Raw genomic sequence first — 60948 nt, 5'->3', positions numbered from 1 at the left:
ATACTTGAACAAAAAAATCAAATCATAGACAGCGCACTTCACTCCGTCAATAACGCCTAGGTTCTTAGCTACTCTACTCTAGCGCTACTCTGGAGAGATTTGGAACTATTATGTATAGTTGACAGCTGGACACTTTTGCAACAGTTCTACCATAAGAGATGTCACTCATCTTAATTCCACACTCCATATTTCAGTCAAAGAGTATATGTTTCAGTATAATTCTACTTCTTTTTACAAAACAGAGTATATTCCATTTTTTTCAATTTCACACTAGGTCCGTGTAATTCAAGCTTAAACATTCCTATACTGGCAAGGCCATAAAATCCATTGTGCGGAAAAATTCGCTCGAAGCTCGAAGCCAGGTCATGAACTAAAAAATAAAAAAAACTGAAATGCAACAACAAATGACAATGACAAATGACAAGAGTCATTTCATGAAATCATTTAATCGAACTGCATCGAAAAAAACAATGTCGTTATTTCATTAATTCTCTTTTGTCCTATAGATTGTGGTTCCGTTCAGTACATTTTTGGTGAAGTGTCTATTTGAGGTGTTAAAACTGAATATAATCTGTTTGAGAGTTCAATAAATAACGAGGAAATAACATAATTGACTGTCTATTTTTATGGGCTGTGCTGTGTCATGTGTCCACCGAGCGACGATGTCGTTGTTTGGTAGGCACCCTAGCACCTCTACCGACGCCAGAGTCATGTTGGAGAGAAAGCTGTACCTCGCCAGGGAGTCCCCCGAACCAGATTACGATGTCTCCGGCTGTGAACTACGACAAGTGCCGTCCGGTATCTATTCAATTTGTAAAGTGTATAGAAAAACCCATCTCCACCTGCAGTCAAATAATTTACAGTCTCTGGAGGAGGGTGGTCAGCTATCAGACTTGCACCTCATTCAATATCTCAATATCAGCAGCAACAAGTTTGTAAGCTTACCCAATTCAATCCGATATCTCATCAACTTGACTGAGTTATATATCCAAAACAACTATATTATATACTTGCCTGAAAATATACATTTCTTGATAAATTTGAATATCCTGGATGTATCATATAATAGACTGAAAAGCTTAACTCCATCTTTAGGAAAGTTGAAGAATCTGAGGAAACTGTCAATAACGGAGAACAAGGATTTACATAAACTATGTCCAGAGCTGTGTTTTGCAACTAATATCAGCACATTAGAGTTAGACGGACAGCTTTTTACTTTTCCTCCAGCAGATATTGCTTCCAAGGGTACAACAGAGATAATGAAATTTCTGTGCCATGAAATGAAAATAGATTACACCCCGCCCTCACCTTTGGAACATGAGTTTTCATCTGTACCTGTTATAAACAGTGTTAAGGATTCTTTTCATACTGGCAAGACTATGTCATGGGAGGAGCAAGAAGCAGCAATCACCGAGCAAGAAAATAAATTCCATGAAGCGGCTAAGCAGCAGAGGGAGCGGTTTCTGTCACAAGTTTTGCAAGATCGTCTTGAATTGGACACTGAGATAGCAAAAGTTCATGAAGCAAAAGAGACTGAGCGACAAAGACTGATTAAAGCTATTCAAGAGGATGAGAAGGAAATTGAATGTTTGGTGAAGAACTTCATTCAGACTGATCAACTCAGGCCTGAGGTTATCCAGCAACAACTTGCCTATGATATTGCCGAGCATGATAGACTCTTAGAAATAACTCGGCAGAATTATGACAATATCAAAAAAACTGATATCTTAAAGGCCATGGAGAACCTCATAAAAGAAGACTACTTCATTCAATATGCACGAAAAGAATATGATGAATGCATTAATGATACAAAGAAAAATATGCTCTCAGATGAATTACAAAGTGTTGAAAAATTAGAAGATTTATTAAAAGCTAAAGATCAATCTCGCACAAATTTAGTTCAGCAACTTCTGGAGGACCAAGATGTACAGAAAGCTGTGGTGGCATCTCTAGTTGAGAGAGTTGATGCAAAAAGTTGGAGCTTGAATCAAGAAATATCTTTAATTTCTCGCCATTTAGCTCGGCTAAGTGTCATTGAACAAGAAAAAAATAAGCTACATGTGGCATGCAACTACAATGATCTACTAGCTCAAAGAATGCAGCTTGTCACACTGTTAGATGATGTTTTGCATCAGAAAAATAAAAGACGGATAGAATTGATAGAGACCTTAAAAGAAATGGAAAATGAGACAGACAAGACTACTGATTTCTGGCTTAAAAATTACCAAAAATTGATTGATTTTGCTCCTAAAACCTTATTAGATGTTAGTAAGAATTTAGATCCCGTGTTGGCTAATTATTTATTACAAGAAGGTGTAATACATTGTCTGCCATTCTTGGTAAAGTTTTTATTTTCTGATAATAATATAACTGACATAACATCAGAGAAATTGATTCAATGTGGCATATCACAATCTTCAGATAGAGACGGCATTATCAGAGCCATAAATTATTATGTTGCGACTAAAACTAACAGTTCGTTCTACAGCAGTGGTTTATCTGTAGTTGAGCCAAGTGCACCATCAAAATCAGTAATAGAAGATCAAAACTGCACGGGGGTTGTGAGCACAACAGAAACAGAGAATGCAACAGTAGAGTCGGAATGTGTGGTGTGCATGGATTCAAAATGTGAAGTGGTGTTTGTCCCATGCGGGCACATGTGCTGCTGCCATGGGTGTGCAGATCAGGAGATGGTTTGTTGCCCCATGTGCAGAGCCGATATTGAAAGGAAGATCAAAGTCATGGTTGCAACATCACGTTAATATAAAAGTAAGCAACAATTATTTTATTCCTTTTAAATTTCTCGCTTATATTGTACATACCGGTATAACCTACTCGCATCTTAGTAGCTCCATAATATCTTTCGCTTAAAATAAAACAAGCACTATCTGTATTCTCATATTTAGTACTTACTTATATTTTTAGGGATTCATAGTCAACTTACAAACTTTACAATCCTGATAGTTTTGCCGTCTGTCTGTCCATCCACAGCTTAGTGATTATTATTACTAGAAAGGTGAAGTTTGGCATGACTTTAATTAATCACGCCGACAAAGTGATATAGTAAAAACTAGAATTGGTATATATTTTTAGGATTATATAAGGAAAATTTGAAAAAATGGAACCCTTATAGTTTTGTCTTATGAGACGTGTCTATGCATGTTAGATAAAGTAAAAAAAAACACGTAAAAAACAATGTGAGACATCATTAGATAGGTTATTAATAATAATATTTAGGTTGTGAAGAGCGTTTTTGATTATAATTGCTTCGAAAGTCTAAAATAATGTTCCCTTCCCCTTCATAACTTTGAACTGGTCGTACAAAAAACTTTATAATACTTTTCACGGCTAAATTATGTTGAACATGAGCCATTGAGCCATCCAAAAACTTATTAAAACGATGTAAGTTACGCCCCTTTGCTTGTATGGCTTTTTGTATCGTATGCAGGTACGGAAACCTCTATTACTAGTATGTGTGGTCCGGCACGCACTTGGCCGTTTATTAAAATATATTTCTAGTTCCTACTGTAAATCTAATGGTACACTTTTGGACCTTACTCCTTTGTAAATAATAATGTAAACATATTCTTGACGTCGACTGTACATTACGAGTACAAGTAGTCGTACCATAAGTTGGCATTTCGTTAGTGATTGCGTGAACTCGATCGAATTCCCTCTCGCTCGCATTAATACATCATTGCGAGCGAGATAGACTGACAGTGTCAACACTTACAGGAGGTCGAAGCCGGGATAAAACGCTTAAAGGCCAATAGCTCCGTTGGACCTGATAACTTGCCGGCGTATATTGTAAAGGGTTGTGCGGAGTTTTTGAAGATTCCGATACAATATATTTTTAACCTGGCGCTCTCTTCTGGGTCATATCCTCGAAGTTGGAAGGTGTCTAGAGTGAGGCCGATCCCGAAGGCGGGTGACACTTCCGTCGTTGAGAATTACAGACCCATAGCCGTTCTTCCCACCCTTGGCAAGCTGTTTGAGTCCATACTTCACCGGATTCTATCTTCCCAGGTTCGGCCCTTTTTGTGTGACGCGCAGTATGGCTTTCGGCCAAGTCGTTCGGTCAACACGAATCTGTTGATACTGACTGAAAACCTTGCTCAGCATCTTGACAAAGGTGTTCAGGTCGATGTCATTTATTTCGATTTCTCGAAGGCTTTCGATCGCGTGGATAACGATGTGCTGCTTAGGAAACTTGATGAAATTGGTTTCTCTCCCAAGCTACTAGCCTTTTTTGCCAACTATCTGCGCGATCGGCAGCAATTCGTCCGACATGGCTGTTTTGTCTCGACTCCTTACCACACCCGGTCCGGCGTGAGTCAGGGCTCCATCTTGGGACCCTTGTTTTTCGGCATCATGATTAACGATCTCAAATCAGTTCTTCGGGCGGCTCAATGTCTCTTGTATGCTGATGATCTGAAGCTGGTATACAGGATTGAGCAAAGAACTGATTGCGAGACGTTACAGGAGGACATCGACCTGGTGTTTCGGTGGAGTATGCACAATAAACTTCATTTCAACCCAGTCAAGTGTTGTGTGTGTACATTTAGCCGCTCTCGTTCCGCTATATATGGGCATTATATACTGGGGTCAGAGCCGATAAATCGTGTCTTTTCCGTCAAGGATCTGGGCGTAGTGTTCGATGCACGGCTAACTTTTCACGAGCATATTTTTTCTCTCGCGAAGAGCTCCTTTCAAAGGCTGGGTTTTGTAATCCGAAACCTTCGCGATTTTCATGACCCGGTGGCCATAAAAATGGTGTACAATGGTCTAGTAAGGAGTAAGCTGGAGACTTCGTCGATCATTTGGAACCCCTACGAGTCGACGTATGCTTTACTGCTTGAGAAGGTCCAGAAAGCGTTTTTAAGGTTCCTTTATAAAAAAATATTCGGATTCTATCCGTACCTGTACCCGACAAAGTATCTTCTCGGCTCCCTCGGGTACAATTCCTTGGAGGTCAGGCGGAATTACCAACTCCTTGTCATGGCATGCCGAGCCTTGCGTGGGGAGTCAGACTGTCCCGAAGTTGTTTCTGGTCTCGTGCGCCTGTTTGTTCCCGACGTCCCGAGAATGGCCCTCAGACCACGACAACGCGACCTGTTGGCCGTGCCGCCGGCGCGCACCGTATCGCGCAGGAACTCGCCGCTGCCCCGCGCCCTCTCACTGCTCAATGCGCTCCTGGCATCGACGCCTGAATGCGATCTATTTGCTTGGCGATGGGCGGCAGTGTATAGTGAATGCTTGAGATTCTGTGAGGCGATGGATGCTAGGTGCTCTACTGTCCCAATTTAATCTGTTAATGTGCCATTATTGTATTATAATTGTTAATACTTATAATTATTAGTTAGTTTAAGTTTCGTGACGCATTGGTTCAACTGTAATGTCATGTAAACATTTTTATCAATAAAATAAAAAAATAAAAAAAATAAAAAAATAAAAAATAAAATAAAATAACACGTAGTGTTAAACCGTAAAGGTGGTTGTTAGAAATTGGCATAAGATTTTTCTAAATTGGCATGTTATGTTAATATGTATTATTACTGTTTGTTATAGGACCTATCTCTAATTTATCTAACATTGCTATTATGTGTTAATCTTTCCTTTCAGGTGACATGTCAATTACAAAAGCGACCAACCAATGTGGCTTTGAAGATTACCTACTATCTATAACAATTCCATGTAAGTACCTAGCCTAGTGTTATAAATAACAGCATTGTTAACTGTTTTTGGATGTTTTGCACATAACTAAGATACATATTTTACAATACCTTTGAATAAGTGATTGTAGATATATATATAGTAAAAGTGTATAAATAAATTGGATAAAATGATATTCTAAAATTTAACTACTCATAAAATTGAACGTAAACATTAAATTATCTAGTTATAAGTTTTATATACATGTTACATGCATTCAATTATAAACTTAATTAAGTGTATTGCATTATATTATAATATATTATTAAAATTACATTAAATACACTTATTTTAGTAGTACCAGTATATTCTTGCATTTATGATTGACTAATATAAAAATAATTAAACTTCTCTTGCCTTATTTTGTTGGGGTACTAAAATATTTGGCTAATTCTAAGTTCGACTTTACATTTTTTTCACATCTGCATAGTTTATAATTTTTTTTTTAAACTAATCTGTGGTCCAACCAATGGGCATTCGACGTGCTGTCTCTCTGTCATACTTACGTACGAATTTACAAGTGCAACAGAGAGGCAATACTTCGAACGTGGTTCGCGGTAGGTCCTCTGTTTAGGTATACCGAACGTGCCTAAACGTTGGACATATATATACTTATGTGTTGTCAGCATTTTTTTAATTGTTTCTGTAGCCATCTGCGATGCAGTGTTTACTTGCTTTAGACATATTTCTATGCGACACCAGAGCTGGTGGAGATCGTGCGGCGCGGAGCGACATACGCCTACCAGCCCGCGTAGCCAACGTGCTTATCGTTGACGCTCTGTGGCGAACGAAACGCAACTGTCACAGTCGCACTAATTTGGAGGTGTGATAGAGAGAGATGACTACGCTACGCTACGGAGCGTTAACGATTGTAACGTTGGCTACGCGGTCAGGGCTTATAATCCAAGCTATCTTACATCAAATCCACCAACATGTAACTCGAGGCTGTCATTGACTGTTGCCGCGGATACCTATATGACCACTGTTTTCCTGTTGTTTCCTCTGCCCTACTGTTATACAGTCGACATTGAACCACATAATAAATAATAGTACTACCGTACAGAAATGACACTTGCTACAAAAACCGAAGTTTGACAGCGATTCAGGGACGAATCATGCTGTCCCTTTCTAACATATGGTATTATCTCTTTCGGCTATTTAGGGTTGTCAAAATTCAAGTCATTATCTTATCTGTGGTCGTGCACGCAAAGGGTCGTCAAGTTGTGCCAACCCTAATAATTGCTCGGAGCAATGCTGAGCCGAACCGAGCCAAGAATGACCGAAAGGAGGAGTGTTGTCCCACTGATTGAACTCCCAAAAGCTTAAAAGCTTAAACCCCACACTGGCGTCTTTTTAGCGTCGGCGTCTAGTCAGCGCCATTAAAAATGGCGTCACTGCCCAGTTGCGCCAGCGTTGCGTCGAGCAGCAGCCATAGAGTTGACTAGATGCTGACGCTCGGGAGACGCTAGTGTGGGGTCGCCCTAAGAGTCACATGAATCTGCCGCCAAAAAGCCGTTCCCATAAAATCGAAACTACGCTTTCATTTTAAAACGATTTGCTTAAATTACATGAAACAATTTGTTGCAACGAAAACAAGTGCCAGACAGATATCCCACCAAAAAATGTTTCATGTAAAATGTTGCCAAGACGAAACCATAAGGCTCGCACTGTCAAAAAGCTTCTATAACTCTACAAGCCATAACTTCACAAACTCTTCACCTTAGTCAAAATATGTGGCTTGGCCGTTTTACTACCGTCACATGGGCGTAACGTAAAAAATGAATCACCGTTCATTATTTTTTATTAAGTATACAATACTTCTTGTAGTAACGAAACGGCCAAGTCACCCGTACAAACGGAGTTTCGTTCTTATTTTAAAACTACGCGTTGGATTGTAATGAAACTTCACACATACAATGACATGAGGTATCTATCTCTGTAATTAGTTTAAATAGCTCCAGCTTATAGGGAGCGTGCATGAACTATAGGAGGCAGCACAGGAGCCGTCAGATTTTTGGCGCGAGGCGTAAATGTGATGTTTTTTGTTCCGATGTAGCCCACAAGATGGCAGAACCTACTATGCACAAGAAAACACTTGACGTGTAAATGTGCCTGTTTATGGTTCCGATTCAGACCACAAGATGGCAGACCCTCCAACGCGCACGGTCCCTATAAAACAAACGAAATAGAGCTAAAACAAGTTTTGTATGACAAACTTAAATTCGTTGTATTTTGTAACTATGGTATCTGAAGCTACGTAAACTAATTACAGACATAAATAAACGTTATCCTATTCCTTTTAAAATGAGAGCGTAACTATGTTCGTATAGAGAACCGAGCTTACTGCGGACTCTTAATAAGTAATACCAATAACAATAATGTTCTTACCCCATATACCGGTTTTTTTATCCCTTAGCCCACTACTTAGTCTATCGCTTTCACCCAATTACCTAGTTCATTTTAGATTCCATCAACTCTCAATAGTCCCGGCGGGTGCTGTCTGCGTGCGTTCCATGACACGGGCAAGGGCAGCATCCGCTCGGTGTACCAAGCATTTCATTAAAGTGTCAAAAGGGACTCTGCGTGTTAGCTTTGGCTCCGCGCATGCCTCCCAAAGGTCCGAAATACCATTGTTCATTTATGGGTGACTTATTTATATATTTAGACATAAATAAAATTCCAAGTTTTACATCATTGCAAGGATTACTGCGGTACATGTCGTTAAGGTCTAAAAGTTAATTTAGATCGGTTTTTATTTGATTACTAAGTAACGACAATGCTTTATTATGTCTTGCCATTCATACAATGGGTTAAAGGCTTCTGATTTTAGCGTGTAAATTTTTTACTTAGTCTTTTACGATTAATTGTTTAAACATCCCTTAAATGAACAAATTCCTAGCTTGTTCCAGGCGTTCGTCAGTGCCCGAGATACAGACCTAGAGAGGCTTCTTGTTTTGAATAACAATAGATTGACTTAAAAATAATAAACTGTTATATTATGAATTTATGAGATGACCAGATGACACATAACTTCACTAATTTGTCGAGTAAGTACATGTACTGCATGATCATGTATCATGGTAAGTACATGTAGAAACTGCATGATCTTCTTCCTCGTGTCCTCATGATTGAGGGTTGCGACCACATGAGATCGTTATTTTTTCACTAAGGCTCTCCATTCTGCACGTCTTTCCGCCTTCCTAATAATAGGCGCCAGTGTAGATCCCTGGCAGGCCTTCTTTACAATGTCCACCCAGCGGGTTGTAATGTCCACTACCCCGTCCTCCATCCACCATGCCAAATATAATGCGCTTTTCGTAGTTGTCCGGCTCCCGTCTGGCTACGTGACCAATGTAACTAAGGGTCCACTGGAGGCAAATGGATGATAACCGGCACTGGATTTTGAATTCCGTCAGGATTGACGCATTAGTGCGGCGCGCCACTGCATGATCATGTATCATAACATGATACTCATTAATGTATAAAACCGTTATAAACTTGTTGGCCAATGATTTATAACGTTTTATACTTACCGCAGTGAAGAAGGACGTAAACTACGCACATTGTCTTTGTTTGGCATCTCTCTAGGTATCTCGTATCGCATTATATATATGTAAGTGGATTGGTATCATTCGTTAAGCATTTGATTATCTCAATTATCTGTCTTATTTGCAATTGATACGTGCAATCTTGACCTATTAGATATAAAATACACTCCTTTGCTATAATTTATGTGCAAGGCTAAATCTAAATACACGTTAAACTAATTAAGTAATGACGTTAGATTTTAAATGATCAGTCTTAAAAAATAGTCCACGCAGTTCTTAAGTATTTAACGTTAAGGTTATATAATAACTATTACCTATAAGGTCTAAACGTCAAGATACGTTCTAAATGACTGTGCCTTCTAGGTGTTGTTGGTTAAATTATTCGATATTGCTTTTTACCTACACTGAGTTTTATATCGAACATATAATTGTATTATATGGCTGTGAATTTGTATTCGTATTGTTTAAATCTGGCGAGTTTATACATTTTTAGAACGTGCTTAAAAAAACTAATATTAACACAGATTGATACACTAGACTAGATACGCTACTCTCGTAGAAAATGAATACTTTGGTTGCTATTAATGGACTGTCTCGCATCTCGTAAAATTATTATTTATGACTATTAACAAATCAAATAAAAAATCGGCCAAGAGTATGTCGGGCCATGCTCAGTGTAGGGTTCCGTAGTTTCCCGTCCGTCAAATCGATCGAACCGATCAGGTTCGATACAGTGTTCTTTGCAAGTCTTTACTAAACTTTACTTTCAAATTTTTTTTTCATATTTTTGGGGCCCAAGGTTCAAAAGGGAGAGGGGAGGGGACACAATTTTTCTTTCTTTCAGAGCGACCTATCGCACCCACCCACACTATAGAGTAGAAACGATAACAAATCCCCTGCGTGGAATACCATTACGTAATATTTAACTTTTGAAGCAAGTGTGTGTAACTTATAACAATATTAAATTTTTAAATAACACATACTGGCAGTAGTAGAAGAGCATATGTTTTTTTGAGACTGGCGGGAGTCTGGATATGCTGAAATTAGGATCCTGATTATCTGGTTATGCTAAATCATTAAATTACTTATTAATTACTTTAATTAATAGAAAAAAAATACCGAAACTGGAGGGAAGTTTTTACTCTGTTAAACTGTGTGTGTGTGTGTGTGTGTGTCATTGATACAGTCGCCATCAGATATATCGGAGCAGCCAAGGTGCTCACAAATATCTGAACACGCATCTATTGTCAAGGCGCTAGAGTGCGTGTTCAGATATATTTGAGCAGCTCGGCCGCTCCGATATACATATTTGATGGCGACTGTACATCCTACATATCACCTACCTACTACTCACTTTATACATTTTTAATATAGGGTATATAAAGATCAATAAATCACCAGTTACAAGTGTTCTTGACTTCTCACTTATACCTACTATAGAGTAAAACAAATGAACAATCTTTAGGTATTCATAGTGAAAAGTTGGAACCCCAGATAAAATCCCAGTGTATACGTGTAATGTCTTTATGTACATATTAATCTAAGTCTAAGGCCCTCAGCACACGGAGCGTAAGCGATGCGTAATACGCGCGTAGAACGAGGGCGCTACAAGCACGAACAACTTCAAACAAGTCCGCACACGAAGCGTCGTCGAACGCGACACGCGAACCACGTTCGACGTATTGCCTCTCTGTCGCACTTGTAAATACGTACGTAAGCGTGACAGGGAGGCAACACGTCGAACGTATTTACTATACTATATATTTACAGAACTATACGCGTCTCGTATTCGTAACGTTTTTACGATAAGCTTACGCGACGCTTACGCTTCGTGTTTTGAGGGCCATAATTGTAGTTTTTTTACGAGAGGAGGTCTAGAAGTATGTTTGGTATAGTAGTATTTGGAGATTTATTAACATGGACTATACTTCCGATTCGTCAAAGCTGGCGCGGATTTTCTATGAAAATTTTGACAGTTCAGTACAAATCTTGCGCCAGCTCTTATGAATCTACTTGTACCTACCTATTATTAATACAAGTAAAAGAGCCATAGTGAACCGTGCTAGTACCAACATAATGTAATGTGGTATCGGCCTGTCAGTTAGAACAAAAAGTTGACAGTTCCGAACAACTGACAGGCCGATACCGTGCGGCGGTCTGTTAATCAGTGGGCACCTTTAAACTACGTAGATTTTAGAAAAGCTCGAAGTAGATGAGACTGTTGACCGGGAAACATAGTTGTTTATTTCCCTTTGGATCTCACCTCTTAAATGTGGCTGTATATAAAATCAAATTTTGATTAAAAATTAAATGGACGTATGTAAAGAAATATGTACAACAGGTTATAATTATTCATTGAATCCATAAGACGGTTGGAAGCTAAACAAAATGCATCGCTTGTAACTTAGTTAATAAATAAACTTGAATGTGAATTCGTTAAATAATAGCTACTTTATTTAGGCGTTTATTATCGTTTGGCTTCTCCTCGTAGTAAATATATTTGAGCTGTTTCATATTTTTTGGGTAAATATATTTCCATGTTATCTAAAGGGACCGCCTATTTTATTGCGGATTCAGTATTTTACCCATTTGTAATAGTATATTGTTCAACGCGAGCGGGAAAATGAAATATTGCAAACGAGGTCTTTATATGTACGACAGCCGCAGGCTGGAGTGCATTAAAGACTTGAGTTTACAATATTCTTACCCCCGGAGTTACACAAAAAGTTTTTTAACACACGTGTAAAGAAAAAATTAAATTATAAACGTCAGTATTTTAAAACTCATTTATACCTAATTGGTTCGTATGAATTAGTGACACAATTAATAACATATTATTTTTCACAATCCGTAACTCCCGTGGGAATTACTTTGTTCTTCAGTATATCTACATGAAATAAGATTTTTTTCGCGCAAATGTGATAAAAAAGTACATAGTTACTTCGCAGAGTATGTTCAGGAAGACGTTCAAAAACCACTATGTATGCTTTATTATTGGTAATCTATTATTTCATAAGTCGGGTATTCTACAAAATGGAGTGCTTTTCATATTTTGAAGCTCTTTAAATTTAAGTACACCTATTTTGCACAGATATTGACATGAATTACAATTTTTATGTAAAATAGTTATTTTATATATGTAGGCATGCAAGGCTAAGAAACATACGTAGCTTTTAATCTTTATTATAATAGACGTAAGTGTAATCGGAGTTTTACAAGCACAAACAGCTTATTCGTCCAGGAAGAAGTCATGATCATAGTCATAGTATCATCACAACTTTTGTGTCATTTTGGTTTCAAAATAGTAGAAACTGTTTAAGATCACATATTTGACACAACGACGATCAGCGATATCGTAACTTTAGTATACGTTTATGAATAAGGGTGTAAATGAATTGCAAAGTTTTATGTTTTTAACTGCTAAGCCACAAATGGCTTGTTTGCAGCCAGAGTTCGGACTAATGCACTACTCGTATTTAGGTGTGCATAATATTGTATATACACATATTACATTACGCGCCAGAGGAGATACATTCATAGTTAGGTATTAGATGATAACATTTTTTTTATCGACGTGGCACTCAAAGGCCCGCAACACCCCAATAATAATAATAATAGGTTAAGTATAAAATTAACGAGGTGATTTATTTCGACAACGCGGGTTAAAAAAACGCGTAGTAGGTTACTGTTTCTGTGGTGAGTACTCCAAGACTATGTTACCAAGGTAATTGTATACTTAAACATGTAGGGCCATGCTCAGGGCCTTCGCAGCACTTGTACGTCTTTTTACTAAGAAGGGAAGACTTTTAGCGAAAAGTCAAAAACGGCTTAATCGGTCATGTTCGATATAGTTTTCATTGAAAGTCTTCACTAGATTTTACGTTTTTTTCATATATTATGACCCATGGTTCATCAGTTAGAGAGGGGGGCACAATTTTAATTTTCGTTCGGAGCGGTTATTTACGAATAGATTTACTTTATACAAAAAAGGTTCGTAAGGCTTATCCTAGGCAAAAAAACCAGACAAGTAAAAGTCTGACTCGCCGACCGAGTAATGTAGAATTTTTATATTATTTATTTTTTACTACTTTATAATTTTCTGATTTTTTCCCTGTACTTGAAGTATAGGACGATTTTACTTGCCAAATTTCATAGTTCTAGGTCAACAGTAAGTACCCGATAAACGTTTTTGTACGTGACGAAATATACGTTTTTGCGGTATCTTTTTTTTACGTTAACTTAAAAGTTTGATTTCTTCACAGCTTGGTTTTAATTTTCGATACCTCCACGCGTTCCCGAGATAAAGACGGACAACAAAGTGATCCCAAAAGGGCTCCATTTTTCCTTTTTAGGTACGGAACCTTAACAATTCATCCCCACTCAGCGTGTACGGGTGGTACCCTGCACGTATTTTTTGTATTTTTTATTTTACCACTTTGTCGATGTGAATTATTTATATATCCATACTAAATTGCAGCTTTCTAGCACTAAAGCCGAGGACTGATAGACAGGCGGACATGGCGAAACTGTAAGGGTTCCTGGTTGACGACGGAACCCTAAAAAGTGAGAGTAGCGTACATACCGTACCCCTAGTGTAAATTTATTCGATAGCGAAACGTGACGCACGCATTTGCGTTAAGCCTCATTTTGTATGGGATTTTGAATGTCCGAAACGTCCCGCTTGGCGCGCTGTTTCTAAATCCCATACAAAATGGGACTTCACGCAAACGCCATCGGTTAAATTTACACTAGGAAAGGGACTAGGGCTAGGGCTAGGGACTCAAAAAGACTTATATAATTACTTGTGTTTATTTTTTATAATTTCAATGGATCATGCACATTTTACGATAAATGGGTGCTGTCAAATTCTGTCGGATCTGCGTGTGTCAAATATGTGATCTTAGGATAATACCACTATAAAGATTAATTTTATAAGTTTGACGACCGGTTTGGCCTAGTGGGTAGTGACCCTGCCTACGAAGCTGATGGTCTCGGGTTCAAATCCTGGTAAGGGTATTTATTCGTGTGATGAGCATGGATATTTGTTCCTGAGTCATGGGTGTTTTCTATGTATTTAAGTATTTATAAATATTTATATATTATATATATCGTTGTCTAAGTACCCTCAACACAAGCCTTATTGAGCTTACTGTGGGACTTAGTCAATTTGTGTAATAATGTCCTATAATATTTATTATTATTATTTATTATAAGTATTCTATGTATATAAGTACATATTTGTATGTTATATATATCGTTGTTTGAGTACCCACAGCACAAGTTTTCTTGAGCTCAGTGGGACTTAGTCACTTTGTGTAAGAACGTGCCTATAATATTTATTTATTTAATTTTTTTATATCATTTGCTTCCTAATTCGATAACCTCATTATGGTGTAACAAAAACGATAGCCACAAAATTTACTGATGTCTGTTAAAACAACCCACATAAGGCGCTGCGAAATAACTACAATAAATTACAGTGCATCTACTCAATAACAGGTGTATATACTCGTACATTAGCAAATATTTTAAAGGAAAATTCGTGTAAGTTAATGAGAAATAATTATTTATAGAACAAACCAAAAATTCTAAAATTGATGTAAGTAGAGTAAGCTCATTTACTGTAGTCTATAGTTTAGTAATAAACGTATTATACACCGTGTTTTTATTCAATTCCGTTAACTTCGTGGTATGGCTAAATAAGTTTAAGCAAAGAGAATTTAGTAAGTATAGAGGCGTATTGTCAAAGTAAATTTTGTATTCAACTAAATTTAGTGCCATCTTTCGACACAGGACTAAAACTCTTAGAATGACCCATGTTCTTTCACTGATATGTGTTAAATATCAAACGGTGTCGCCATCTACTCGAGCTTAAATGTTTCTTGATTTTTCGAGGCACGTTTTTTTCTTAGAGTTTATTTATTTTAATACGGAGTTTAAGGAACCGAAATGGTCACGTTAATTTTCAAACCTGTATTAAAAAAAAAATTTTTTTCATGATAAGTAATTTTAAGTGCTGCCTAGCGTTGTTATAATATGGACATTATTATTTAACTCGACCAAACAATTGAAAACTATGACATTTCGAACATCGATCGTTTTAGATAGTACTTGCGTTAAGTAGCACATGTATAAACTCGTACTAAACACTAATCAAGTAATCAATATGTAAACAGACTCTAAGGCAAATGTACACGTTCGTAGGGGCCTTATCAAATAAAACCAAATTATTGATCATCACCTAAATGGAGTCAATTAGAATACCGGTGTCTTTGAAAAAGTAACTTTATTTAAGCCCAGGAATGTACTCTTTTAATTAACGAAAAAAAACACGATGTATAATGTATGTATTATTATAAGAATTTGTGCAATAAGGCAGCAATTAATGTGTTTATTGGATCTGCAATATTTATTTGCCTTTGTTATGTATTGTTAATTTTTTAAACATTGTTCTGCTTAAATATTTATCTTACCAAAGTGTTCTAATTACGTATCTAATTATATTGTCAAACACGTGCAATGTTGTCGTTTTATTTATTATATTGGCTAACTTAAAATTCACCAATCTTATGATACCTGAATTCACTAGCATTAATATAAGAATTAAGTAGTACAAAACTAGTACAAAAATAAGTAAGGCCAATTGCGTCCTAATCCATCTGCAAAAATTCCGTTCGTCCGTACAAAACGGTGCATTTGGTCTTGCGAATCTTAAGGGGCTTCATAGGTACATGGGACAATTCATCTTTACAGTCCGTCGTTACAGACCGATCAAAACTAATTCGTTATCGATTTACTTAATCGAAGACGATATCGGAAATCGCAACAAAAACCCATGCAATCATGAATATCGTAACGACATTGCCTGCGTGATGCGTCAAGAATGAGACAAAAATCAAATTGTTGTTCACAATGAAATGAGTCATACAATGGCGATTCATCGTTGCGATATTCATGATTGCATGGGGTTTTCTTGCGAATTCCGATATAATCTTCGATTATGTAAATCGATAACGATATTGGCATGGTTGGTTGTTCTTCAGCCAACTAATTAGCTGGCTAATTTAACCATTTAGCTGCGACATAGGTAAATAATACCACGAAAATTTCATAAAATATAATATGAGCAGGATTGACCTAGGCGACCGTTAGCATGACAACGACGAGTAACAAGAGAAAGGTTAGTTACCTATATGCAGCTACAGTTAGAAACTGGCTTACCCGCAGATTTGTTAGTTGGCGGTAGTCTGTGGGGAAAGAGAACGAGTCGTGAAATGTATTGGTTCTCATATATTCCACGACTCTTTTCTTTCCGCACAGACTATAAAAACAGGGCTTACCGCCTTTTTTCCCTGGTGGCGGAATAAAACTCAATCGTTATCTGCCTCTACAACGTGTCCCAAAACTCAACGATAAGCCGGCACCAGAGGATGGAGCTGCTTATGATTAGTCGAGAAAAAATAAGGAAAAAAATATATCTCAATTATTTTAGAAATTACAGAAAAAAAATGAAATTCATTGAAAATCGACATCCCTAATGGTATTTTTAACGACCATGTCTACAAATATTCAAATATTACTGTTTTTTATTTTGTTTTTGGAAACTTCAGTAGCCCTGCTATCTAACACAGTTCTTAAAAATACATGTAGTTTTTACACAAAAAATAATCAAAATTCATTTTGTCCCTACAATTTTGAAAGATTGTTTCTTACAGTCCACTTTCAATCATCATGGTGTAAAAAAATAGTATCGACACCACTATGGCAATTATTTTCAAAAGTTGACGCAACTAACCAAGATTCCAAAATGGTATAATACTTTGGGAAACCTAGTCACAACAAAAAACAACGAATTTTTAAACAAGAACCGACATTTTTAAATGTTGATATTAATCACTTTTGAAAAGGGTTGTTGTTGCAAGTTTTAAAATTTCAATGGAAAATGTGGGTAGTTAATACAATTTTCAAGTCAGTACACTCTGATCCTTTGTTCGCTGTGCACCGTTCCGTATTAATTGATGTGGCTCTCATACTAACAACTCTTGGCTTTGCTTTTTGGACTGGTGATCTGCAAACTGTACTGACCTGGCATTATTTTGGACTGTGATTGTGTTTTGTGTATTGGACTTTTTCCGTATTCTGGATTGTTTAGCGTTTATCATGCCGCTACCGTACACACCGTTGGAATACGCTAATATGCATCTCATTTATGGAGAATGCCGATGCAATGCTAACGCTGCTAGCAGATTGTATCGAGAAAGGTACCCAAATGTTCAAAGACATCCGGATTATCGAGTGTTTATTAATGTACATCAAGCCTTTGCGGAAGGTCGTTTACCATTTGACAGGAGACACACTGGAAGACCTAGATTGGAACGCGATGAAGAAGTTCTCAATGAAATAGAAAACGATTCAACTACCTCGGTACGTGCCATAGAACTAGCTACGGGAATACCAAAAAGTTCTGCACATCGAATTCTAAAACGTCACAGACTTCACCCATATCACTACAGGCGTGTGCAGACGTTACTACCGCGGGACTATCCACATCGGGTCGCATTTTGCCGTGCGATGCTGCAAAAGCACAGGGAAGATCCCCAATTCTTAGACAAAGTTCTATGGTCGGATGAATCAACCTGCAAGAAAGATGGCTATTCAAATCTACACAACTTACATAGTTGGAGCAATGAAAATCCGCACTTGATGAGAGAAGACAAATCTCAGTATCAATTCAAGGTTAACTTATGGACGGGCATCTTAAATGGAAATGTAATTGGACCCTTTGAGTTACAAGGAAACCTTAATGGTGATGGCTATTTGACCTTTTTACAAAACGACTTGCCTGAATTATTAGAAGACGTGCCTTTACGTGATTTACAAAACATGTGGTTTCAAAATGATGGTTGCCCAGCTCACTATGCCCGTGCAGTGCGAGAATACTTAAACCAAGAGTATCCAGGGCGTTGGATCGGGCGACTTGGTCCTATCTTGTGGCCACCCCGTTCGCCCGACCTGAACCCCCTGGACTTCTTCTACTGGGGCTGTCTTAAAGACAAAATCTACTCAAAACCCATAGCAACATTGGACGAGCTTCGCCAAAAAATCACACAAGCTGCGGATCATATCAATGGTAGAAGATATGCACGACGGATAAAACGATCATTTCTATGGCGATGTCATGTCTGTATTAATGCCGGTGGCAGGCAATTTGAACATTTACTGTAGTATTAATAATGTAGTAAATGAATTTAAAAAAAAGGAAAAAAAATTGTACCATTTCTTTGCATTTATTCAACATTTTTCAACAACAAAAATCCTTTTTTGGGTACAGTAAAAGTGATTACCGCCAACATTAAATAATGTCGATTCTTGTTTAAAAATTCGTTGTTTTTTTTTTTGTGACTAGGTTTCCTAAAGTATTATACCATTTTGGAATCTTGGTTAGTTGCGTCAACTTTTGAAAATAATTGCCATAGTGGTGTCGATACTATTTTTTTACACCATGATGATTGAAAGTGGACTGTAAGAAAAAATCTTTCAAAATTGTAGGGACAAAATGAATTTTGATTATTTTTTGTGTAAAAACTACATGTATTATGGTATTTTTAAGAACTGTGTTAGATAGCAGGGCTACTTAAGTTTCCAAAAACAAAACAAAAAACAGTAATATTTGAATATTTGTGACATGGTCGTTAAAAATACCATTAGGGATGTCGATTTTCGATGAATTTCATTTTTTTTCTGTAATTTCTAAAATAATTGAGATATATTTTTTTCCTTATTTTTTCTCGACTAATCATAAGCAGCTCCATCCTCTGGTGCCGGCTTATCGTTGAGTTTTGGGACACGTTGTATATAGCTCTTACATATTCGAGCGACATATAACGTGTTTTGATTGGTCGATGTTGGCGGTAGGCCCTCAGGTATTTGGGGACAGACATTTTTGCCACCAGAAACTTGGTTTCATCAGAATCTTATCCGTGATATTTACCTGCATCGTTCTGAGCGTGACCTGCTGACTATGAATATGAAGGCATCATGGCGATTTTTGTCGCTCATGTTTCGTCTAACACGCACATGTGGCATGGCTGGCGCACTCTACCTGTAGGGAGTGGAATTAGAGAGCTTGCCCAGTTTCAACGTTACACAACAGCGCCATCGCTAGGCACAAAGTAGTCAAGAGTTCGTTGTTCGACGAGTATGGAAGGTAATCTTAATTTATCGGTGGAGTAGATGGCGTTAATAGTCCTCAAAATGAACACTTAATGAAAAACTTAGCTAAAGGGGCTGTGCGCGTTGGAGTGTCTGCCATCTTGTGGCCTGAATCGGAACCATAAACATGTACATTTCCACGTCACGTGTTTTCTTGTGCATAGTAAGTTCTGCCATCTTGTGGGCTACATCGGAACAATAAACATCTCATTTACGACTCGCGCCAAAAATCTGACGGCTCCTGTGCTGCCTCCTACAGTTCATGCACGTTCCCTAAACCCTAAAGGGCCTTTCGTGTGATCAAAGAGAATTTGAAATAGAGGTGGATTGTCAAAGTAAACTTTGTAGCCACAGTAAATTTACTGGCGTCTTTCGATACATGATTAAAACTTTTACAAAGCCATTAGACTTTGATCCTTATTCTTTCATTGATATGTGTTACATTTGTTAAATATAAAAAAACTGACGCCATTTAATAGAGCCTAGGCTAAAGGTATGGTGCCGTCGTTTCGCCTAATTACTGACCACTTTGCTTGGCGACGGGCACGTATTAGAACCTAGAAAAACTAGTTTAAAAATCGTTTAATTTTATTTAATTATACTTTTGTGCCTGTGACGTGACAGCGAGTAGATAAATCCAATATTACGTTTTGGAGTATAAAAGTAAGTTTTCATAAGACAGCTAAAATACAATCAAATTGTCCAAAATTACACATGTTGTAAATAATAACAATCATGAGACATGTGCCTCTGGTTATTGCAGAGACTTGTCATACGCTTCGCTTGACAGACAGATGAAGTGTGCGAAAGGGAAGCCATCACGTATATGAACAAGGCACGAGTGTGAAAGAGGCAGACTACATATGAGAAAACGTAACCATTTTTTGAATTCGAAGGCGGCCGAGGCGGCCAAGATCATATTGCCGTATTTTTTAACGTTAAAAATATACGAGAATCAAAAACAAAAATAAATATTAAGTAATTTAGTGACGATGGTGTCATGTTGTGTGCCGGGTTGTAGTGTTTCAGGGCCAAAAAACCCTGGGAAATACTCATTTCACAGGTAATTATGATAATCGTAGCGAAATTTTCGTAACGATATTTTATCAAATTAACGGCATAAAAAGTGTAAAAAGCCAATTTATACAGTTCATTATAAGTTTTTCTTCAATTGTGTGTTAATATTTCATGATATTAGTCAATAATTTAGAATATTTTGTGTAAAAACCTAAACTGTTACTTTACGCTAGGGCTTGACAAAATGTTCATATGACTGTATCGATAACTTGTCGGTATATTAGTAGGTATGGAATTAGTTGTTCACAAGACATCATTAAGATATTAACCTTTATAACCGACTTAAAATAATAACGATTGTTATAATACCTTTTTTGAAGGTGCACATGTTTAGCGATAAATTTAAACTTCACTTTCCAACACATTACTTACATTTTAACCACTTTTCGACGGCTTTGCCGCCAACACAAGGAAACACAAGACAGCGTATACTTGTACACAGCGTATACACACCCAACCCAACTTGTCAGGCGGAAAAGGAGCGAAATTCAAATTTTCTTTGGTAAGTCAACTATTTGCGCCTACTGTTAACACTTAGCATGTGTTTGTGTTAACGACATTGCACATGTTACACCACTCACACCCGCATACGACAGAAACCTGCTTTATCAACGCGAGTCGCCTGCTTTACCGACAGCGCCGCGTTCCTTAATGCTTGTTCGGACTACGTTAGTAATTTAGTCAAGTAGCGAGTATTTTAGTTACTAAACGTCCCAGAACACCAAACCAGGTGAGAGAAATAAAAAATCGCAACGAGTGGCGATACGATTTTAAGTCGACACGAGTTTCGAATTAACTATTCGCAAATGTATTACAATACATATGGCCCTTAAAATTTTCGATATAGTTACGTAATGTGCTAATTATCGCACTAGTGCGGTAAAGTAGCTCCATATGTACTGTAAAATAAGTAACAATATATATTTGATCATTGTGACACATGTGTACCTATATATTTGACCATTTTGATGCTGACTGTAACTGTAGCCTCGGTTATCACTATCAGTATTGTCATTTACTATGCGTCCGCTGTAAAAGAAAATTAAAGGTACTAAAGGCGCTAATAAGGTCTAATAGTAGTAACAATACTCATACCTATTACATTTTTTATAAAAACAAACACATTTGAAAAAGTAGTCGATAAAGCAGTTAAACATCGATAGATTATTAATATGTTGTAACATGACATCGCTATTTTTGTTTGCACATAGACAATTTACGCACACACTTGCATTTCATTTTTGGTCACACTTTTGAAGTTTGACAGTCGTTCTATACTATCCTATTTCTATGGGTTATTGCAACAAGCTAAAAGGATTTACTATACAATACCGTCAATACTTATGTAAAACAGAGTGTAAAGAGTCTGTCTGCCCGGCGAAGATATTTTCCCTCGGCTTCGGCGCTGATCCCTAGCCATCTGTGGTTACAAAAGAGAGGGTAATTGGGTCGAACGGCTCCATAAAATAAAGTGTATTAACGTGTTTCTCAGAAAGCACAGTCGCCCTCGTAACTGTAGTGTGTATAGTAATATTAATAACTCGACGGCTTTAACACTGACGCGCGATTGCTTGTGACATAAAACCCTTCTCACCAATTTGATTAGGTACTTGTAATAATAATACCATTAGGTATTTTCGAGATCCTGCGGGCGAGCCGCCGCGTAGTCATGACGACGAACCGAAGAGGAAATTGCTACTCCCCGCGTTTCATAAATCAGCTCCCAGGTAAAATTTAATATCATTGCATGGATCGGCCCCGTCCCACTAGGTGACACCATCTTTTAAAATTGGCAGCTGGCCCAAGTTTTACAGCATTCGCTATTTTACAGATCACACCACAATTAAGTATCTTGGTTAGGTATCACATCTTTCCACTTGTGTATTTACGAATGAATTATTGAAAGTACATATTAACGGGTTGGCTTAAAGTAATAAGAAGTTTTATTTTCGAAAACATAAAAATAAAGACAATAGCTATAAGAAAACACAATAATATAACCAAATATAACATAGTCTACCTTAGATTTTTCGTAGCTGTCTTCTGACCTTCCACTTTAGACAACGTTTTGGTCAATTTTCACACTAGTCTTTTTATCATTAATTTTAATTATTGCGGCATATAACTTAGCTTCTCATCCATTAAAGTCACACTTCACAATATTAATCCACTGAATATTACCCACATGTAGGTATGCACTTGTTGGCGATTTAGAGGCGATCATAGAGTTGCAAGTTTTGGTAAAAAAAAAAATCACCATCGTTAGTTACTATTTTTAGGCGCTCTTGGCAAAAGTACTCAAAGATTTCATTCCTCCGAATGGCTCGACCTCTCGGAGGTTTTTGGGCAAATTGGCGTTTTTATGTATATAGCGATGGGTGGCAAGTTAATTTGAGAATAAAATAAAGTAAACTTTTCGTTCTTATCAAAGTATTAGCAAAGTAATATTTATTGTTTTAATTAGTTCATAATAAGATTAAAGTCAATGCAGTGAATGCAATGAATTGAAGTGAGATCTTGAAAACGCGAGTAGATAGTCGTAAGTGGCCGAGTTGCAAGACTTCCTCGCCTCGCCTCGGAAACTACCGGGACGTACTTCAACTGGCGTAGACTTGTCTCTAGCACCCTCGGCGCATGCACACACCGCCACGCTGCTTCAACATCTAAGATTTACATGAATGAAGTACAATAGTGGAAAGCGTTTGGAAAACTAAAAGCTCATTTACATCTTAGTGTTTATATACAAAGTTTAGTAACATGGAACCCTGCTTACCTGCCGAAAATAGAAAGGCTGTCGGTGTGATGGTTGTTCGTTGTTGGACATGTTAAATCGTACCTACTTTCTACGTCACATGATAAATAATATAATCCAATTTCATTTAGACAGGAGCCTTATTTACTGGCTAACCGTAAATGCAGCCACATTAATTTCATGTTTTAACTCGGCGCGATGAAATTTTTGAAAAAGTTTTTATTATAGCCAGGCAACTTGAATGCGCAGACAGCGGAACGAAAATGCAATCCAGCCTCAACGGTACCTGCCGGAAGTGGCAGCTCATTGAATTTTGCTACAATGCTTCTGAGGTTAGTAGTTTTTTATGAGCGTTTTATACCCTTATATTATAAGTATAGGACAATTTTATGCAGATCGCCCTAGGACCACAATAAGATCAATAAGGCTTGTGTTGTAGGCAAATACTACACGAAGATATACATATATAATATATAGTTATATGTAGGTATATAGTGCTGAATTAACAATATCACTCAGGTTCAAGTGAACATTCGTAACTGTAAGTGACTGTAATATTTGTTTTATTGTGCATGCACATACTGTTTGTACGAGTATACATGAAAAGCTTAAAAGTGAGTCACTAAATGAGAAATAGAATGGACGCGTTAGCTGTTCAAGTATGTTATTTTTTTTTTTAAAGTGTTATTGTTGATAAAGTTGAGTTTTATACTCTCTTATCTTTCTCTCCAGACAAAACTATATGTTATGTATTAAATAAATCAATAAATGATTTATTTAATATATATAGCGATGGTTTCCGAAAATATATACTTCATCTAAAAATGACATATTCAACGACATCCCACACCACAATGTAAAAAAATCCCGTTTACATATAGGGGAGTTACACGAAAAAAAAGGGGTTTATTTTACCATTTTGTCGGCATGATTGTTTTACATATCCATGCTAAATTGCAGCTTTCTAGCACTAACAATCATGACATTGAGACGTTGCGAAAATATAACGATTCGTAGTAAAATTGGAAGACTGTTCATAACTTCCAGATCCTATGTACCTTCAGCGATTTAGGTTGTTCTTTGTCTGTCGGTATTGAAATGCTTAACCGAGCAAATCCTAATTATAGTTTCAATATCTTTATCACTATCTCTATCGATAATATTTTAACTGAATTACATTTAACTTCCTCAGCAACATACTTACACCTTCTTATCTACTAACTGGGTCAGAAAGCTGATCAAGTATTACGAATAAATGTTGAAAGTATCGTGGTAGCGCCAAAGGAGTTACCTAAATTAAATGTTGTTGGGTAAATTTTGTAAATGTATAAGGTAAATCTCAAACGAAGTAGGCAATGAAACAAAGGGAGAAGGCACCGCCGGATTTATTTTGTTAAATCGGCAGAGGACGTTGATAAATGAACCACTCAATCAATCAAGCCGAATTAACAGGTAGCTTTGAGAGCAGTGCTTGCTGGGTGCTCGTAAGTTAATCGTCCATGTCGGTTATATATTAATTTGAATATTCGAGCGTTTTGTTTTCAATTTTATGGGGTTATTAATTGTACTACACTACAATCACCTACAACAGTATATTACACAACGATATCATTTGTAGAACCATAAGAGCGTGTCACATATTTTTGCGGCCTTTGAAGAGTAACTAATAATATTATTGCCTTTTATTTTCATATCAAATAAATATATAAGATCGATGTGCGATAAATATGATAAGTATGATGGCACCATAATCTTTGGCCTATGTTCGATTAGATGTCGCCACTTTTTTATATTTAACAAACTTAACACATATCAGTGAAAAAATAAGAACCAAAGTCAAATGGCGTTTTAAAAATTTTAATCATGTGTCGAAAGATGGCAGTAAATTTACTGTGGCTACAAAGTTTTCTATGATAATCAACCTCTATAGGGAGCGTGCGTGAACTGTAGGAGGCAGCACAGGAGCCGTCAGATTTTTGGCGCGAGGTGTAAATGTGACGTTTATTGTGCCGGTGTAGCCCAGAAGATGGCAGAAACTACTATGCACAAGAAAACACGTGACGTGTAAATGTACATGTTTATGGTTCCGATTCAGGCCACAAGATGGCAGACCCTCCAACGCGCACGGTCCCTATTTCAAATTATTTTTGGTACATACTAATAAGTGTCAAAGGTGGCAGATCGATTAGAAATTCTATCTCGAATTCCACAAGAGGAATTCAAAAATGAATGTGTAATTTTCATATCATAAGTAGTGAAATTATAGTGTATATATTGATGGCGGAAGTAAGTGCAAGAACGTAAGGAGCAGTACGAATCTTTAGCTCAGGCGATGCCGCTTGGCACAATTTCTCTGTGGGTGAAACAAAGCCGATCTAGCCTCGTAGCCACGAGATCGTGCCGTGGAATAGGTTCATTCCCATCTGGCCCGGGCACACCGGGCTAGCGGGGGCGGAGATGGGAATACTCCGGGTAGCCACGGCACGATCTCCTGGTTACGAGGCTAGATTGATTTGTAATCAATGAAAGCGGTCGATATGATTTTAACAATGTGTTTCATATATGTCCTATAATTTCAGTAAATTATAGGTATATTTTATTTACACGAAGATTGGAGGTAATTGTATTTTCTTTTCACATTCTTTTATTTTAAAAAAATCTGTAGGTAAAAAATTTTTATTATGGGATGTTGAATTGAACTTCAGCTCTTCTACTTGAACACTAGTTCTATGATTATGATAATCTTTGATTTGTAATTTTGCCCCCTTTTAATATTGGTTATTTTCCATAGTTAATAAAATAAAATACTTTCGATGTGTTTGGGCGTTTGGGTTAGCGTTGTTCATGATATGACTAATCCAGAAATCGCATGCATATTAACTACAACTTTTTGGTTATACATCGCTGCCTTGACCTTGTTGTTTCTTAGTAAGCGCTTCGAAAATTTAATAGGTAGGTACAGATTCTGTAAGACACGTGTTAGGAATTTAAATTTAGGTACTTGATAAAAGAGAGTTCGTTCCTCAAAAATTTGGAATCGCGACGCCAATTCCATTCCAGTGTATAAATTTGTAAATGCAATTTATCTTCAAAGTTGCGTAATTTTACAGGTTGAACTTTTCTTGACAAGTCTGACGTAACGCAATTTACGTCGATCGGGCAGAAACTTCTTAATTAGCACTGGTTCGTAGGGTAAGGGTTCCTGTGGCCGTGCTGCCTTCGGCGAACCCAACGCCCCTACCTTATTCATGGAATAATGGTACTTATACCTACTGTTTCAATCATTATTATCTACTTGTTACTAATTAATGAATAGCTAAAAGAGCTTCAATAATATATTTATGAAATAAATTTACGTTTCACCGAAAGTGAAGTACTTATCTCCAAATTATAGTCCTCGTTAAATACTTATAACATACTAGGGCTCTATTTATATTACGTACGGTTAAACTCACAATAAGCAACAACTGTTAAGTAGTAAGCCTTTTATATAAACTTAATAACGGCGGTTTGTAATTTACTTTAATATAACCATAAAAATAAAGAACAACAAATACAAATCCAAGTAGGAATACTTTGCTTGCTTATTGCAGACCGTTCACGTGTTCAATTTGTGGTACAATTTGATTGTAGCAACTAGCATGTAATGTGGAAGAGTTAGCTACGGGCCTGATTCACAGCATTCCTCTTTTACATTTCCCAGGGGCGCGGCTAGCTCTGAGATTCGTGTGGACTCACATACGCCATTTAGCGGGGAATACTAATCGCTTCCGGATGCGTTGACAAGATCCTAATCGATCACGCTCCGTAGCGTAGCGCAGTTATCTACTTATCTTTCTATATCACTTCCATATTAGTGTGACAGAGACAGTTGCAATTCGTTCGCTACGGAGCGTTAACGGTTGGCATCTTTGTGGCTACCACCAATTCGGCACTGACATAATCGCTATCGAGAACGTAACTTACTTTCTATGGATCTCACTCGTACTCGCATATAAGTGCGAGCGAGATGTATAGAAAGTAAATTACGTTATCGATGGCGTATGTCAGTTTTGACACTGTCAGTGACTCATGGTACGGGTACTTGTCTACGCATCCTGATATTGGTATACGAGAATGAAGCTTGACCAGTAATATATGATCACGCGCCATATTGCGGAATTTCATTGGAACTACAATTTAAATACTTCACTGAACGTCACCATATACATGAAAATAACAGCGCCCCCTTGACAATGATCATATATTTCTGGTAAGGCTTTATAATGTTTGACGTTGAAGGTAAATTATTCTGCAGCCAACGTTGGAAAGTTAATAACTGCCCAAGAAAAAGGTAGGTACTCATACCTACAATAATATATAGCTGACATTTATTAGTACGATTTTCTGGGGATTCAATAAAAATCTCGCAGAGTAAGTAGGTACTTGACCTATTCTTTACCCTTAAGTAAGATATCAATCCTGCTATAATATTGTTCTCGAAATACCTCACAAAACAATATAAACTCATTTAAAATTTGAAAATATCGGAGAGTTTTAAAATTCCACTAACAGTCAGACCATACCCAAAGCTAGCAATGCGAGCACCGAGCCTAATCAAATGAGCGCTATGGCCAGGGCTAAGGCCCTTTAGGCCCTGTATTCCAGCTCCTCACAGACGCGGCTTACTGACAATACTTAAGTAGCTTTTATCGAAGTAAACGAGATAAACATAACTCTTAAAGATACTTAAGATTATTTCTACTGTACGTTTCGTTTCTAGTTTCACGACTTTTTTCATTTCTCGAGGCACGGAAGTTCTCGAGTATCTAGAGAAAAAAAAATCTATAAAACACCACGTTACTTTTAATTATTGCTTGATAGAATCATAGGAGTCTGATTTGCAGACTCATAGGAGTCGTCGTAAGTCAGATCAATACTTAATTTAAAAAAATGTAATTTCACCACACCAACTGGTAAAGGCCCTCTTTATTATTCAAAAACGAATTAGAAAGTTGTATTTTATCCACATGTGGGGCAAAGTAATCGGATGCAAAATTTAAGTTGTTTCCTTATGTTAGCTAGTAGAATTGACTTTTAAATGATGATTGTGAATGATTATTTTTTTATTACGTTCATTTGGATTTGATTTCATTTGAATTTTTTGGTATTTCATAGTTAGTAGTTTCCTCGTGTTGGTGTGGTGAAAATTTTTGTGTTTCACTCGGAGGCAAAGTTTGTTTAACCCTCGTGCATTGAAACCCTCGCAACGCTCAAGATTCCACTTCTCGAACCACTCGCTACGCTCGTGGTTCAATTTAAGAATCTTTCGCTTGCTCGGGTATTAATATTAGCACGAGCGGTTAAATAACAACTTTGCCCCCTTGTAAAACAAATAACTATTTTTTGTTAATGCTGTCTAGAAGTTAAGTTAATGCGGTCTGTCCAAAGAAAAAAATATGATTTCATATTTGGCGTCCTCTCAAGGCGGCCGTGTTGTTTTTTCTTGAATGAAATAAATGCAAATCGGTTGTTAAGATCAAGAGGAATCTACCGATATGCCTATTGAGTAAATTCTTCCAATATTCTAGACTACTGAGTATTTAAACCCATTAACCGACTAAGTCACAGTCGAGTAAAATTAAATAAATAAATAAATATTATAGGACATTCTTATACAAATACAAGATAAAGATAATTCATTCTTCAAGTACACATTACAATGCGCTTATAAACGTCAAATAAAGCTTTTAGTAGTATCATGCACAAAAGTATAGACAAAACTGAATTTCCTACTCTTCCAAGTTTCGTAACAGAACTTCCCCTGGAACAATATAAGCGCTAAATCTAGATTCAGCAAGTATTTTTTATACGAGGATGTATTTTTTCTGCCAAGGCCAAGGCTTTTGTATCGATTTTCTCATAGACACCATTTTCTCATAGAGAACGTAAATTAAGATTAAAACGCGTATTTCTACAAGATAGTATTATAGTCTGTGCGTTTTTCTAAGATCAAGTACGCCACAGTAAATGTATGGAGAATTTGATCTTAGAAATCGGACAAGCTATACAAGTTTTCCAAATTGACGGCGGTTCCTCGCGGTCCCCGAATGTCAAATGGTGTGGACATGAAAACGGGACCTTTAAATAGCATAAAACCAAATTTCAAGACTGATTTAGAGATTTGAGGTTTCTCTTATTTCGATTTTGCTAGAGAGAAGGACGCGCACGCGAAAGACGAAGTTCGGTGGGGCAAACGGGGCACGTGTTTTTTTAAGTTATCGCAAGAGATTTATTTCACGAGTTCTCGAGGCATTGAGATTTTTTTCCTGACAAAGGACAAATTTCTCGAGCAGAAACCATAACCATCTGTTATTTAGCTAAACATTTTAAGTTGTGAGTTTTCACTCACAACTTAAAATTATTTCTATTTCTTTATTTATTGTTTTACACCTTTCTTACTCACGCCTGATAAGGATAGGTACTCAAAAAAGAAATATCTACTTTCCTGAGTGTTCGTTTGTATACATACTTTTCAAGTCTCATAATATATGTATAATATGTATTTATATATATTTAATGTGTCTATCGATTTGTAGTTTATTTTATTTATTATTTTATCACCTTTCTTACTCACACCTGTTACGGATAGGTACTCAAAATAGAAATATCTACTTTCCTGAGTGTTCGTTTGTATACATACTTTTCAAGTCTCATAATATATGTATAATATGTATTTATATATATTTAATGTGTCTATCGATTTGTAGTTTATTTTATTTATTATTTTATCACCTTTCTTACTCACACCTGTTACGGATAGGTACTCAAAATAGAAATATCTACTTTCCTGAGTGTTCGTTTGTATACATACTTTTCAAGTCTTATAATATGTGTATTTATATATATTTAATGTGTCTATCGATTTGTAGTTTACTCCAGTAACTGACTAAACTAAACTGCTTTAAATGTACAAATAAAAATTAAAAAACAAACACAAAAATCTTCCTGGACTTTTTTCTTCACAGTATTCGTGCGAATCCTTTCAGAGATAGGGAATAAAGGATCTAGATGTCTACTCGCTTTTCCGTTGCTGAATATTCTACAACATTCCGACTCATCCGGTCCCTAAGGTTGAAAAGGATTAAGTAGAACGTAAATGTTCTAATCTTTTTAGCATACGGGTACCAATAGTTCTAACATAATTCAGAACCATTCTGAGAATGGAATAAATAGTTGGAACTACCCACAGATTAGAGGGTATCGTATAGATACCTAGGTTGTTTATTACTTTACTGACATATCAACAAAGAGTAAAGTAAGTATATAGGTACATATAAGTACATACGACCTACAATGACTAAACCTTGATTTTTTATTGCGTGGAATTCTGACGTTTTCTACCATACCAGGCAAAAAAATACTCCTTGAATTTGTGGTAAAAATTACAAGCCAATTATAAAAATGTAATTTCAATAAAGTATTGAAAATACAATATGACATATTAATTTTGACTTACAAGTGTTACAACCATCATTATATTTTATTCGTGAAAACAAAGATTGTTTAATTTTAAAGTGGACTATGTGGACATGAGTAAATATTAGGTATTTTTCTGGGATGAGAAATAATTGTTATTGGTATCATTCTAATGAGTTTCATGTATCATAAACCTTTGGTCTAAAATAAAAATTTGTGTACTTTGTACTATCTTGTCTCGTTTTAAATAAAAAATAATTTTCTTGTGATTTTCTTTATACCGTGACGGCTCCAGCTATCCTCCACATTGATATAATTATGATAAGTGTCAATGTACTTGAAATTATTGTCACTCTTTGTATTTTCAAGCGATTGAAAGTTTTATCAAGCGTTTCAAGGTTTCAACGTAATCCCCAATTCATGCGACGGAGGCAGCGGCGGCGATAGGTCGGCACAAAAGGCCGGGTCGCTGTGTTCCACTCCAACCTATGGCCGCCGCTCGCCGTTGCTGCTGCTCCCGCCTGATGTCGAGGTCGGGCCTTAAGAGTGTTCTCCTTACATCTACCCTCCATTGCATACAAATTACAAAATTGTTTATGTTATGACTCATTCGGCTTTCAACAGTTTGAACGTGCGAATGTGTTTGATCTCCTTTAACCATGTTATTTTTGTTATTTTATTGTAATATTTGTTATAGTTTGTTGAGTTTACGTATTTGTTACCTAGTCATGATTTTTTTTTGGTAAAGATAGCAATTTTTATCTAGTTTGAGAATTATGCATAAGTTAATACCTGCAAAGTGGCACTTTACCACGTGCATCGGTTCCACAAATTTAGATTTCCATGAACTTTTCCTTGCGAAAGGTAACTGCTCGCCTATTTACTTTGAAATATCGTTCACGGAAATTGCCCACTTTGAAGTTTTTCAGTTAAATAAAAGTTCATGCAATAAATATTAACTTCATATTAAAATAATTGACATCAATATGTATAGTAAAAAAATGTTTACTATTTCTGAAAAGTCAATTCATGACAGTTTTCAGAATTCCACGCAATAAAAGATGAGAGTTTAGGTTCCTTTAGAAGTTTAGCTGGAGCTCGAAAGTGACCCCACGGGAATTTGCGGCGAGAGACTATAGGGACCGTGCGCGTTGGAGGGTCTGCCATCTTGTGGCCTGAATCGGAACCATAAACATGTACTTTTACACGTCACGTGTTTTCTTGTGCATAGTAGGTTCTGCCATCTTGTGACTACATCGGAACAATAAACATCACATTTACGCATCGCGCCAAAAATCTCCCTATTGGGAGCGTGCACGACTGTCACGCAACCTAGTGACCGCAAGTCTAGGGGAAAACGTCAATTCACTACATCTTATAAAACTACTCCAAAACTAAAAACTACTGAATGGATTTTCATACGACTTTCATCTATCAATAGAGTGATTCTTGAGGAAGGCTTAAGTATATAACTTGTTAAGGTTTTGTGTAAATTATTTGAAATATAACGATGTTGTCGGAAGAAATCACGCTGGCTAGGAGCTTTAATCGAAAACGCTGCCTAATCCGTTTGAGCTATAACAACACAATGTATGGTGGGGTTGTTTCTCATTCATAGGTCTACAAAAAAGTCCGCGATGTTAAATGTCTATCTTTTAAGGATAACTTACTATACATATTCGTAACTTCTAGAAAAAGATCACGTAATATGTGGCATTCGCAAAGCTAATTACATGGATACATTATTAACAATTATCAAAATCAATACGTTAGTTAATATTAAGCATTTCATACAGCTTACAATGGTCACTTACACCATACAATTTAAATGAATATTTCAGGAGTAATCGTAAATCAAAGTTTCATTTCGAGCCATATATTTGTACGAAATGTTAAAGACGCTATCCGCAGTTAGTTCAAATTTTTACCACCTTATGCGCTGGGATCGCTTTACTTACCCCCACCATGCACTTCGCACGATCCCAATACTGCGTGCATTTTGACCACGTAGCGCGTTCTCCAGAGTAGCGCTAGAGTAGCTAAGAACCTAGGCGTTATTGACGGAGTGAAGTGCGCTGTCTCTGATTTGATTTTCTTGTCAAGTATTTTAGGTATTGTAGCGACACCTATTTAATGATTTTTGAGGCCACTTTTTGGTACATGGAGATTTAATTCCTTACTACCTTCCGTAGTTGAGGCATAGTATTAAAAGGATTTTTATAAAAAAATCAACATAAATTAAAATTCACATTTTTATTATTATATTGTAACACAATCAGGTGAAAAATGAATACACCTCATTGTAGTTCTCCGTACACGGTCAAGGAAAAATTCGCCTATTCATTTAGTGTCTATTTACAAAACCAGTCATTTATAAATGTTCACATTAAGTAAGCTCTCCGTTTACGCATAGGTTGTTACGACGTCACGATCACGTTACACTGGGATTTTCGAGATGTCTATAGGCTTGCGAGTAGCCAACCGTTGTGAATTGTTTGACGGAATCGTGACGTTCGTGACGTTTGAAAACAAAACGTCGTATGTGACTGTAAACTTCCTATTATAATATGACTATTTGCCAGTTACCGTAGAATTTGAGTAGAGAAGGTTCTTTGTCATTTTTTAGAATATCTAATATTCGCTATAGCAATAAATATTCAACCTTAAATACTTTGAAATATGCTTCATTATTAGACTAAGGTAGATCCGGCTACAATACTTAATTCACGAAAACTGATATTTGCTTGTAATTTTATACAAAATTTTAAGGACAGTAGACCATATTAAATCTGTCAAAATCAAATAAATTCTTGGTAAACTAAAAATATCATCTATTATTTGTTTTGAAAAATATCATCACATCAAATTACACACGCATTACAAAATTTAATAGAATGGATTATTGTAAAGTAGAATTATTGTAAATTTATATACTGCATGCATCTTTACATCATACTGTACATAAACTGAAATTCGCTTCGCCAGACTGAGCGCCATCGCCATCGAGTTGCTTGAAAATAAATTTTAGGTATACAAACAACAAACATTGTTTTTATTAGCACTAGAACAAACTACGCCATTGCGGTTTTGCGAGCACCGATTTAGTGCCAACAAACATTAATTTGCGTATTTAGGTGATATTTTTCGTCGAAAAATTCAATATCTTGGACACTAACTGCCAGCAAGATTTATCAGCAAAGCTTGATTTTTCTGGCTTACAACTTGATAATAAGACGAATATTTCACAATCTATAATTGATTTGCTGACAGAAAATTATTGATGTGCCACAGAATCTCGGAAATGAAAATTCCTGGTTCCTAAATGGCAGAGCTCTTTTACTTCTTATAAAATTTTGTTAAATATATACAACTCTTTATTAAATTCTTCCGACCAAACATCACAATAAACACACATCATAGCAGCGCCCTTTAGTGAGTTTTAACTGCCGGCACCGAAAACCGTAACTAAATAGGTCAGGATCGCTTTTATCTTAAAGTCCTTATCGGCAGAAATACCAGACAATAAGTAAGTAGCTTTGTCCCATACCAAAACGTAGTAAGGATTTGAGACATGCAGGCAAGCATTACTAGGTTTTTGAACTGGGTATCAATGCGCGACAGACGGGGCACTGCGCCTGCCCTATAATCAAAACCTAATAAGGGCTTCAGATCGCATTCTAAACAAGAGTGTTATACTTCCCTAAGCTATAATTTATAGTATGATATAGTAAACACCCCTATAATGGAACAGGCACCAGTAATGGGATGGTATAGATAAATCCTGTAAAACAAGTATTTACCATCAGTTTTAAAACGCTGACAACATTTTACCATAAACAAGAGCTAAAGAGCTGCTTAAGTTAAATTTTTCATTGATATTTGTTAGTTTGAAAATTAATGACACCATACATCCCATGACTGGAGCAAAAAACCATAGTTTTAATTGGTTAATTAATAATATTGAAACCAATTGCAGTAGCTTTCATTAAATACATAGAAAACATAGAGGGTGAATTGGACATTAAACTTTTAAAGCATAAAGCGGTAGAAATTTTACAGTTGTCGGTGAAATATCAAAACTACTCCAATTTTTGTCTTACATGTATCATGATTGGTGCCGTTAACATAGTGATGCAGATAAAAACAAGTCTCAGTAGTTACCATTATCTCATTTGGGTGGTAAAAAGTGAAAAAAATAATCTCAGTTGATACCACTGATTACAACTTGGTGGTAACTAGTGGGAATAACCCGAAATATCTTACCTACGGATATAATGGTCGTTCTTGTCTACGTGACAGCGTAATAAAACGTCCGTCACTCCCGCGGTGTTAAAAAGTGACGGTTATTTTGTCACGTGGTTAAAGCCATCCATAATATGCTTGCAGTTTGCACCTAATAAGAGCACTTAGGAAAGATAGGTATTCGAGCAGGAATTATATGTAACACACTAACATTGGTACTTACTAAAGTTAGTAAGGAGCATAAAACGTGTATAAATATAATATATTGCAAAATATGGATGTTGACATACAATCGTTAGTAATCAATCCATTAACGTGCATTTTTTGTTTAAAATTATAAAGAAATAAAAATAATTATATATAAAATTTTAGAATCACATTTTATGTTTTTACGTTCGCGTGTATAATTAGGTGAATCCCTTACTAGGTTTTGATCTTATATCTATGGTTTTGATACTTTTGATATGGCCGTCATGTGTCAACAATGCACACACAAACAACCTATCACCTATCGAAGTAATTTCAGAACAGTATTTATTGTTACCACGGGTTTGAAATTAAGGTTAATTCATAAGTACCTATTTTACTAAAGGACCTTTTAATCGTTTTTAGCGTTTTGATATTTCGTTAGGGAGTCTAGGAACCTTTGAAACATTATGGTTTTGACCGAAATAACCGATCTTGATTACCAGTTCGCCTCATGTTATTAGTCTGTCAGTTATGTAATTGCAAAAGTTACTAATTACTTACACTCTATCAATTCCATTTCAGTTATCTATATCTAATTATCTAAATCATTATACTTCATACACTGTCAGAGAATATATGGATATAGCATTTTGAGATCACATAGTTCATGACATTATTATTCTCTAAATTCATTTTCGTTATTATATGTATTATCATCTCGTGATTCTATTGTATTGACTTTCTTATTTTTAACCGACTTCAAGATTTCAAAAGAGGAGGTTATCAATTCGGTTGTGTGTTTTTTTTTTTAAATGATTGTTACTCCATAACTCCGTCATTTCTGAACCGATTTTGAAAATTATTTTTTGTTTGAATTTATATATATACAGATTGGTACCGTTTTTGTCAAAACTCAGTTCTGATGATGAGATCCATGAGGAATCGAGGGAACTCTTCAAATGTGAAAGGCATACATATAGTGATTTTTGTATTTTCTGTAACAAATCAAACATTTACATTTAAAAAAGTGACATTTGATGAAGTGGAACTGCTGATGATGATCAGAATGGAACTCTTCAACGACGCATAGTACACGTTTGGTGATTTCTCCTCTTCGCTGTGTTTGTTAAGTAAATTAAATTTTCAAAACGTTTGGCAATTTGTTCTCTTTGCCAAGCAGTTAGGTTTTCAAGGCACATTTTTATATTTCCATCCTTTTTAGTTTTTTTTTTAATAATTATCTGGTGCTTTATTTCATGCATGGTGTGAAATAATTCAGTCGAATATCTTAAATATCGTTCTTTCACCGGTCTCCCTCATTGAAGTCGGTTTTTTTTCTTAAAAATTATTCTCGTATACCATTATTGACATTATCTTCTTTTCTTTTTATTCAAATATTTGCAATATAATTATTTGTCTTTTTTTTTTAATAGGTATTTTATGTTTATTATTTCTTTTTGACGACTATAATATGTACTCTAGTAAATTATACTTTAACAATTTATAAGGTAATGCAATTCAATTAAATTAAATAATGAATAATGAAACTAAACGAATCTATAAGTTAACCAATGAGTCCCATGACTGATGCTTAAACCGCAGCCGTGATTTTTGGCGGTAATTCTTTATTAAATTTGCAAGTGTAGCGAAATTACGTTACCTATCCATTCATTTTAATGATTTATTCCAAGCGATTTGGAAAACGGCCGCAAACACATTTTATTTAAAACTTTAATATTAAAAAAGTTTGCCGAGTGCCCTCTCTCGAGGCGAGCTAACTTCTTCGTAGCTGACTATACGCAAACGCAGCCTTAGGTACATGTAGAAACTATGATTTTTAGTATTTTTATATTTAAATCATTATTTTATTGTACATACGACCTATGCCACAACGTTTCCATGTTTAAGTGGTTCCACTCCACTCCAGTAGTTAATATAACTAAAAATGAAGTCGGTGCAATAAGATCATATAAAATCTACTTCCATGTTAATAAGTAGGAATTTTGATACTATTTATCGTCCGAAGAGAGTGATTTTCGATTTAAATTTTAAGAATTTGTTTTAACTCTACAAATGTGTTTGCTTTAGCTCCGATAGATTTTGGGAGTTGAATAATTAATTGAAATAAAGTACTCAGGATAAGGTCTTATAAACAAAGATAAGTGACAGCTTCGATATCAGGAAAGCTCGGCTCACGACTATTTCGGGTATCAAGATAAAGATTAAATAACCTAAAAATCATATGAGGTTTAGTATAGAATATGAAATGTTATGAATAAAACTTAAACACTAGTTTCGGCTGAAACCGAAAGTGAAACTTTTATAGACGTGTTAAAATTGGTGAATAAAATGTCAATGGGCCGTCCTTTTCGGGCGTATGAACAACTGTACCCCTAGTGTAAATAAATTCGATTTCCAAACGTGACGTACGCGTTTGCGTTTAGTCTCATTTTGTATTGGATTTCGAAAGAGCGCGCCAAGCGGGACGTTTTGGAACCTCAAAATCCTATACAAAATGAGACTTAACGCAAACGCGTTCGTCACGTTATGATGTCGATCAAAGTTACACTAGGGGTACTGAATAGCTACCTATAATTCGCGTAGTTGGTACAAAATAAAACATACTACGATATTTCTAACGTCAAAGTGACATTGGTTACCCGAATCGAGCTGCTTCTGTATTACATAGCTTATATACCGGGGTCGAGCTAAAAACCGTTTAAAAATTAGAAATACATATTAGAATTCAGTTCTCACCTTATCAAGAACCGGTTTTTTGTGTTATTCAAATCTTATTGGTACTTCTTTTAAATAAGACATGTATATTTAAAGTAATAATGGTTATATGTCATATACCTGAAATAAATATATAAATGACCCTATCACAATATCAATCAAGTCTTACACGAGCGACGCCATTGCCGGCTGACCTACCGAGTGTTTCCGAAGTTAGCTGGGCGCGATCCGAACGAACCAACGGTGTGACCGAAAGGTTCGGCAGTTTTGGCACCGAAATTGAACCTTCGGCCTAAATATGTTTTTATGCCGAAACCAGCCGAAACCGAAACTTCGGTCGGACACTATTGAAAACGTGATTCAAGCTATCCTATAGTACCTATTATTTGCACCCGCGGCAATGACTGTGGACAGTTATTTTGCGGTAATATCCCTTACTTTATAGATTTTCTTTATCGTTGTGCCTTACGTTAATATTCTCGCAGCATGCGTCTGCGGACACCGCAAATTATTAATGTCAGGCGCGTGACTCGACGTCCGCGGCCGCGCTCAAGCACAACACCACGCGTCCAATGGGAGTTATACAGATAATTTTTTTTTATCAATTTAGGGTAGTTTACTAAAAATACAACTAAAAACACGTGGGAGATAATATTAATTTGTCATTTCCGACCTTTGCTAGCTTGCTAGAAAGCAATGTCACCTATTGATTGAACAAACTAAGAGAAACCTTAGTCACATGGGCTTCCATCGATTGAACCACCATTACACAACGATATCTTGGCGTCACGTTTTTAATCTATCTGACATGAAATATAAACCTACTAAGAACGTCACGCTTTTAGGAATATTTTTGTTACACTAATGAAAAATACGTTTTAAGTGTTTCGGAATAGCAATAGGTACGACTAATTAAGTATGTATAGTGAAAAATGTAACCTGAGATAAAATATCATAATTTAAATGTAGTTTCCTAACCAATCAGGAAGATAGGATTAAGTGAGACGTCTAGAGGTACTCAAATACTATACAAGTAATTATTGTTATGGTAATCTGGGAGAGTGAACCGGCGCTCAGAACTCGGGAAGCAATTAATATTTTAGCCTGACTTCATCTGCAGAGAACTTACAATTTAATTAGGGATTATTTAGTAAAGTCCCGGTTGTGAATGTTAAGGGCCCACAAACGTCAACAAAGTAATCACAGTATTGGAAACTATTTAAGCCATAACGATTAGGTATTTGAATATAAAATTGTACATACTATATTGTTAATTTTTAACTTCGCATAAACTTCGTTAATTTAAAACGTACACATATTTAAATACAATTCGAGTTTAACTTTGTCACGAAATTATGAAATAAATAGTTCGCGGTTAACTTTACTGAGACCCTATATGCAGATGTAGTTTGGTTTTAAAATATGTATTTTTTTTTTGGGTAAAAAATAAAGTAAATTTTGCGAAACTATATCTACGTTCCTTACGACAATTCTGTCACAATATGTACTCAAGTTGGGCGTCTGGCAGGTTTCGATCATTTTGATTATATTCTTTATCTCCACACTAGTATTGGTATAAAATCCCCATTGCGAGTATGTCATGTGTAGTATGAGTAGGTACGTACTCGTACATAGGTACATAAGCAACAAGGTGCGGCCGTGTGGCCGTGTCTTGCCCTGCGTGTTGTGTAGTGTGAGTAGGCACGTAGGTACTCGTACATGTGCAAAAAACAATGTACGGTATTGCCCAGCGCTGCCGCGAACTTGGTGACGAATGAACTAGACACAATATTTCCACGTTAAATTATGTATCTGTACTTATTTTCTTCGCAAACTTTTGATTGAACCTTCGCTCCAAGCAAGTATTGGGAAACTTGTCAAAAGAAAGTAACTGACAAGGTCCCAACAGAAACTTTATAAGATATTTTATAACGTCTACTGTAACAAACACTTTCGTAATACATAATGTAGCTGCTAGCTACTTCATGAAGCGGTGTATACCTATTCATCCTTTATTTTTATAAATACGTATATTACATATATGTACTAGTAGATAACGAGTAGGTTACTATTCTCGACTTAGTGGTTAATGAAAAATAGTTTGTTATTAATATTTAATACTAATGGACGACTTAGTCTTGCTATAAAAATATTTTAACCTAACATGAAACAGGTTGATATATCTGCTGTTTACTTTGATTTATTGACAAGTAAATAAAAAAAAATTATATAAGTAATACAATTAACTAAACTAAAACTACTATATAAAACTAAAAATCTAAATCTAAAATGGGCCCCCGTGGCAAGGTACCGAGGATGCTGGCAGCATTTCCTCGCTGGATCGCTTTGATTTTGTCTTATGTTACCTTGTAGGAACTACACCCATTAGCGAAGGAACGACATCTTAATTTGCCTGGGGAGACCAAGGATAGTTGAAACAAATCTTAGTTTTTCTATCATAACTCTGTTCTATTATTAGAAGCTAGATTTACAAACTCTGTATCATCTGATAGCAAATTTCAGAGCAAGGGTCAAAATTGTTGTTTAACCGCTCGTGCTAATATTGACATTCGAGCAACCGAAAGATCTCAAAAATGGACCACGAGCGTAGCGTGTCGTTCGAAAAGTGGAATCTTGAGCGTTGCGAGGATTTTAAGGTAAGGGTTAAACAAATTTTGCCACCGAGTGAAAGTCAACATTTTTCACCACACTAGCGGGGAAAATACTAAATGAAAAGCATCAAATAAAATCAAACCGAATCAAATCCAAATGAACGTTATTAAATATTTATCATTTAAAATCTACATTCATAAATGTCAATTCAATCATGAGTAAAAAACTCATAATTTGCAATAAATTTTAATATAAATATGCATACATAATAACCAATAAGTTTAAAATATAAAATGAAAAAGATTTTTTTTAACGTGAAGCCCGCTAACGGGCAATCACTATAGGGTACCATTTAATTAAAAATACCATCAGCAGGCGTACGAGTATGATAGACAGGGATGGTTATCCAGATGACAAAGAAATAAATGAAAGAGACAGATAGTGTTATTACACGCTGCCACGTAGACAAGTCCGACCATCATACCTATCTCTGGTTCGTAATAGTTGTTAATCAAATTCTGCACTTTTATAATTTTGTAATATAATGAATGGGTCCGGTTCCCAGATGAATACGACAGTTTATTTTATATCTATTTGCAGTTTTTCCTCATTTTAATTTCATACCGTACATAAAAGGAGTCCGGGAGAGTCACAAAGGAAAATATCGAGAACGTTTGTATGAAAAAATTACCACTAATGTTTCATCTTAATGCTATTTATTATATTACTGTTCCATTATAATTTTTTTAAAGCATATTCCGAAATCAAATTGCGATAAAACGAACGGCGAAATTGTGAACTCAGTTACTTATTTTGCATCAATTTTCCGTTTCAATAGTTTTAACTATAATTAATAAACTACGTGGAAAACTGCAAGAGTTACAATTTACAAGTTATTGAGTATATTTCTCAGCCTGTACGTATACTAATGCAGATGAATTTCATAAATTAATCTTAGCTGAAAGTCAAAACGATGAAAGTTAACGGAACGAACACAAGTCATTGTCAAAAAATATGGATGTGGAGGACCACAGCCTATTTTTTTGTCGCAGGAGCGCGACCCATACTAAATTAAAAGAGACGCAACCGCAGACATATTCTCAGAGAATGACTCACACTAGCTAATATATGTAATAAAATATATGTATATAGAGAATTAAACCGATGATAAGTGGAGCTACTGAAAAAGTGACAGACAGACTGTCAAAAAGAAAATACACACGAGTTATTCTACAAGGGATCGAACCCCTAGTGTAAATTTATTCGATAGCGTGACGTAACGTACGCGTTTACATTAAGTCTTATTTTGTATGGGATTTAGAAACAGCGCACACGGGACGTTTTGGAAACTCAAAATCCCATACAAACTGAGACTTAACGCAAACGAATAAATTTACACTAGGGGTACCGTTCTTTCCTCTTGAGGTACGGAAACAGAAATTAGCAGAACTGCGAAGACTGACGATTAAGAATGTCAAGCCAACAGAAAACTGTATGAAATTATAAAGAGTATTAGTAAAGTGCCTGGAAGATTATGTGAGGCGCTTCTTTCAGACTTGCTAAGTCCACGGTCGTTAAAACTTCGTAACAGCCTCTCTTTACTCAAGACGGCCGGCTGCTTTTCCTCCGTTTAAGTTTTCAGCAGTGCGATTTCGTCGCCGCCCCGCTTACTTACACACGGGCTCAGGTGTTTTGGTAAAAAGCTTTATCTTTTAGCAAACTCATACTCAACAGAAATACTTGGTAAAATATAGGCCAATGTATATGGCCGATTCGCTTCAATATAAGAAAGTTTAAACTTATACGTTAAGGCTTATGTTGTTCTCGCGTGACGCATACCTACATATAAGTTGCTACAGTACAGTTGCTATCAAATATGCCGCGGCCAAGGTTTTTAGAAGTGCATGTTCAAATATTTTTGAGCACCTTGGCCGTTCCTGACGTCGACTGCACTGTTGTACTTTTAGTTACACTCTATCTGGAATACCAATCTTTCTGGTTTAACCCATTGGTTGACTGGTAGAGAATGCCTTAAAGCATTAAGTCCGCCATTTGTACCTTCATGTATTGTGCAATAAAGATTAAATAAATAAATAAATACCAATGATTCCAAATATGATCGTCAGAACCAATTAAGATTGAACCGTAATTCCCATTTACATGACATAATAGGTTTGCAGAAGAATTAATGAAGTTCGTCAAAGACAATTTATCAGAACGACGATCTCGATGAGTGAAAGGCGAGTTCGCCGAGGCTATTTCGCGCGCGAGATAGTCTATTGTGAGAGCTCGCAGCCAAGCCGCCAGCGCAATCCTAATTGATATCAATTACCCTCCCGTCTTTCAAATTCCCTTTGAAACGAACTTAGATTTCCAAACTTCCAGCCTCAAACTGATGATGTCCAATTCCAAGAAAGTTAAATAGGTTGTTGTAAGATGTGGAACCATTTGCTAATAGAAACAAAATTTTGAGTTGTCTTCTCATGTTGGCTAGTAGAAATTGACTTTGGTTTTGTAAGACAAATATTTAATAACGGTCATTTGAATTTGATTAGTAATATTTTAGTTCGGAGAGTATTTTCCTTGCGTTGGTGTGCTGATTTTATTTGTGTTTAACTCGGGAGCAGTTTTTTTAACTCTCGTGGCTTGAAACTCTCGCAACGCTCAAGATTCCATTTTTCGAATCACTCCCTACGCTCATACTTCTATTTTGGAATCTTTAGCTTACTCGGGTACACACCAATATTAGCACGAGGGGTTAAACAACAACTTTGCCCCCCTGTCAACCAAATAATTATTTCCCGTCTTTTCCACCAGTCACAATCATTAATCAATAGTACTTACTAAGTTCCTAATAGGGAGCGTGCATGAACTCTAGGGGGCAGCATATGAGACGTCAGATTTTTGGCTCGAGGTTTAAAGGTGAAGTTTATGGTTCCAATGACGACCAGTCTGGCCTAGTGGGTAGTGACCCTGCTTACGAAGCCGATGGTTCCGGGTTCAAATCGTGGCAAGGGCATTCGTGTGATGATGATGATGATGGATATTTGTTCCTGAGTCATGGGTGTTTTCTATGTATTTAACGATATGCTCCAATACCTATACCATTCCACTAGAGATTGGGACGTACCTAAAAATAGAAGAATAAAGGTGAGAGAAAATGTAAAAACCTTAAGGCCCCGTAGATTCGTGTTCATCTATCACTCTCACTGAGCGTAAGTGTGAGCTAGATGGATGTGCGTTTTCAATTTGTTGTAAGTTGTAAAAAAACAAGAACTAATTACCGAGTTCACTCAAAAATAAAATTGCGCATTTTTAGAAGCAATTTTCATATTTTTAGTTTTTGTGCAGTAAATTGTGATACATTTTTAAAGTGCATTTTAGACCTATATTCTTGTTTTTATGTACCTATAGAACGAAATAAAAAAACAGGATTCCAATTGATTAAGTCCCTAGAGAAAATTCTCAAGATTGCTACTAAAATTTTTGGTAACCGTATTGTTATCTAAAAAAGTGGACCGATTTTTCAAAAACTCCGCTCTCTGAGTCTACGGCAGCGTCATCTCTCTAAATTGAGGCCTGTGATTTTTATCACCTGTCACTATGCCTGTCACTTTTGCACTTACTTGTTAGATCGTGACAAGCATGGTGACAGGCGTAGAGGGACAATTAGAGTAATATTATGTCCATGGTGGCAGGAGATAAAAATGCCACCATGCTGCCACCGATGACGTGTTTGTCCTTTTTTCGCTCTGCAACCCTTTTCCGATAGCCGTTCGGTATTTAACCATCGCCACCCATCATTTCACCTACGCGGCTCCTATTGTGATATATTGACTCCTTGTTTTTCCTCTAATGTCAATGTCATCAGTTATATGGATACAGAATAAAATATGTTACTGAGATTCTAGTTTAATATTCTTCATATAAGACATCCACTTCCAGCCTTACTTCGGCCCAAATGTACTGGTTGCTAAATGTGCCTAGCCAAAATGACGATCGTTTGCAGAAAACGAAACGAAACGAACATTTCCATACATTGTTTACGTTTATCTTAGCGTTTCGTTTTCTGCAAACGATTGTCATCTTGGCTAGGCACCTTAATCAGTCATAAATTGTTTATTAAAGGCATACTTTTTATTTGTTTGGTTTGTGCCTCCAGTGTTAAAGTCGAGTTTTTCCAAATTATGTTTTTCTTTTACAAAATATAATGTACGTTTCGAGATATTCCATCGCTTGTTCCGACACTTAATATATAGCCCTACGACCACTACCTGTTCAGATATCGAAGTATGATAAAACTCACAACTATTATATACAAAACGATTTATTTTTATATTATTTCCTTAAGAGGAAAGTGGAGAGGACCCGCGCGTTTTTTTATATAAACGTTGTCCTCATTTTCCTCTGGATATTAACATCATTGAAAATCTTTTGACACAATTTGTTGTATGTCACAGCTATGCCCCTACGTTTGATTTTTTTCCAAGTTTTAATGATTGTAAGAGTTAGGAGCATTTAAAATTTTGTTATTAAATCTGTATTTCGCTCCTAATTTTTATCATAATTAAAAAATCGAAAAATTCTAACGTAGTGGCATAACTATGGGTAATATACGTGAAATTTCGTAAACATATTTTCCATAAAGTCAATATCTAGTTTGTATGGAGAAACCGACTTTTTCGTTTTAGACCTCACTTTGCGGAAATAATATGTTCAGTAAATGTTTAACAATTGCATTAAGTTACACGTAAACTTGTTCACGAAGAAGTCGTGTAGAGAGTCCGATCGGCAGTATATTTTTTATTTGCTATTATTTTCTACAAATCGACACTAAAAGTATATATTTTTTAAATGAAAAAAAAAAAAAACAGATTAGGAAAGCTTTACGGCCGTACTGTAAAATGTAATTTTTAGAGTTGCCCTGGCACTGGCTGGAGGCACGGATATTCCCGATATTTTTTATGCCTAAACCCTTTTTTTTTAGTTACATTTTTTTCAAAAACTTGCTTTACGTCTTGCTCACATCGCTCGAGAAAAGCTAGTGGGAAACACTGTTGGTTTCACCCAAAAGAAGGGCACTGTCCGCGCGGATATATAAAGTCAACATTAAATAAATTTATTATTATTATTCTACTCAGAGGAGAATCAAGGCCTAATAGGGCAGAATGATGCTAGCTAGAGACATGTCTGTGACCAACTAAATCTTACTACGAGTACACTTTACGACCATCTTGTCCACATCAACCTCCAACCCGAATTCGCTATACTTACCTATCGGGATTGGATTGAAAACGTTTTGATTGCACTAGCGTGACTAGCGTAAAGTCAGATATGTGAGAGGCGCATTGATAATTATATTAAGTACTTAAGTTTTTGGCAAAAAATGCATTTTTGATACAAGCTTTTATTGCTGACTGTACTTTTCCACCCATAGGTAAGTAATACTCATCGAGACAATTCTAACAACCCCCAACTCAATTTGGTTGCGTTGTTTTATCACAGAGTTCCTATGGCCACTTCCTGTCTTCATCATCAGATCAGCTCGATAGTACCACAATATTGTATTGTGACCTAATTAGGTACATATGCATGCAAATTTTCATCTTCATCGAAAACCGGGAAGTAGATCAAATTTAACTTACAAGATTTGACCCGTACAAATATACATACTTAGATGCATATATAAATATGTTATATATCTGAAAATATGGGAAAACAAGTTACGACGCCGAATAAAACATTATTTTTAATACAAGCTTTTAAGACTGACTGTACTTTTCTTTCAACAAGCAAATAATACTCATCGAGATCATTTTAACAAACCCAAACGCAATTATGTTGTGTTGTATATCACAGAGTTCCTATGGCCACCTCTTGTCATCGGATTAGCTCGATGGTTGTACCATACCTTGCATTGTCACCCAAATTAATATGTGAAGTTTCAGCTCAGTCACATCATGAGAAGTGGCTCTAAATTAACCCGAACATACATATATAAACCGACATACATTGCAAATTAAATAAAAGTGCGTAAAAATAAAGACTGTTTTCAAAGATTTATAAATATAAAATCTGTCAAAAATCGGCGTTCGTTTGATTTGGAGTTAGTAAGTAAATACATGAAATTAAATTTGTTTAATAATTACATAGGCATAGTCAACGATTGGGGTTTTATTGTCGGGAATGAAAATTCAATTAAAAATCCATACGCATTAATTTCGGATTTGCTGCAAACAATCGAGGCCGCTACATAATATAATCATATACCTACTCGTTCTTAAATTGCTTCAGGCTCTGTGAACAAAGTTAACATGTGTGCTTTTGGAAAAGGATTTTACTATTGCATACTACTTTTATGTAGTGTGTATTAAAACTAATTTTAATAAAATAACATTGAATAAGGAACTTGGTTGCCTAATTTATAATCCAGGCCAATAGAAAATTTTAACAGTGGTGACATTTAACCTAATGTTTTGGCAAACTTAATGTTTATTAAAATATTTTAACTATTTTTGAACTAAGTGAATGTTAATACAATGTACCTACGTATATATTAAAGAGTGTGAGATACGAAGCAATAAAAGTAAATTAGGTTGTTTACACTATTTAAACTTTCTACAGGTCCAAACACTTTTGAACTAGTCATGTCCATTCATGTAGGTACCTACATTGGGGTAGGTGCGGACAATTTTTCGACTAGTTGGTAAGCTTTCACTGTTTATGTTATTGCTCGTGTTTCGAAAAGTCAATGCTTGTTATTAATAAGTATGACTACTACTTTGCATATATATTTTTTATTGCAGCATAGCTACGCTACAAGTTTCTGTAGTTACTTTAATTTAAATCGGTGTTTGCAAGTGTGGATATTACCGGGATAATTGCAGAGACTACGTTTCAAAATCTACCCTGTTCACTTTAGATTAGACGTATGATTTATAGAAATTTGAATATGCCCATGTTCTGTTAAAGCGGCGATGACAGTATTTTCTCAAAAAAGAAAAGAAACGAACTACAAAAAATATTTTCTAAAAAGCTTCAGTACTTATGTGCGCATATGTGTTGTTTGGAAGCTTATGAAATACGAGCAATATAAATTGAAAAATGGGGTTGGTCATAGAGTGATCATGGGTCAGTCATGGGGTGAATCATGAGGGTGGTCATGGTGGGATCAATAGGTCAGTCATGGGGATGGTCATGATCATGAGGTTAATCATGTGGGTGGTTATGGGGGTAACAGGCGTTAATTACTCTGATGCTCGTTTGTTTTTGAGAACCATTGCTTTATTACATTTGTAGTCTGTACGAGACATTTGCACTGCGCCGCGGCAGCTTACGATTTTGCCACATTTGTCGGCGGACAACGATAATTTTCACCGGCGTAATATCGGCGTAGCGAATTTTCATTTTCATCTCATAATATGCGCACTAGAAAGCTTCACAGCGTTACACACGTGTTAATACGTGTATTATTTAAAAGTTAATAATGCTTAGGTTTTTCACTCATATAGTTTTCCGGGTACACTAAACTGCATCATTTTTGCCGTCATTGCTATACGAAATACCGGTTAAGACGAAAATTTTATATTTCTAACATTTCTAACTTTATATTTTAAGTTTTGATTGCAATTGTTGCCGTTAAAAGGAGTTTTACGGAACGTATTTTGTTTTAAATTAATTTTCTTTTTGGATATCAATGACACTGAAGTGAATTTTAATTCAGGAATCCTGTTTTGTGGACCGTGCATAGCTATTTTACTCATTGTGCTAAGAACAGTTACTGAGACAATGCGCCGGGCTTACAATTATTTTTCTTTACTCCCCATGTAGTGGTGCATATTAACGCCGCTTTCGGTATTCAGTATTAAATTTAATTGTAGGTTCCATTTGCACTAATTTAATGACCATGTACTATATTAGCGTAAGAAATGATTTAAATGTTCTGATATAAGTTATAATGTAACGAAAAGTGACATGGCGGAATTGTATAAATATATTAGTTTTCCAACCGTAATATCCACGTTTTGACAGCGTTATTCAGAAGAAAAGAAAAGTTGGTTCAGCCAGTCCATGATTGCCTAGATTAACAGATTTTAAAAATTTACATGTCAAACTGAATCAACTTTTTAATAAGGCAACCTATTAATATTTGAATTGAGAGTGAAATAAGCTATCAATTGATATTTTGACGACCGGTTAGGCCTAGTGGGTAGTGACCCTGCCTACGAAGCTGATGGTCCCGGGTTCAAATCCTGGTAAGGGCATTTATTCGTGTGATGAGCATGGATATTTGTTCCTGAGTCATGGGTGTTTTCTATGTATTTAAGTATTTATAAATATTTATATATTATAATTATATATCGTTGTCTAAGTACCCTCAACACAAGCCTTATTGAGCTTACTGTGGGACTTAGTCAATTTGTGTAATAATGTCGTATAATATTTATTTATTTTATTTATAATATACGATAAACTAACAAAAAAAAAGATTACTGTCCGTACACAATTTAACTAGTCAATTTATTTCTTATCAGTAACAAATACAGATGTTCCATATGTATTTAACTTTTACAAACAAAGTTTCGCTTAAAATGTATGCGATTAAATGTGATAAGGAAGCCAAGGAAATGGCGTTTGAAGATGTGTGACTTCTATCGAAAATAAGGCTTAGCTTTGTAGTAACAGAATTATTCGCACTTATCACTAATCCGCATTATCCCAATATACCTCAAGTTCAGCAATCTTTACGTAATTAAGTGACCATGTCTTAAAATCATTAGAATTTTTATTTTTCCTTAATACGATGCCTAATAGTTGTCTAGATTATTGCTCCGTAGCTCCATAGTTTGTAATGTAAATTTAGTATACTTAATCTTGTCTTGGTCGCGTAGTTTTCTGTTTTCCTCTCTTACTAACAATTATATTTGTTAGACAGAGAGGTAAACGGCAAATTTGGACTGTCAAATTCACATTTTTACAAAATATATTTAAATACGCCAGTTAATTACGTCTCTTTGACAGTTTCTAGTGGTGTGTGGTAGCTTTATATTACGCGAATCGTTCACGCGTAGCGTAGTTAGCTCTCTGAATCACTTTTCCATATTAGTACGTGAAACAGTTGCTTTTTGTTCGCTACGGAGAATTAACGATTGGCATCTTGTCTACGCACCCAGGTATGGAGCGAATGCACGCGCGCGGGTGCAGGGCGCGTTGCTCGCGCATCCTGGCGCCGGTGTGCGCGCTGGTGGCCGTCGGCGCGGCGCGTGACTTACGCCTCTACACAAACGATTGCCAGCTCAATAAAATACGGTGCCTTCTGAATAATTACATCAAAGGTAGACCTTAATTAAAACTAAAACTGAATGTAAAGAAAAAAAAATAATCTTTTTACAAAGTAAATGTATCTTGCAATTTTTCTGAATATTAGAGTTCTGTTTTGGAACAGCACGATATTCGGCATCACCCGAATATACCTTATTCATGACTAACTTCTGCCCGCGAATTCATTACAGCGCGGATTTTTTACAGTTACAGTTAAGCGACTCCCTGATTACGTTTGTGGTGTAGAAAAGCCAGTGGAGGTAACGAACGGTAGACGTTATGTCGACCACACTTTAGTGGGGAGCAGAAACTTTTGCAACCACACGTGTCCCACACACTGCACTGACATCTACGACCCGGTGTGCGCCACAATCTGGGACCAGAATATAAAAAACCGAGGAACCCATGTTTTAGTCAACCACTGCCATGCTGACTTGCTGTCCTGTTCATTACAAGCGAGTAAGTTACCGGCGATCGTAAGATCAGGCAGATCGTAATATTCATAATGTTCCTGTATAATGTTTTGACGATAGTCTATTTGAGTACTTCACTCACACATGCGAGAGGGGTTTTTGTAAAGTTTTTTTTACCTTTACTTCTTGATTTATGTAGTAAATTATTAAACACTGGTTTTACGCAGACACGAATTTTACGATTTTTACACAATACGAGTATTTACTAAAACAAGACTTAATCGCGTACAATATTAGTATACATTTAATTATATGCGATACTTAATCTGTTTTCGTAAATAATACCAATATGTATATTACAGTATTTAGGATAACTACCTACCCAAAAATTTGTATAAATGATATCATGTTATTCTGAATCATTTTTAATGTTCCTATATTAGGGTTCGATGTAGTTTTACTGGGTATATTGTGACCGTTTGCGGGTTAGCTCCTAGCCTAGTCGGAAGCAGGAGGTCCCGAGTTGGAATCCCGGTAAGAGCATTTATATTTGTGTGATTATTACGATCATTTGTTCCTGAGTTATGGATGATATCTATGTATATAATTATATTTATCTATATAAGATATCATCGCCTAGTAACTCTGTTACAAGCTAGTATTTTACTTAGTTTGGGGATAGGTTGGTCTGCGTAAGATTGTCTCTCAGATAATTATTAATATATTTAATATTTAACGTAAGATAGATAGATAGAATACTCTTTTTTGGCACACCTCAGTAAAAATATACAAGAAAAATAAACAATTGATTAAATTTAGAGGCAGACAACAGGCGGTCTTAGATTTGGCATTAGGGAAAAAAATATGTGGAATTTGCCCCTCAATTGATAAATCCTTTTTTACGTTACGACCATCATCAGAAAATAAAGTATAATAAAAAACAGGCGTATAATTTTTGAACCAGGAGTAGATATGATTTTCCGGAAGATCTAACAAAATCAAAATCACAATGTAAGGGAATTCTAAGATGATGTTTAGTTTGGATGGAAAGCAATCATGCATTAATTAACCTATTCTTGTTTTGTTTTCAGCTGTTCAGATTCAGACTATTGACTATTGCTTAGGAGCAATGACTCAGTTTGCCTACAACGCAATGGCACAGGCCGCCGCAATGAAACAACTGGGGCTCATCACCGTTTGATTGTTGTGATTGTGAGGCTTTGATTAATTATAAATAAGTAAGATTCCCAATAATACAACCTAGTAATTTTCACCTAATTACTCATTTAATATCTTATTTTAAGTTCATCCTCCTCCTGTGTCCGAAAGTATGAACAAAAATTCACTATAGTTCATAAGACCTCGTTGTAACTTCAGTGGTTAAACTATAATGAAAATATTGATCTGAGGTCAGCGCAATTTAAATTACGAGCACGTCCAGCGGGTGGTCGCCGACAGTGTTAGCTGGATTTAACGGCATTTAAGTCCACTTGGGGGTTTGGAAGGGATCCAATAAATCCTGACCGACCCTAAGTCTTAAATAATTACAGACTTACAAGTGCCACGTGTAGTGAACGGCCATTGATTGAGGTTCTCTTTTTATAACTCAAGTGCGTATAGGACCACGCAAAATGGAGGTTCCGTATCGTAGCCGGTTTTTAGTCACTCTTCTGGTCTCTGGTATCTCATTTTAAACTTACTGTGACCGTGTAATGCAATTGTATCAGAATCAAGTACATATATAACCGCAATATAATATAACTTTTCCTGGCAAGACGTCAATCTGAAATCAGTCACTGGTGTATGCTCAGAAAATAAAAGGCAATCGACGCCTTGCCGACAAATGGTACCATTTGTCAGCAGAACGGGTAATGGGTTTGATCCGGCCAACCTGTCTCTGCCAATACATTTTCAGTCATTAGGTAGGAATCAGTGACGGTCAAATGAAACTATAGATGAAGATAAACTATAAGATGTTGGTAAATAATAACAACATTAGAACATAAGACAATATAGACTAATAATATATCTGTTTTAAATTCGTTCTTTCATTTCCTTGGGCAAGTGAGTACTACATGAAATAAGGTTTTAATTTTAAGGTTTCATTCAATTGCATAACACTTTCGTTAAAACTGACGGAATCGACAGTACATAATAAAAAAAGCGATTTACACGATTTAGAGGTGTTGTTACGCCGCGGTATACGCATGGACGTGCGAGGGCGAATGTATGGAGCGAGCACTGCTTCACCCTCGTACGTACACGATACGGCGACGTCATCCTATAGACCAAAGAGTCGCCAATATTTGCTTTGTCAGAGCATCAAACTTAAGGGAATTTAAACGACAACGCCCGCCCTCGGAAAGCTCGCGTCACTACTCCGCCGTTTTTCATTTACAGGCCATTAAATGTACAGTTCCAAGGCTTACGCGACAGCTATTACTCCAGTCATAAACATACACGATAGTCCATAAAACAACATATCCCTCAACCCAGTGTTATGCATTATTAGAAATAAATTTGTATTTCGTATGACAACAATAAATAATATTTTTTCGGGAATAGAGATAAGTGTGCGCCTCTAAAATGTTTGTGCCTAATTCGACGACCGGTTTGGCCTAGTGGGTAGTGACCCTACCTACGAAGCTGATGGTCCCGGGTTCAAATCCTGGTAAGGGCATGTATTCGTGTGATGAGCATGGATATTTGTTCCTGAGTCATGGGTGTTTTCTATGTATTTAAGTATTTATAAATATTTATATATTATATATATCGTTGTCTAAGTACCCTCAACACAAGCCTTATTGAGCTTACTGTGGGACTTAGTCAATTTGTGTAATATAGTGCTATAATATTTATTTATAATATTTTCTATTAATCACGCCTAAAACCACAACTACAACATACATACATCATAGGTACATAGGTAGGGTCCATTATGCTACATTATGCAAAAAATGCTTTACCTACTAGTATTAGTTGAATATGTACCTACCTCAAATTGACCTGGAAAACATTAACTATTATCAATAAATTTCTTGTATCTTGGTCATAGGATACATCAACAGTTAGCAATGTTAGCTCATTTTGATATTAAAAAACAAGGCTTGTGTTGTCATTGTTATATATTCCTGACAGTAACCTAACAGTCTGTTTCTATTTAATCTGTAAATAATAGCGTTTACTTTGCTAGTTCATTGTGTACAAACGCAGGCCCAGGACGTGATCAAAAAGCAGGACTGGTGTTTGTAATACATATTTCTTACATAAAGAGCTTTAGTAAGTTCATTAGGACTTTTGTTTTTTACGGATTCAAATACTTATACTTTGACAAAAGAGAATATAGACAGACTTATAGGCTGCAACCTTAGATCATTTTCGATAACATTTATATACCTACACTAGCTATTGCCCGCGACTTCGTCCGCGTGGAATCTTATCTTAAACATTTTACATCTTTAGTAGGTACAAAATATTTATTAGATATAATACTAATTTTATTATCTCAGTAGCGGCTTTGCATTGATTCAAAATTTCAACGCATTCATCAGTAAGGGGAGACATTTTGAAAACTTGTTAAGGTTTGGTACCCAAAAACGGGACCGTATTACTAAGACTCCACTATTCGTCTGTCCGTCCGTCTGTCTGTCACCAGGCTGTAACTCACGAACCGATATAGCTAGACAATTGAAATTTTCACAGAAAATGTATTTCTGTTGCTGCTATAATAACAAATACTAAGAACAAAATAAAATGAATATATGAGTGGGGCTCCCATACAACAAACGTGATTTTTTTGCCGTCTCTTGCGTAATGGTACGGAACCCTTCGTGCGCAAGTTCGAATCGCATTTGACCGGTTATTTTTTCTTGTAGGTACACGTCATAAATGTAACCTGTAGAGCTAAGAAGGTCGGCTCTTTACCATTTGTCATAATGCCTGTCACGTTTTAACAAGTATATAAGCCCGAAAGTGAGGGGCATAGTGATAATAAGTGATAAAAATTGAACCATGATGCCACCTCTGATGTGCTAACTTCAAGTTGTTGGCCATAGTAGCTCCCGCTTAGCGTTACTTAAAAAATTCAACTCAATCAACGCTGGATATAATTTTCTTGTATTTTAATAATATGCAAATACACAAAGTTTCAAGTTCCGTACTCGAAAAACATTTTGATCTCCATACAAACTTTCAACCCCTTTTTAACCACCTCGAGAGACGAATAAAAAAAAGCTTAAATTAGTTTTATTCTCCTTTAATAAAATACCTTTTTACGAAGCTTCAAGTTCCTCGCTTAAAATAAAATTTGAATCTAATACAAACTTTCAACCCTATTTTAACCCTTTTAGGGGATGAATTTAAAAAACGCTGAAATTTATTTCTTCTTCCCTTTTATTACAATACCTTTTTTACGAAGTTTCAAGTTCCTAACTTACTATAAAATTTGAACCCCAAGACAAACTTTCATCCCCTTTTTACCCCCTTAGGATATAAAGTTCACTTAATGTTATTTTGTTATATTATGCCTTTATAAGAAGTCTCAAAGAATTTGTAATGTATTCCAACTTTCAACCCCTTTTTAAGCCTGTTAGGGGATTTTTTTTTAAAACGCTGAAATTATTCTTCTTGTGGTTTAATAATATGCCCATGTACAGAGTTTCAAGTCCCAAACTCTAAAATTTTTTTGATCTCCATACAAACTTTCAACCATTTTATCATCACCTTAGGGGATGAATTTGCAAAAACGCTGAAATCTGTTTTGTTGTATTATAAGAAGTTATCGTTTTACGAAGTTTCGAATTCCGAGCTAAAAATAAAACTTGAACCCCATACAAACTTTGGACCCTCATTTCATCCCCTTGGGGGTAGAATTTTGAAAAATCACTTTTTAGTGAACCCCTAGACCTTATAAAATTATTAATTATCCTTTTTATTGTTTAGGATGTTATTTAATTTTATTTTAATTTAATTTAATTCTTTTTGTAATGTGTAAATGTATAATGTATATGGAAATAATTTTCTGGAATAAATTTCATTCATTCATTCATTCATTCATTCATTCATTCATAAAAAACCTACTTGCCAAATTTGAACTTTCTAGTCCCAGCGGTTTGGGCTGTGCGTTGATTTAAGTCAGTCAGTCAGGTCTTTTACATTTATATATATATATATATATATATATATATATATATATATATATATATATATATATATATAGATTAGAACATGATATAGTTTGTCTTATCTGAGAACTGCGACCTCTACAATTTTCTCCGATGAGCACGTATATGGGTCGCTAAACGGAGTGAGATTGTATGTATTTCAAATATCTTTTACCTAATCTACTTATACTTGCAACGCTGAAAATTGTCTCTACAGTTTTTATTGGGCTTTTTATATAAGATTCACTAGTGTTTAACTCTTATATTGGTTAGAAATAGACGAGATCTTTGTGATAGAAATAACTTAGAGGACAAAGTTAATGACGTTATGTTTGTATATAATAATTTTCTTTATTGTCAACAAGCCGGCCGTGGGCGGCAAGATTGTTTCAGTAAAAGGAGTGTGGGTGACGGGGCGCCACCGCACGCCGCGTTGCTGCCCACGTGTCTGGGCAAAACGCAACCACGCATACAGTAGGTACCGTCATACCTTCATGTTTCACATTGTTACTAAGTTTTATTAAACTTGCCGTATGGTATGTTATGGTATGGTATGGTATGGTATGTATAGGTATGTTAGCTAAAGGTGATGGCAAAAGAGTTGACGTGTAACATATATAGGTACACACAGCTATATAGAGTACTAATTGCAAATGCACCTACGGTCTACATTTTGTTAACATATCTCTCATAGGTTCCGAGTAAAATGGCTGTGACATACGGATAGACGGAAGAACGGCCATGATGAAACTATAATAGATGGTCCTACATGGGTTTTCTTTCTGCAATTTTGGTTACGGATCCCTAAAAAGGCAGTGAATGAATAAGTTACTGTAATTTACGAGTATATGCACGATATTAGAGGTAATACCTAGAACAAACTTTTGGCAAATTTTGCAATTAACTGTCGTGTTTGCTGTCAATTATTTGACAATTATTTCTAATATAGTTTAGGTACGTCAAAATTATCTTGATGAATAGGTCCCAGATAATTGTTTAAATAAGTACTTAACAATAAAGAAAATAACAGCGTACCAGCACAGAGGAAAATAGATAAAATTTTCATTTGAAGCAATGCAATGCTCCTTGCTTGCTATTTAGATGCACAGATTGAAAAGGCTATACGGAAGAAGAAAACAGATAAACGTAAAATATGCTAAGTAATTCTAGATTGTAAAAAATAGTAGCAAATTCCAGCGCTAGATTGAGGAAAACAACAATTATATGCCTTGATTGCGGAGCACAAATGTATATGTACCTATTTATTATAAAGAAAGACGGGGCCTATTGGGGTAGCTTGTTTCTTGAGCAGTTTATTTTATTGAGCTCCATTAGCTCCAAAATTGGTAAACGTTGGGAATTAAGTTCTATGAACATCTCGTTACTGCAGATATAGTTTAAGACAATTCTTAGAACAGATTATTTATTAAAAAAAAAAAAACAACATTATATCTTTGAATAACATACTCGTACACAGACCTCAGTTAATAAAGTAAGTATTTAATATCTTATCTTTAAGCGGTAACCTTAGAGCAAAAACTTAAAAGCTTTTGCCTTAAAAATATTTTGTGTTACATTCATAAATATATAACAACAAATTAAAAACACTAGATCGGCTCGGATCTCGCTAAAGAAAAACACCAGTAAACTTAGTTTAAACTTTGTTATAGGTTCGTATTATGTGCATGAATATGTCCAGAATTGAGTTATAAAGGGACCGTATTTCGGGTCGCATGATGTAATTTTCATCGAAGCGACTTCAGAACGGGGGAAAGTATCCAGCTTCGCCGACGCCGGACCGACAAGTTTCACGTGAAAACGTTTTTAGCGTTCGACCCGCCGTTCGCTAACTGTCGGACGCAGCTTTGGGAGCTCAGTTTTATTTTTGTTTTTACAAGCATCAGAAACTATTTTATTGAGTTGGCAATGAATTATGTTTTTATGCGATAATATTGTTTATATATAGTTCCATGATTCTAGTATTACATATGAAATATAATCCAACAAAATATCGTTTTATGCCTACAGATACAAATGCACATATTACAGAACTTTTGTTATTGCGATATCAATCTATCACCCACGCTGCAACATTTTGTAAAATTAGTAGGTAGCTACACTAGCTACACGTAACAGACATATATTTTCTTAGATGATACATTTAATAATTATTATCTCCTCCCGGGTGGATGTTTGTAGGATTTCAGAATACTTATATTATCTATAGTACCTATATCTGATTGAAATGTTCTTAATATCTACAATATTTTTTTAATCTTTACAGAACCGCATCCTTACCGAGTTTTAATTAAAGTAACTAAATTACATATATTACAGCACAGTACATAAGTTTCATAAGACGTATCATTGATGACTATCGCAATGATATCTTATGCGGCAAGCCAAGCAGCAATTAGTTTTAGCGCACAGCTTCGCTGACGTGGCGGTGAAGTTGGTTTAACGACATTACTCCCTAACACCCGAGAGCGCGACATGCTGATACCTAATCTGCAAGTTTGATTGTTTGTTACACAATGAATATTTACTATACCTCCACGCTGTATTAGTGGAGAAACCTTCCTAAATATTTTAACGGCAGGTGTTTTACTTACAAAGGTACAACATGTAAATTTTGTAATAAGATAAGAACACTTTATCATGTCGAGCTTATAAAACAATATCAGTGAAGCATAAAACAGCAATTACTTATGGAACGGTCCATAAAATCTTAATTGTTATGATTCCTCTTCATGTTACTCAACGTTGTAGGTACTGTCGTTGTTTTACCTTTAACATTTATTTATTATAATTTTTAAAGTAACAAACTACTTTACCAGAATTGCGAAAAAAAACCTAAAAATAATAAATAATATTATTCCCAACACCGCCTGTTACCATCAAGTTGTTACCGGTGTTGGCAACTGAGAGAAAAAATCCCAGTAGTTACCACCAACTAGGTTTGGTGGTTACCACCAAAATGTTGTTAGGGTTAATTACTAATTAAAAAACAGTACACATAGTATAGTATAGAGTGCCTTAATAATTATATGTCGATTAGTTTTCTAGTAAACTGCTTTTTACTTACTGATAAAAAAAAGGTTTACTAGTTTTTACCAGTGTGTAGAACTAAAATAAGTAAGGGGAAATTAACGTTTATATGAAAATTTATCCTTTTAATTGTAAATTGAATTATTTATATGAACGAAAAAGAATCAGTCAAAAATCGACAGAACTAAGAGCTACTTTATTTCGTTCTATTATAAAAGTTAATAGTATTATGAAGAGCTGGACATTCAAAATTTATTCAGGCTAAATAAGTAAAAGGCAGGCATAAATATTAAAACCGCTTAGAGAGAGCTTCGGATGGGCTGACTGCTCGGACTAGCCAGTACAGGCTCGCATTGCAATAACGCTCAGGGTAGGGTACCTAAAGGGTACCGAAAGATACGGTAATATACACTCCATCACTCTTCCATATAAGTGCAACAGAGACAGTTGCGTTTCGTTCGCTACGGAGCGTAAACGAATGGCAGGCTAGGTACCCTGGTTGAATATTGCTCGGTCACTTTACGGTACTTAATCACCCGCGCTAGCGGGACGGTCATATTACTCTACCCTCTCATTAGTTACTAAATGTACACTGTATTACGGGTTTTTTTATTTATCTTCTATTATTTTGGAAAATATGAACATTTGTAAATATTTCTTAATTCAGTAATAATACTAAAAATCAGTTGGTTGGTTGGGAATGGTTGACTGGTAGAAAATGTCTTAAGGCATTAAGTCCGCCATTTGTACATTTTTATATCGTGCAGTAAAGTTTAAATAAATAAATAAAATACTTAGGTACCCTTCAACTGAGTACCAACCTACCAACATATCATATCAGAATCATCATTCAACTTTCATTTAAATGTGGCTATAGGGCGATAGGCTACAAGCACTAAAAGCACTAGTAAAATAGAGTCATACCAAGATAAGTTGGCAGTGATTTTTATAGCCCAAATGGTGCAAGTGTCAAGTAAACGTCATAATTTCATAGAAGTTTGACGGTTAAGATAACCCGTCCACCGTCTGGGCTATCAAAATCGCTGCCAACTTATCTTGGTTTGACTCAACTTTTTTATTTTATGGTGTTCCTATTAAACTTGGTAGAATTGAGGATGTAATCTTGCCATTAATTTTGGTTTATATATTTTAGATTTTCTGTATATTTATAAGGCTAAAGTTAAACAATGTAGGACCATCAATCCATTGGGATAATTTAGTCCGGTTTAACCCCACAAAGACACAAGTTTGTGCGTTTACCGCACAGTTCCAAGGCACAGCCCTTACCATGTCAGGGAGTATTGGGATCCTCGGTGTCGACATCTCCAGTGAAGTCCAATTCCGTAGTCATCTGGCAGGGAAGGCTGCGCTGTCGTCTAAAAAACTCGGTGTGCTCAATAAAGTAAAGCGATACTTTACTCCAGGGCAAAGACTGCTACTTTATAAATCGCAAGTCAGACCCCATATGGGGTATTGCTGTCACCTTTGGGCAGGAGCACCTGGATGCCAGCTTGGGCCCTTCGACTCAGTTCAAAGACGTGCTGTACGAATCGTCGACGATCCCAAACTCACAAGCGGTATTGAACCTGTAAGTCTAAGGAGAGACTTTACCTCCTTATGTGTGTTCTACCGCTTGTACAATGGGCTGTGCTCTGAAGAATTGTTTGACATGATGCCCACGGCTACTTTCTATCACCGCACCGCCCGCCGTCGGCAGGGTGTTCATCCTCACAACCTAGAACCTAAATGGTCACGCACTGTGCGGTTTAAGAGGAACTTCCTCCCGCGCACGCGCCGGTTGTGGAATGAGCTACTTGCCGAGGTTTTCCCGAGGGTACTACAGTATGAGGTTCTTCAAAAAAGGAGTACAGATTTTTAAAGGGTCGGCAACGCGCATGTAACACATCTGGAGTTGCAGGCGTCCATAGGCTACGGTGACTGCTTACCATCAGGCGGGCCGTATGCTTTCTTGCCACCGTCGTGGTATAAAAAAAAAAAAAAAATTAGTTAAATAAAGGGTTATGGTAACATTTATGACTGTTGGATGGGTTAAAACTTGAATGACTTATCACAAAATATAATTAAAAATAAAATAAATAAATAAATATTATACGACATTATTACACAAATTGACTAAGTCCCACAGTAAGCTCAATTAGGCTTGTGTTGAGGGTACTCAGACAACGATATATATAATATATAAATATTTATAAATACTTAAATACATAGAAAACACCCATGACTCAGGAACAAATATCCATGCTCATCACACGAATAAATGCCCTTACCAGGATTTGAACCCGGAACCATCAGCTTCGTAGGCAGGGTCACTACCCACTAGGCCAAACCGGTCGTCAAAATAATAATAATAATGATTTATTAAAGTCTATATTTTATATTATACTGTTTTATTAGTATTGAACGAAATTTTGGCGGTAACTACGGAAAAAAATCCCACCTGTACC

At 36.0% G+C, this 60948-nt stretch overlaps 1 protein-coding gene across 2 annotated transcripts; it reads left to right on the top strand.

Annotated features, from left to right (window-relative positions):
- Nucleotides 1–448: 448 nt before the first annotated feature.
- LOC133522466 (E3 ubiquitin-protein ligase LRSAM1-like) lies at nt 449–52759 on the top strand. 2 transcript variants are annotated; one of them, XR_009800062.1, is made up of 5 exons: nt 449–2769; nt 5623–5694; nt 49713–49874; nt 50068–50319; nt 51365–52759. XR_009800062.1 is itself a non-coding variant. In XM_061857836.1 (2 exons), the coding sequence occupies exon 1, from the start codon at nt 627–629 to the stop codon at nt 2760–2762; it is 2136 nt and encodes a 711-aa protein (XP_061713820.1). In that variant the 5' UTR covers nt 449–626; the 3' UTR covers nt 2763–2769; nt 5623–15780. The 2 variants fall into 2 exon arrangements, 1 of the variants encoding a protein (XP_061713820.1); XM_061857836.1 differs by lacking the exons at nt 49713–49874; nt 50068–50319; nt 51365–52759 and having other exon boundaries at nt 5623–15780.
- The last annotated feature ends 8189 nt before the right edge of the window (nt 52760–60948 follow it).

Source organism: Cydia pomonella, chromosome 1 (assembly GCF_033807575.1).
Source record: "Cydia pomonella isolate Wapato2018A chromosome 1, ilCydPomo1, whole genome shotgun sequence".
Taxonomy (NCBI): Eukaryota; Metazoa; Arthropoda; class Insecta; order Lepidoptera; family Tortricidae; genus Cydia; species Cydia pomonella.
This window is presented reverse-complemented; position numbering and strand designations above follow the sequence as displayed.

What these genes read in the sequence shown, in the direction of transcription:
- LOC133522466 (XM_061857836.1), top strand. Translation starts at nt 627, where the DNA reads ATGGGCTGTGCTGTGTCATGTGTCCACCGAGCGACGATGTCGTTGTTT.